The following is a 71,074-nucleotide window of genomic DNA, read 5'->3' as shown; positions in this document are numbered from 1 at the left end:
AGTTTAAACAAACACCTTTTCCTAGATAAGCAAGGTATTATCCATGGAAATTCAGAGCTCTGGGAGGATGCAAATTGTGCCTGATTAACATGTAAACTCTTGTTGCGAGAAGCTGAAGAATCAATGGAGATTTTGAGAACTTGTCCTGTTACATTATAAGCGCCACCTTTTCATGCCAGCAATCAGTGCTTGAAATTGTTTCCTTTGTTCCTAAACCAGTTGTATCTGGCCATTTATTTCTGAACATAGTCATGTTGCATAAAGCAGTATTTGTATTCAGTCTTTTCTACTTTCCACAACAAAAAGTTGGCAAAGGAAAGACGGAGTATCAAGCAGTCATCCCATTGAGCCTTTGGGGACATTTATCAGTGGATAGCCCTAAATATAACCTTTTTTTTTTTTTTGTCTTGGAAGGCCTCCCTAAGAGTGTTATCTGATTTTTGAAATTCATTCCTATCTTGGTAGTGCTATCTATAATTTCTAATGGACGCATCACTCCCTAAGTCCTGATCATAATCTGTTTATTATTGGATATCACTGTATTTTGCAGGTGACCTGGGACAGACTTACAATTCTCTATCCACTCTTGAGCATTATATGCACAGTGGAGCTCAAGCTGTGTTATTTGTTGGGGATCTTTCTTATGCTGATAGGTATCAGTACGATGATGTTGGGTCAAGGTGGGATACATGGGGGCGCTTTGTTGAAAAAAGTGCTGCGTATCAACCCTGGATCTGGTCTGTTGGGAATCATGAGATCGAGTACATGCCATACATGGTAAAGTATTGCCCTTCAACCAATAGCACAGACATACAAAATTGCTCTTGCACAAGCACATCTTCTGGAATCTGTGCATTAATTTCCTAAACTTGCTAGGCCTTTTTCCTATTTCCTATTTTCTATTAAATCCAACCTTAACTATAGTCACAGTTCTGTCATCTAATGTTTCTTCTTGGATATTGCTTCTCAATCACCTTTTCCTTTTCATATTGGACTTTAATGTACGCACACGCACTTAGCAGTTAGACATTGACGAAACTATGGGAGATAATGTCGTAAGAGGACCCAATAGGGACAAAGATACTAGAAAGTTCTTGAGAAAATTGTACAGAAGATGAGCACAATTAACTCTAAATCCACACAGCTAAAGAAGTGTTGACCAGGTTTTTTGAAGGATCAATTTGTTAAAATAAGGATAATTTTTTTTTAATTTTATTTTGCAATTCCATAATATACCAGTTCGAATCGTAGAAATAAGCCGGCTATTGAATGCATTGCACCTCAAACTTTTTTGACAAGGCTAACACAATAACCAAGAGGGGATGAATTGGTTGTTTAATAAAGTTGTAACCTTTTTTTGGAAGACTTGCAAAAACTCTTTTGTAGAATGAAATATACTTGTGCAGATGCAGTTGCTTCTATCTAACAGTTAATAAGATAGTTGAAGATATAGAAGATATTTTAAACTGATGTATAGTGGTTTCGCCTTCCACTTGGCTTACATTCACTCTCTCAGATTAACAGTCACAAACAAGGCTGAGATCCACTAGTAATCTCAGTGATGTTATGGTGTGTAGATAGAGTATTCAAGGACTTTGAGAATAGATGTTCTGATCTCCGCCAAAGTCCTCAGCAATCCCTGATCACTTTAAATTTCCTTCCAATCTTCGAACAAACCATGGGAAGCCATCTTTAGGTCAAAGGATCTGTTGGACTTACTTCTTGACTCAGCAGACTTACAAGCTGCACGTCCATTTTGGTGTTCCTGAGCAAAGCAGAAGATTTCCAGAAGCAGAGGCTTCTGCTTTTGCAGGCTGTCTCACTCTATGGCTGCTTGCACAAAAGAGGAAAAACCTGTTCTGATTTTCTCCAGGTTGCTTTATGCGGACTCCAGACCTTGACATTGGTTGCTAGACCATAATTTGAATTTAAATCATCTTGGAAAGAGCTCTGGGTTTGAAGCGGGAGCTGCTTTGCACACAGTCCTAGTAGTCTATTCACCCTTCACGCTAAACTTAATGTTGACCTTCTACAATCTAGTACTTCCAGGTGTATTGAGATCTTCCGATTCTACACAGGTGTTTACCTTTTACTGGTCCATCCAAGCCTCAGTGAATCCCTCATTCTACAGTTTGTTCACCTTCTACATTGGTCCATCAGCTTTAGGCACCCTTAATCGTCCAATACCTTGTTCACTTCCTATAGGACTCTATCTGCATATTGGACAGTGCATCTACAAGCTAATGGTATATGACCAATGCACGCTTTAGTAGCTTTTGATTATTTTGTTTCTTCAAAATAATTATAGGGGATTTTCCAACACACATTCAGGTCCACTTATCTTATGCAACAGTAAGCTCAATATCAAACTTAGAATGGGGGTGGTTGAATAGGTTTTTGTTTCCCCTTGAAACTCAAGGCATTTTCTTCTATTAGGTTCACAGGTTGTTCAGTTTGTTATGATGATCGAACGAACCAAGTGACCAGGTTGGCCTAAAAGGTCAAACTGTGGATGCATGAATTAGTCCAGTTGAGACTGAGTTTGAGGACCAAATAGGAAAAGGAAATAATCTGAGGACTACATTGTAATATGCTGTTGGATCATCGACCTGTGCTCACTCGCCCTGATATTTGAAGCTTGAGGGCAGACTATGTCTTACTACTGGGGTCCCCCAACTAGCTTTTCCGGGACAGCTTTTCATAGGCTTTGGTAAGACACGTGAGATTCAGGACTAGGGAGAAAAGAGTACTACAATATCAATGGCAATTGCTTAGTCCATCCAGTAGGAAGAAGAGGATAAACATGTTTCAGGTTGTTAATTTTCTTGAGCTGCTGGGCGAACATTGGTGTTTGCTTATGCTTTTTAGAAGTTATAAAAGTTCCATCTGCTAAAAGGAGAAAGTGTAGCTGGTATCTAAAGGAAATCAAAAGAGAAAATTCTGATCTTGAATTTTTCCTACAATCTTCCTACTTGTTTAGGAATAGGTATATTACAGCTACATTTGTGTAGAGTTGTGGTAGAGTTGGAGAACAGAACTATGCACTTTTTCTGTTTCTATAACAAAGTTAAGCTCTTTTTCCCAGAAGGATTGATAAACATGATGAACAACAAAAAATAACTTCCCAGGGATTTCTAAGAGTTCTAGATTAGAAGAACACAAACATTAAGTTGTGGTGCACAAGCTTTTTTTTTTCCTTTAGTTGCTGGATGACTTTTCAGTTGAATGGCTTATGCACTCCATGGCAAAAAATCTATCATTTGGTTGTACTTTTATACTCATATCGACGATTCAGCGTAGTCATATATGTTGATTTAGTGTGGTAATTCTTTTGCACTAAAGTCAATTTATTGGAAAAAAAAGGGATGTAGTTAATATGTGAACGAGTTTGTGCAGAAATTAGAGAATCTCATTTGTCTGCTGATATATATGAAAGATTTGATGGGACGACAACCAACTGCTCTAAAAGCTTAAGCTAATAGAAGAAGGCGTGGTTTAATATTTATATATTCCAACACTCTCCCTCACGCTTAGTCCGGTCTTTTTACCTAGTACTAAGCGTGGAAATATTCATTGGGGAGGCAAATAGGGGCCTGTAAAGATTTGAACTCAGGATTTTTTGCTCTGATATCATGAAAGATTTTGTGGGGCCACTACCAACTGCTCTAAAAGCTTAAGCTAATAGAAGAAGGTGTGGTTTAATATTTATATATTCCAACAATATATTTTGAAGACATATTATATTGTTTGCAGTTTTATTCTGCTACAGCATTTGATTAGACTGAAATGATGTTTTCTGATATTTTAGTAATATTTCTCCTCATCCGTGACATAGATCGTTATGTGAACATGTTAGTATAATTTCTTGTTCAAGTAATCTCCATGGGCTATTTTATGTTTCAATAAACTTTTCTTCTCCAATTTTTCTTGAGCACATGCAGGGAGAAGTTATTCCTTTCAAGTCATACCTTCATCGGTATGCTACCCCTTATTTGGCATCCAAAAGCATCAGTCCTCTTTGGTACGCTATCAGACGTGCATCTGCCCATATTATAGTGTTGTCAAGCTATTCCCCCTTTGGTAATTTCCATCTTATATGTCCAATCTCAAACAACGTTCTGGTGATCGGATAAGTTGATAGAGCTCATTTACTTGTAGCAATTTTGATAGCACTACATGGTGCCTTTTTCAGGTGCCCCACCTTTTGTCTGTGGTCCTCATCCTACCATATATCAAACTGCAACTTGAAATAAAAATATCAGTTAGTACAATAAATTTGCTACAGAAGCTTCTTTAAAGGAAACCCTTCTGAAATTCATATGAGCGCTTCCTTGTCTTCATTACATTTGACTCAACAACTTAGGGGATGATACTTTGGTGGTGATGCCATTGCAACTGTTTTCCAGCAAATACACTGCCAAGTTTATAGATTACAGACAAACATTATTTTCCTCTGTTTTCTCTGTATTTGTTGCTGATCAATGAAAGCTCCATGACAGTGAAATACACACCACAATGGATGTGGCTAAGAGAAGAATTCAAAGGGGTGGATAGGGAGAAGACCCCTTGGCTCATTGTACTGATGCATATTCCAATCTATAATAGCAATGATGCTCACTTCATGGAGGGTGAAAGTATGAGATCAGTATTCGAGAGTTGGTTTGTCCAAAACAAAGTTGATGTTATTTTCGCTGGCCATGTCCATGCTTATGAAAGATCGGTACGGTTCTTATTCTTAATCTGCTTAATGACTTTTGCATTATAGCATCTTCTACGAAGGTAGTGCACATAGGCCTTGATGCTCTCATAGTTGCTTCATCAATTGAGTCACATTATAGGGCCATAACAAGATAATCTATGGACATTCTAGGTGGAATTGTGGCTGCAAGTATGATTTATTACTTGGAGAGTAGCCAAAAAATGAGAGATAAATGCTTCAGCAGTACTAAGGTGCCCTCTTTTTGGAGAAATATTCTCTTTTCCATTTCTGGATAATTGTAAAGTATCAGCCTTCACTTTTCAAGAGGTGTATCTGATAACTTCTTGACTTTTATATATTAGGTTTCCTGAATTTGACAATCACACCCTTGAAGTGTCCTTACTTTCGAAAAAGGAAAAAACTTAGATAAAATCCCCTTCAACTATCAATTTTTCTTATCGTCATTCTGTCATGTCACTCCCTTGAACCATCTCTGACAACTGACATGTTTTATGACTTTGCAGTCTCTTTTTCAAGCTTTAGTGTTCTGTAGGGCTAGGAAAATTAGAGATTATCACTTTCTGAATCCATATTTCATGTTGGGAGATAATTAAGTCAGATCTACTTTGTACATGTAAGATCAAGTATCTTTTCCTCCTGTAGCTAGGATATCTTTAAATTAACCCAGGCTGCTAGGATTTTGTTTGTCCATGAAGCAAGATATTTTCTGTATCAAATCCGTGGGCTTTAGAGTGAATGATGCTTGCAATCTGGTGACTTCTCACTTGGTGCTAGATTTGTGCTCGATAATCACCTACTGACGAAATTCAGTTTTAGGAAGTGTAAATCCCCCATTTTACAACAGATGCGAAATTTCATAATCTATATAGTCTAATTAAACCGGTGGATGAATTTGTTGAGCTGGAGTGGCTTGAGCTTGTGCACATCATAGACAGTAGATGATGTTGATAAAATCAATAGAAATTTGGTTTGCTCTCTCTCTCTCTCGATTGATCAGTTGAGGGTAGTTTAAGAATGCAATTGTCTAATCTAAAATTTAGGTGAATGGCTCATATCTCAGTGATGAAAAGTATCTCTCTCTCTCGATCAAGGGTGGTTGAAGAGTGCAATTGTCAAATCCAAAATTAGGCGAATGGCTCATATCTCGAGGATGAAAAGTATAGTTTAAGCAAACAATAATTTGGATAATTGTGAGCAACCAAAGGTCAACGCATCCTACCATGGTGAAGAAACAGTGAAGAAATGTCAGATGTGATTTTTAGATATGATAATGAGACCAAAGCTCTTTTTTTTACAACTGCTAGACTATATAGAAGTTTTCAGTTCTTGAATGTTCGTTTAAAATGCCGTCCTCTTCCATGAAATACTAGAGAAGGACAATGAATCCTGGAACGGAGAACACATTGACAGACTATTAAACTCGACTCATGAAATTATCACCTTTCAACTTCGATAACTGATCATACCATCTCCAAAGATCTGATAAATTTTGTTCTTTTCGTACTCAGTATCGGATCTCAAATATACATTACAACGTGTCAACTGGTGATCCTTACCCCGTCCCGGACGAGTCGGCTCCTGTCTACATTACTGTTGGAGATGGAGGCAATCAGGAAGGCCTTGCTGGAAGGTGAGTGAGACTAACAAGCTTACACCCATCAATTTTGTATGCGGCGCTCAAGAAGTGAGATTAAGTTGTGTTTCTTGTCGAGATCTCATCCAGAAAAGAAGATTAATCCAGAGTACTATCTCATTGTATTTGCAGGTTTAGAGATCCGCAACCAGAATATTCTGCATTCCGAGAAGCCAGTTATGGTCATTCAACACTGGAAATAAAAAATAGAACACATGCACTCTACCACTGGAACCGAAATGATGATGGCAAAAAGGTGGGAGCAGACTCCTTTGTACTCCATAATCAATTTTGGTAAGTTTTGTTCTCTCTCTGTCTCTCAGCCCCATTTTTTAGCCATAGACTAAATGATGAATTTGGTTATTCGGAGTGACCTCTAAATCCTATTCCCAAAAATAGTTTCAAGAACGAATACTACAATATAGAATCGTGTTGACGAATGCTTTTGAGTCTGACCAGTTGTTATCTGAAACTAGTTTTCATTATTTGGAACTGTTAATTTTATTATCATGTTTGAAATGATAAATAGATCCTACAGAAATAGATCTCCCATGATTTTTGAAACTTTTCAGAACGGTTAGTTGGAAACTGCTTAACTTAATTGGTAGAAAGCATTTTGTCAGGCGGGCAAGGACCTCTTACTGCTTTATGGCACTACAACATCTCGCACATGTCGTATGCTATCTTTGAGTGTAAACATGTTCAACATGTTCCTGATTCGGGTAATGCAGGGCAACCAATGGAAGGAGAAGAAAACTGAAGAAGAAGCATTATCTGATGAGCTTAGTGGGCCAGACTGTGGCTTACTGAGCAGAAGTTCAAGCTGTCACATAGGACGGTTTGTTGACTCGACGGAGTCAATCAAGCAAAGTGCTAAGCTGGCCCAGTCTTGTTCAGTTTAATAGCCTCGCATCCAGAGCAATTTTAGATGCACAGCATCTCCTGCTACTGCTAATCTGTGTGTTGCTGTGTATGCCTGCATCGCTGGGATAATTCCATCCAAAAGCAAGGGATCTTGTTTAGCGGATATCACATTTAACTAGCTGTTATTTATACTCCTTCTATGTGATATTAATCAAGTGGAACACCCTAAAATGGTTTCTTGTTCTTCTTCGGAATGATGTTGTTTGTGACATAAACGATTGCCCATGCTCTTGATGAATGTATATGGCATTTTGGGCGTTACTCACCATAAATTTTATAATGCTGGTATGAACGCTTTATGTCATACCATTTTCTTTCCCTTTTATATGCATCTTGAAGTAAGAATATGGTTGCTTCGACAAAATCAGCTGCAGAAGATGGCACTTGAAAGGTACTTCTAAGGTTAAGATGTTGGGATGAAGGAGACTTTTTTGAACTATTGCAACTTGGTGTGCTCAGGAGCATGTGATAGCACTCGTTACTTTCTTCAAATTTGCAAATGGGAATACCCAGAATATTCATCTCGTGCTGGTAATAGATGGGAGAGACGTTCATATGCATCTCTGACACTTGGGTGTTTGTAATCTTCTGAATTACATGTCACAAATGGCTTGAGATGGTCGTTATCTCGCAAAATGATCAGTTGCATTCACCAATCTGTGGTAATAATGTGATATTTCAGCCACAATTTGTCCCGACTTTGATTTGAATTTTGAGTCGTATGCCTCCTGATTCCACTGACTTAAAGTTTACCTCGCAGACCACCGGAACTTGGTGCTGGTAGAACATTTACATGACAAGGTTGCTACTACATGTCAGGGTGAAAAATTTGCTGCAGTACTCTTGGCAAGTGATTTGAATTTGGTGTGGCCATTGAGGGAGCTCAAAAGCCTAAGTCCTCCCTCCTCTCATTTGTTTTGTTAGCATAGCTTGGGTAGGATAAGATGGGCCACTTTGATGTTCTCCTCCCAAAGGACAGAGACATTTGCATTCTGAAAAGGGGAAAAGGACAGCATATAAGCAATCTATACATATCTAATGCTAAAGATACTAAGGCTGAGTCATCAAAATGTTTTTCTAAGAGATATGATAAGCGATAACGCGAGTCATGTTTAACACCTAATAATAATCTGCCACATCATGATTCTTTAAGTACTTGACATTCTATTTCTTTTTTCTCATAAAAGTAAAGAGAGATTTACTGACGTATTAACCTATATTAGTTGCGAATTACTTGCTTGTGTTCGGGTCCATTACAACCCTTCAATTTGGCGGGTTGCCAATGATCCCCATGCGTACCTCCCGAAACAGAGAGTGGTGATGGATCCGATTGAATAGACTCGGATACAGGCAAGAATTCGTCTCCATTGTCTACTTGTGATGCAGAAGCTACGGAGAGTCCACGCATCAAGTTCTTGGATGCATTGCCAATGCCAAAGGAGTGAGGGAAAAGGAGTCCATCCACCTTCCTTCTCTGTCCGGACTTGGGCCAAGTGGGGATGGAGAGGTCAAGCACCAAGCAATTAAAAAGGAGGGGTCATGTGATCATAAAGCATCGTTCACATCACTGCTAACTCACGACAGATGAATCTTCTCACAATGATTTAAGGTGTCATTTTCAGTGAATTTGTGATGTACATAACTACTAGCAATAGTAGTGGTAGGAGAAGTCGAGGACGGTGGTCAGAGTCAATTTATCTTTTCTCAAAAGAAATGGTCAAGAAAAACTTAAATTTATTATACAAATGATAATCTAGTCTTAAATTTTTTGACGATTTGGTAATGTAATTTCGTTTTACCAATTTTGGCTGGCAATGGACGCTTGCCGTGAGAACATTCATCAATAATTCCGATCTTTTAATTGTTTTACCTTATTTTGCGAGGTTGATGCCCTATCCTCTCGTTTGGAGAGTCCAGTTGGAGAAAGGCAAATCACCTTTTTGTCATCGAGCGACAAAAGAGAAACGAGACACGGAAAAAACGAAAGGTACGGGTCCTGTGGAGAAGCTTCGGGCTTAAGGGTTTTGGCACACAAGAGGACAAGAGATCATGAAGCAAATCCATGATGGAGCCCCACTTTCAAATGGTTTATCTTCCTTTTTCTTCTCATTAGATTGACCAAATCTAGGCCAATAAATTATCTTAATAACCATCTTTAAAATTGTTATGAGATTTATACGAAGCACAATCAAATCTTTAAATCCATTAAATTTGTGTAACAACTTAGGCTGCATTTGTCAATATAGGATCATGGTTCGATAGCATTTTCTCACGTAAAAGATTTCGGATTTACTAATTGCATCAATTGAAGGGTTGAGTTCGATTATGCTTTTCTATACTTTCGAGATTTTAGGATCAGATTTATCTATCCAAGCGTTTGAGTTTTGCTTGGATGCGTAAAAATGGATTAGGATTTATGGTGAAATTTGTTTATGGATGATGAAGTGCATTGGCTTTTTCATAAGTATTGAATCTATTTTTCTAGATCGAAGAAATGCAATCTATTATGCTTTCAATTTAAATAGAATGTTGTAAATGAGATAATATGTACATCATCATGCTTATGAAAAATGGAAACTATATCCACTGTGATATATTTACTCAAAATATTTTTTGGTAGCACCAAAAATCCCAAACTTGTATTCATGTGACATATTTACCTTAGACTTGTACGCGTGTGACAAATTTATCCCAAAATTTTTCTTGTAACACCAAAAATCCTAAACTTACATCCGTGTGACATATTTACCTCAAAATTTGGTAGAAAATACCTAGAGTGTCAATATTTTTGTATGATGCTCACTTTAGTGCCAATAATTTTTTTAGACCACTTAAGTGTCAAAATTGGAGAAAAAGGATCAGTTAAGTGCCAATTTTAGCCAAAAACGATGACTTAAATGCCAATTCCAACCAAACAAGACACGTGGCAATTTTAATTAATTTTTTAATATTATGCGAAGTTTTTTTAAAAAAATTTAGCATTTAAATAGTCCACATGGACGCCACATGTAATATCATTTTACAAAATAAGCCAAAATATTTTAAAATTTTAAATTAAATTTAAAAAAATCTTTATAACCTAAAAAAAAAATTGGAGCCCTCGCCACCCCGCCATCGTCGGCAATGGCCGGCGACGGGTGGGGCCTGGTCGACCGGGGTCGGCGGGGTGGGGGTCTCCCCACAGAGGGCTAGCAACCCTCGCCCGGATCCGGGCGAGGGTCGGCGGCCCCCGCCTAGGCTTGGTCGCTAGCCTCCACTAGTGGGGGTCGGCAACCATTGGCGGGCGCCGACCTGCCGATAGGGCCCCCTCCCCCCTAGACCAATGGCCGGGCGACCGCCCCCACCGACCAATGGTTGGGGTGCCGACCCCGACCTCCCCCACTCGTTGCTTGCCATTGCCGATGAGGGCTATGCAAGCCCCGGCCATTGCTGCTCATCTTGATTTTTTTTTTTACCTTTTTTTGGTTATTTAGTCAATTTTGCAATTACAAATGCTGAAGTTTTGATTTTTTAGGTATTTTTTTAAATTTATTTTTTTCCCAATTTTTAGCTTATTAGATGGAATTTTTTTTATTAAGTTTTGACTTTTTTTATTGCTGATTGGGATTCCCGGTGTGCCACGTATGTGCTATGTATGATTTTCGGCAAGCCAAGTAAGACTTGTCATTGAAATAATCGTTTTTTTAAAAAAAACTAGCACTTAAGTGATAAAAAAAAGATTGATACTAAAGTGAGCGCCATATACAAATATTGACACTCCAGGTGTTCTTTTACCCTTAAAATTTGGAGCAAATGTGTCATAGCTTACAAGTTTGAAATTTTGGTGTCACAAAAAATTAGTGGGATAAATGTGTCATACGGGTAAAAACTTGGGTTTTGGGTCTTACAAAACAAGTTTGGAGTAAATGGGCTCACTTGTATAAATTTGATATTTTTTTGTGTTACCAAAAAAGTTTGAAATAAATGTGTCACAAAGGGCATAATTTATGAGTTTTGGTGACTTTTTCTCTAACAACAATGCCGACAGTCAACTAACCAAGCTTTATCACACTGTTCATAAGGTTTTTATTAAGCTATTGTCTGGAGACTATGGCGGTTTATGTTGGCATTGTTGGGGTTGTCCATAAGATTTTGGCAGTCCCTCCAATGCTTTGAGAGCCCACAATGCTAACTTGGCAGCCCCCTCAGCTAAAGAAAGGAAAAACACATCATCTGGTGCTGCACTTGATTGGAGTGCAGCACATTGCATCTGTATTCAAAATTGCAAGGACTAAATGGAACAGGAAAAAAAAATGTAATCGCATTGAAACACTAGTGAGCCGCAAATAGGACTAGATCGTTTACACTATTATGAGCACATTTTAATAGTGGGATTGTGTGGTATGAGTTATTTATGTTTAAGATAAACTTATGAATTTAGCTGTCGAATGGAGATGTATATATCTTTTTGTTGGATTAGAAAAAGCGTGATATCGTAATTAGATAGACTCTTTTATCAAATATATATATGGATGTATATGTTTTTGTAGAGTTTGGGGTGTGACATTTGTTTGTTGGTTAAAGTTCAAGGAGTGCATATCCCGAAAGAAAAATCACATGAAAGATGAATTATCGTAAAAGTGTTACTAAGAATGAGTAAAATCAGATGGCTAAGGACATCTTTTAGGCAACATTAATTTGTGAATTGCCCCATTCGAGGATAAGTGACATGTCGGTCGGACAAAGACAGAGATATTTTATTCAAGTATTTCAGGGCAATCATGTTACTAACGTCTGAGAGATTGGCGATCGACATGGGACACAAGCCACGATTCTGGAGGACAACAAGCTGCTGCATTTATTTTTTCTTGGGTAGTTCTCCAAAACAGCACACAGATTCTTCTGACCCGCGTGGGAAATTTATCCTATAGTCCCACCTAATTTTCAAAGCTGGATTTTCAAAACCAGATTATCAATCAGGTTTAAAGTAATTGCTAATTGCTAATGAGTTAGAGATTTCGTGGTCCTGAGCACCACCAGATCGAATCTCAGCCGCCCCTTGCCCTCTGCTCTTCCCGGATTGACACCAATACGAATCAAGAAAATGCTAATTCGTTTTGAACTCCACCACCTCAATTTAGTTCTTTTCTTTTTTTTTGACACTCGACTCTTCTTTTTTTTTTGTCATATTTGACACTCGACTTGAACGTGTCAGGTATTGGTGCTCGTCCTTTGACTCTTTTCCGGGTTTCTCTCTCAAAAACTGCAAGAACTGGAGCTGATGCTTCACAATTGAGAGAGAGAGAGAGAGAGAGAGAGATAGAGAGAGAGAGAGGCTTTTGCAATACATCTGAAGATAGAAATTTTTCTGTAAGAACCATGACGACTGAATCGAATGGAGACCCAGAATCGCTCACGCAGCCATTACTCACCTTGCAAAGATCCACCATAAACTCCACTTCACAGGTGGCCATTGTTGGAGCCAACGTGTGCCCGATTGAGAGCCTTGATTATGAGTAAGTTTATCTCCTTTCTGGGGTCTTTTTCTGAGACTTGATTCATCATCATGTTTTGTCTTTTTCAGTACCCGAGTTATTTAACTAGCAAAAATTGGAGCTTTTTTAGTTATTTTTCGTGGGAATTGTTGGCTCTTGGGTGCAGGATTGCAGAAAATGATTTTTTCAAGCAAGATTGGAGGACAAGAGGGAAGATCCAGATTTTCCAGTACATTTTTATGAAGTGGTTGTTGTGCTTTTTGATTGGTGGGATTGTTGGTGTTATTGGGTTCTGCATCAACCTTGCTGTTGAGAACCTTGCAGGAATTAAGTTCGTGATCACTTCAGATATGATGTTGGAACGCAGGTAGTGAAATCAATACTAAAATCATTGCTATTTGTTGTGTCTCTGAGGTCATCTAATATTAAGAGCATTGATCAAAATAGGCTTAGTTAAATTGGAGGTCTTATGTTATCTGTGGATGTATGCAGAGTCAAAGAAATTTGCAATCAGAACTGTTTAGTTTTCTCAGATTCTTAAGTACTCCGAAAAGAAAGCTTTGGACTAGCTTTGTCAGTAAAAGTTTGCTTTTTTCCATCTTCCAAGTAGAGGAAACCTTGGTAATATCATCTAATTCCTCCTGCAGGTTTGGAATGGCCTTTCTTGTTTTTTCTCTTTCCAATTTCGGGCTCACTTTTTTTGCGGCCCTTATCACAGCATTGGTGTCACCAGCTGCTACTGGTTCGGGTATTCCAGAAGTTAAGGCTTACCTCAATGGTGTGGATGCACCAGGAATTTTTACATTGAGAACGTTATTTGTGAAGGTAAAATTTCATGCATTTGGTTTCTTGCTGGGCAGGTTTCTAATTGCAAGTATCTTGAGATTTCCTTGTTCGTGGTTTCATAAGCATCTCTTCCAACCCTGGGTGTGAGATGGAGCTTAATAGTCTTGTAAGAGAGTAGCATCATATTATGCTTGGAATAGAGCCGTTTGAGTTAACATGATTTTCCCCCATGTCTGGAAGGGTAACTGTTCAGCTAATTTGTCATTTAAGGCATAGCCTTGTAAGGATGTTCTGTCTCAAGTTTGTGAATCTGATGGGGCATTATTCAATTGACAGATTATTGGGAGCATTTCTGCAGTGTCATCATCTCTTCTTGTTGGCAAGGCTGGACCCTTGGTCCACACTGGTGCTTGTATCGCATCACTATTGGGTCAAGGTGGGTCAAAGAAATATGGTTTAACTTGGAAGTGGCTTCGGTATTTCAAGAACGATCGAGATCGGCGAGACCTTGTAACATGTGGATCAGCTGCTGGAATTGCTGCCGCATTTCGTGCCCCGGTTGGTGGTTTGCTGTTCGCCCTTGAAGAGATGGCATCTTGGTATGATGAAGTGTCCTGATACACTGCTTTCTTCTGATGCCTCAGCTTGTCTATTTAGCAAGTAGAATCCTTGTGATGCATAATCTCGTTGTTATTACAAGTCCTGGATAACTGACTTGTTAGCAGGTCATATTTACCTTAGTTCTGAAAAGCCGGAAAAAAAAAAATTGCTAGTCAAGTACAGAAATCTGATGTTCTGATATTAATTGTTTATGTGAATTCCTATTTTAACTTATTCTGATTACCAGGAAGCGATGCTTCTAGGCTTCCTTTTTGTTCTATCAGCCAGTTTGTTTCTCCCTGTTTTTGGTTCTTGGCTGTGTTTGCTTAAATTGTTTGCACTTTCTCCTTGCTCTTATTATCTGGTTTTGAGATATGTCGCTGCAACTATTGACTATCTGAGATCTCGAAGTGTTTTATATTCCATGGTGTTATGTGACGTCATTGCATGGCATACTCTTATGTCTTTTACAGGTGGAGAAGTGCACTGGTGTGGAGAGCTTTCTTTACTACAGCTGTAGTGGCAATCGTGCTAAGGGCTCTCATTGATGTCTGTATGAGTGGGAAATGTGGGCTCTTTGGTAAAGGAGGGTTGATAATGTACGATGTTACCTCGTCAAATGTTGCCTATCACATTGTAGATGTTCCTCCCGTACTTCTCCTTGGGATAATAGGTGGATTTTTGGGTAGCTTGTATAACTTCTTGCTGGAGAAGGTTCTTCGTGTCTACAACCTCATCAACGAGTAAGCTCCCTTTCCTTTCCTTCCCTTTGCAGTAACAAGTATGTGATTATGCGGTACCGATCAATGATCACAATGACTTCTTTCTTTCAGAAAGGGCATTGCCTACAAAATTGCACTTGCTTGCTGGATTTCAATCTTCACGTCGTGTCTCCTGTTTGGACTACCGTGGCTGGCATCTTGTCGAGTTTGTCCGACAGATGCTGGAGAAGCCTGTCCAACAATAGGCCGATCTGGCAACTACAAGAAGTTTCAATGTCCTCCTGGACATTACAACGACCTTGCCAGCCTAATATTTAACACCAATGATGATGCAATAAAAAATCTCTTTAGCAAGGGCACGGACGATGAGTTCCATTACTCTTCTATAATTATATTCTTTGTCACTTGTTTTTTCTTGAGTATACTTAGCTATGGCATTGTCGCTCCTGCTGGCCTTTTTGTTCCAGTAATAGTTACTGGCGCATCTTATGGGCGTTTTGTTGGAATGTTGGTTGGTGCTCATTCCAATCTTAACCATGGTCTTTTTGCTGTGCTGGGTGCTGCTTCTTTTCTTGGTGGATCTATGAGGATGACAGTTTCTCTGTGTGTAATCCTTTTGGAACTGACAAACAATCTGTTGTTGCTGCCCTTGATGATGGTGGTTCTTCTTATTTCAAAGACGGTAGCTGATGCTTTCAACGGCAACATCTATGACCTTATAATGAAAGCAAAGGGCTTTCCTTACCTTGAGACCCATGCCGAGCCATATATGAGACAACTAACGGTTGGTGATGTAGTGAGCGGGCCCCTTCAGCTGTTTCATGGCATTGAGAAGGTCGCTAATGTGGTACACCTGTTGCGAACTACCAGGCACAACGGGTTTCCTGTAATTGATGAACCTCCACATTCAGAGTCCCCCTTTCTGTATGGGTTGATTCTACGTGCTCATCTGACAGAGCTTATAAAGAAGAAAGCTTTTTTGACTGATCCAGTTCCGGCAGATATTGATGCCTTCAAGCAGATTTCAGCGGAGGATTTCATGAAGAGGGGATTGGGTCATTATAATTTGATAGAAGATATAGAATTGACTGAAGAAGAGATGGAGATGTTCTTGGATTTACATCCATTTACTAATGCTTCACCTTACACGGTCGTGGAGACGATGTCACTTGCGAAGGCTCTTATACTTTTCCGGGAAGTTGGATTGAGACATCTGCTGGTGATACCTAAAATCTCTGGCGTAAGCTCTCTTCTTCACTCCTTTAGTTCTATCGAAAGCTATTCTATTGTTCTTTTTTACTTTTGCGTCAGAGTATTACAACATAATTCACTGATCTTGCTCTAGCCGTGTGTCTACTTGCAAAATAGGCTTTGTCTCCTTGGTTGGATAATTGATGATATGTAGAGAACAGAGATGCCGTCCTTCTTTTCAGCAAATTGGGTGCCATTTTTCAGAATTACACTAATACCATCCTCCTTTGCCCTCATGTGCTCGATTTTCTCACCCTCACCTATTCCATTCTTATTTCACTAGATTATGTTTCTTATGTTCGAGTTTAACCCTGTGAAAAGGATTCTGGTGAGGACTGCCAAACATTTTTGTATCTTCACTAGCTCAGTTTTGTACTAAGATGTTCTCCTCTCCGTTCAGCTGAAATTCTGTAAATACAGCTACTTGACAATTAGTGGCTTCCTAGTTTCACTTGAAAATCGGAGGAGATCAGGGTGAGGGATCACGATTGATTTTTCTTCTCATCTCTTGCGGGTATTTGGTGTGATACTTCGATGTGAACGGGGGTGAATTTATTGTAATACAGCCTGCTCTGGTTGAACGTATTTTTTTTTTTTTTAATGTTTATGTTCTGTTTAACCTTGACGCTCTTTTATTGCAGAGATCGCCTGTGGTGGGCATTTTAACAAGACATGATTTTATGCCTGAGCACGTGTTGGCATTGCACCCGACTCTTGTTAGGAGCAGATGGAAGAGATTAAGACTACAGTTTCCCCGCCTATTCAAACTATTTTAGCATAACCGTCGAGCATTCAGGAATTTATCCAGGAAAATTGCTACTCAATCAGGCCAGATTTTTTGTGGGATTCATGCAGTATAGAGCTTATCGGAAGCTGCTCATTATCAGGTCAGGCCCTGATTGAACTCTTACGATCCTTGGAAAATTGGCCCTTTTGCCTTGCTAATCGAGCATCGGGTAAGCGGCGGGTTGTAATTTATTTGTGGGACGAATGTATGGACGGGAAGTTTTAGCGTTCGTTATCATGGCGGTGCAGGCGGGAATACTTCTGCTGTGACTGAGATGCTAAACATGCACGGGACTCTTGACAGTAAGATCAGAGACGTGCAGAAAACTGTAGATAGTTTCCTCTTATGCAGTGAACTTTATAAACAGGAACACTCCGGCTTTGTGCACTGATCACTTAGGGCCTGCATAGCAACTATTCTAATTCTAAAATATGATTCTGATTAGAATTGTTTTTTCTGATTCCATTCTCGGGATGAGTTTTAGAGAATTGGAATGTGCTTGGTAAATACACAAAATTTCTATTCCTGAAATAGAAACACGTTTAATAACTGCATAAAATTTTTATCCTTGAAAATAATGTCTCTTATCAATTTTTGTCATTTAAGTCAAATAATTATATAGTTATTTTGTGAAATTTCATCCAAAATTTTGAATTAATTGAAGATTAATTTATATTGATTCTCTTATCTAACATATTACATATTACATATAATATTTTTTCGTGTTATTCCATTTAATTATCATGGTATAATGAGTCATTTTAAGTTTTAAAATGGATAGGTCATGTTAGGTTAGTGCGTGATTTTATATTAACTCGGACCTTCGCAGACCTATATCAAATCGCAACAAAGGAATATCAAATTTGATCTTAGTGTGATCAATGGCATGTCGATGTGTACATACAAATGGAGTCGGTATTAATATTTGAGGAAGGTAGATCGGAAACTTTATTGAACAATCGAGAGAAATCGTTCGATTCTATGCAATTAGAGAAATTTAGGGTCTAGGGACTTGATTACGTAGGTGTTTCCAACTACGCCCTTTCGGAATCGAAATCGATTGTTTTATAAACGTGTTTCCTATAAGTTTTTGATTTATTTTTAAACTTATGAGGTAAGACAATGCTAACCGTTCACGCAAGTTTTTTTTGTCTTTTTCTAAATTTTCTAAAATTAGACTAAATAAAAAGCACTTAAACCTAGACAAATCACAACTAAGGAAATCAAGTGTGATTAATTAGGGAATCATGACATTGATAAATTACATCATAAAAACCCAATGAAGCCCTAAAGGCTTAAAGAAATATGGGTCGGGTTTAATTTCAAAGGTATTTATGATTTTCCTAAAAATGAATAAAATTTATGAAATCTAGGGAATCTAGGCCCAATAAAAATGAAGTCAAACTAGCCTAATCTAAGCTTCTTTTATTTTTAGGAAATTTTTTTTATTTTTTTATTGTCTTGTATATTTTTCTTTGAAAATGAGACATTGTCATATTTTAGATCGAGTGAAAAGTGATAAAAAAATTGAAAAAAAAATGTGATAGACGTGTTCTGTTTTGTGATTCTTAAAAGAAATTCTTTTCTCAGAATCAATTTTTTTGTTTTGTTTTTGCTTTTGCTCCAAAACTATTTCCGAGAACAGAATCCGAATGAGAATTATTTACGTTAACAAACATGATTCTAATTCTTTTTTATTTTAATAAACAAAATTAGAGAAATAAAATCTTTACCATACAGGCTCTTACACTAAAATGTACACCAAATTTGCTTTAAGATGTGATAAGTTTTGCATGATGTGGTTTAGTCCACGAGAATACGATATCGTTGTGTCACTACGGCATCCCTTTAGCCAAACACACAGGAGTTCCAGGTCGAAGCCCTGGAACCTCCCGTATGCAAACTTTTGCAGAGTATCTGCAGAATTTTGTTCATTTATCATTGCTGTAAGCGTTCCTCTCCAAGTCGCACAAGATCCCGTCGCATTCTGAGGATTGAATCACCACAATGCCATGGACCACGTCCATCGAGCTCATGTTTGATGCGGTCCTACGCGGCAAATTTCAGCGTCCCTTCCGAGGGTTCGAATTCATATGGATGGAATCTACAGCCGTCCCTGCCTTCTCCTCCTTTCGTTTTCATCTCGTGGAGTCTCCAACAAAACATGCACGATGCTTGCTCAAAGTCTTCCAAATTGGCGTGTTCCTGGGAAAATTTCTTGGTCCCGGCAAGCTTTTGGAGCAGACTTGCCTTTATTCTAAATTTGACAAGTTTCCATTCACCATTGTTTTCTATGATGATATTACTATCCATTATGATATTAGAAGATAATAAGATAATATCTTTTTAATCTTTTGATGAGTATAATGATAGAACTAATAAGAACTATAAGGAAAACAGAAACAAAATCAAGTGAAAAGGACAAAAAAAAAAAAGGCCTCAATAACGATCAAATCACAAAAATTGGATACTGATCATGTACTTTTAAATGCTTATTAAGAGGAAAACAAGAATGATTAATAAATTATATTTACAAATGTCACCTTATATTTTGCTTAATCATTTGCTTTTAATGGATTGATTATGAACAAGGCATATTGGTCTTTCATTCTTACCGTCCCCAGGGCATTCATCCGGTTTTGGTTCGAGGTGGCTTCGTCATCTAGCTCCTCATAGCCATCGTTCACCATTTCACATACACCATGGGCGCCGAGAAAGGCTCTCATTCTAGAAGCCCAATTACCAAAATTTTATTTGGTAAGATGAGGATACTGAAGAGGAAGCTGAGTGTTTGTAGCCATGATTACAAACCGTAAACTTTTACGAAAATCATAAGGTCTGATACCAATTTAATGGGATAAATCGAAGGTGGGGCACTCACAAACATTCACAACTCAACTCTGCTCATGAAGGAAGAGAATATAGAAAATGACTTTTCAATATTCTGTACATTTATAATTGATTCACGTATATCAAAATGGTTACAAGACACGTCTATTTATAGGCTTGGCACACGACTCTTGATTTACTCTAAAAACATGAACATGCGAGATGTAAATATATTACATAAACTGCACGTCGGAATATGAACCGATTCACTCAACTAATAATGACTCAATAATAAAGACTGTCAAAAGTAAGGCTACAATAAAGACTTGACTTGATTCATGCATCCGCCTTGGGAGTCCAAGGGACATCAGCAACCGATCAACACCTCATTCACTGAATTGATACTGAATCGACACATTGGAAGTCGATCGATAGTCTCAACATTTATGAATTTGGTTTATATCCAATAGTTATCGTTGCTGTAACCATTCGACTCCAAGTCGCACAAGACTCGTCGCATTCTAAGCATTAAATCGCCCCAAGCCATGAACCACATCCATTGAACTCATGTTTGACACGGGACTACACAGCAAAGTTTCACGCACGTTGGAGATGATTGAAGCATTCAAGTTCCGCAAGCAATGGGTTTGAATTCACGTGGATAGAATCTACGGCGGCGCCCGCCTTCTATTCATTTTCATCTCATGAAGTCTCCAACTAAACATGTACGATGCTTGATGTAACGGCCTAGGCCCCACACCACCCAACCCCACCCCCACCCCAACATGTACGAGGCTTGGTGTAATGGCCTAGGCGGCGGGGTCTCGATTCATTTTCATCTCATGAAGTCTCCAACTAAACATGTACGATGTTTGATGTAACGGCCTAGGCCCATCATGCTTTCGTTGCACCACTTGCAAGATATTGTCCACTTTGGACACACAGTTCTCATGATTTTGTTCTTCCGAGGCCACCCATACAACTCTTAGAAAACGCGTCTTACAAATCAAAGGAGGACCTAGGCAATGTGGGACAAGATGTTACACTTGGTCAAAGTCCTCCAAATTGGCGTGTTCCAGAGAAAATTTCTTGAACCCGGCAAGCTTTTGGAGCAGCCTTGCCTTTATTCTAACTTTGAAAAGTTTTCATTCACCATTGTTTTCTATGAAAAAAAGAAAAGGGAAAAATGAAGAAAATGAAGATAAATAAATTTACAAAGATATTGTTATCAGAAAATTACCATCCATGATGATATTATAAGATAATAAGATAATATCTTTCTAATATTTGGATGAATATAATAATAGAACTAATAAGAACTTTAAGGAAAACAGAAACAAAATCAAGTGAAAAGGGGGCAAAAAAAAAAAAAAAGGCCTCAATAACTTAAAGATCAAATCACAAAAATTGGATACTGATCATATACTTTCAAATGGTTTATTAAGACAAAAAACAAGATTGATTAATAAATTATATCTACAAATATCACCTTATATTTTGCTTAATCATTTGCTTTTACTACGGAAGGGCTTTATAAAATTAAGCTTGGTGTCTATATTTTCTCAATTAAAGACCTGGAGAAGTTCTTATTTTAAACAAGATCTACTTTGAGCCTTTATTTGAGAAAATAAGAGCACTTCGGACTCTTATTTGAAATTTTCTCTAAAACTTTGAAAAATTTGGTAAAAACATTATTGTAGATATATGTCCAACTATGTTTTGACATGGGCAAAGCCTATCCACAAACTTAGGTTCAAAGTTCAAACTAGCTGTGGGACATTAAACGGAGAAGGAATAGTCAACCGCCGTGAACGACGGGGACGTACGGCGGAGACTCGGGTAGCATAGAAAGTGGGAAAATCTACATAAGAAGGCTGGTTTTCCATCCTTAAGGCTGAAGTAGGCCGTAGCTCACCTCAAGGAGCACGCAAGTTTCATCTAACATGGTTTCAATGGTACTAGGAATCCTTCCAGTACTTGTTGCGCTTCCCCTTTCCGTCGGAGCTCAGACCCACCGCAACTTAACCTTGGGCTCTTTGTTGACAGCGGATGACAGGAACTCTTCCTGGCAGTCACCGTCGGGCGAGTTCGCATTCGGGTTCCGGAAAATGGGAAGAGGAGCTCATTTGTTGGCTATATGGTTCGAGAAGATAGAGGACAAAACAATAGTCTGGTCGGCGAATGGCGATAAGCTAGCACCAGAAGGTTCGAAGATCCAGTTGACCACCGACGGTCGGCTGGTGCTTAACGACCCAGGAGGAGGAGAGTTGTGGTCTCCTAACCCAACCGTCGCTGGTGTAGCGTATGCGGTCCTGCTCGACACGGGGAACTTTGTCCTGGTGAGCCGGAACTATGTCAACTTGTGGGAGACGTTCAACCAACCGACGGACACGATACTTCCTACGCAACAGTTAGATCAAGGGACTAAAGTTATCGCTCGCTACTCCGAAATGAATTACTCCGCTGGGAGATTCCACTTCATACTACAAGACGGAAATCTCGCGTTCTATGCCACTCCTACCCCGCTGGATGTCTCAGATGCTTACTGGGTCATCAATACCAATGGTAGCGGCTTCCAATTGATATTCAATCAAAGTGGTCAGGTCTACCTCACGGCAACGAATGGAACAGTACTCAAAGACGTCACCTCAGACCCAGTCTCGAGCAGCGCATTTTACCAAAGGGCGATCCTTGAATACGATGGGGTCTTCAGGCAATATGTCCACCCTAAGACAGCAAATTCAAGTTCCAGATGGTCAAGGGGCTGGTCGGTGGTCTCTTCCCCAGTCCCTCCAAACATATGCACAAGCATCCCGCTAAATATCGGTACTGGAGCTTGTGGTTTCAACAGCTACTGTAGTCTTGGAGACGATCAGAGGCCCCGATGCCACTGCCCACCTGGATATACTCCGTTAGATTCAACGAACGAGATGAACGGATGCAGACAGGACTTCACACCACAGAGTTGTGACAAAAGTAGGCCCGAGACAGACCAGTTCACTTTCAATCGCCTGCTCCATACAAACTGGCCACTTTCTGATTATGAGCGTAGCGCGGCACAAACTGAGGACTGGTGCAGAGAGGCCTGCTTGGTTGATTGTTTTTGCGCAGTTGCTATTTTCAGCGACGAGGGAACTTGCTGGAAAAAGAGGATCCCTCTTTCAAATGGTGTGATGGATACTAGTGTGGGTGGAAAAGCTCTGATCAAGGTCAGGATACAGAACTCGACTTCAAAATCCACAGGAGACGGCCAGAAGAAAAACAAGAATTCAACCCTGATTATCATCGGATCAGTGCTGTTGAGTAGCTCGGTGTTTGTGAACTTGCTTTTACTCCTCATTACCTGTTTAATTTATAGAAGATTCCGATCTAGGAATGCTAAGTTGTCACGGCCAGTCCCGATCAATCAAGCTGCAGGCACGCAGACTTTCACTTTTCGGGAGCTTCAAGAAGCAACAGGTGGATTCAAAGAAGAACTGGGTAGGGGTGCTTTTGGAGCAGTGTACAAAGGTGTTCTCAGATCCCAAGATACAAACTTTGTGGCGGTAAAAGTGTTGGCGACAAAAACCGGAGAAAGGGAAAAGGAGTTCGAAAGAGAAGTGAGTGCGATCAGCCAAACTAACCACAAGAACTTAGTGCAGTTGCTTGGATTCTGCAATGAGGGTCAGCACCGACTTCTGGTGTATGAATTCATGAGCAACGGCAGCTTGGCGGATTTCCTTTTTGGCTCTTCGAGGCCTAGCTGGTACAGAAGAGTAGAAATTGCCTGTGGTGTTGCGCGGGGGCTATCTTACTTGCATGATGATTGCACCAGGCATATAATCCACTGCGACATCAAGCCGCAAAATATTCTTCTTGATGGCTCTCTGACTGCAAAAATATCAGACTTCGGATTGGCTAAACTCTTGATGGCGAACCAAACACGGACCACCACCGGGGTTAGAGGAACCAGAGGTTATTTAGGACCAGAATGGTTCAGGAACATGCCTATTTCTGGAAAAGTAGACGTTTACAGCTTCGGCATTCTGTTGCTAGAGCTCATCTGCTGCAGAAAGAACTACGAGCCAGAAGCGGAAAGCGAAGCTCAAATTGTGCTGGTCGACTGGGTGTATGACTGCTACCACGAGGGAGCATGCTCGAGCTAGTGGAGAGCGATGAGGAGGCATCAAGCGACATAAGGAGGGTGAGAAGATTTGTGATGACCGCGTTGTGGTGCATCCAGGAAGACCCGGCTTTGAGGCCAACCATGAAGAAAATCACTCAGATGTTGGAAGGAGCTGTTGAGGTCTCAGTCCCTCCAGATCCAACCTCTTTTATCAGTTCAATATGATTTTGCTCAGTAAGACAACTGGTGTCCTGTGTAATCATGAGAAGTATTTGGTATTGTCTGTTAATTAGTGCTATTACGCCAGAATAAAGTGTTTCATAAGGTTCTTCGCATGGATCCCGCTTAAATAAGCTAAATCTTGCTCGAGCTTTTAACATTCCCTCGCACGTATCCAGGAGAGAACAGGCTGATGATTGTCGGCGAAAACGGATTGCATTGCAGGCGGCATGCAACTTTGAAGCGAGATTCAGATTGTTAAGTGATCGAGTAACTACATTGAATGATGCAGAATCGGTCACTGACAAATATAAAATCACGGGCCATATCGTGTCGAATCTCTAAAGAATTATGGGTGGATTCATATCCCTGTATGTCGTGGGAAAAAACTAATGTGTTCATCGACAATTTTGCTTCATCAAAGTTGCATTCCAGGCGGTAGAACAGTGTTGTCACCTGATCCAAGCAAAACAGATCTTATCTGCTGAATTAAACGATGAGAACTATATGAAACTTGCCGATCCTCGAGGTGTGAATCGGTGCCCGGACATCCCGATTTCAACAGTTCTGCTGCGTTTCTATTCATACAAGGGACTCTCACTTCCTTTTCTTTGCGACCAACTTACTTCTTGCAGGCCAAAGAAATCAGAGTCTGCAGATCACTCCGTGAGCTACGGTCGATGTATACACTTCCTCCTTTGTCACTCCAGTTCTCAAGATCTCCAATGCCTGGTCAATTTCAAGAGCATGTGGCCCAATTCCATCTCCATGTGGCCGGCCCCCATTAAATCATTTAGGCCACGGCTCAAGTTCATCACCTAATGATTTTGATTATGCTTCTTAGCCTGTGTTTGTTTCGTGAAAAATAAACGATTTGGAAAATATTTTCTTAAAAATAATCGCCTATATCGCTTGTAGTAATTAGTCAATGAAATATATTTTTATTATCGATAAAAATTTATGTCTAAATATTTTCTTGGATGATGAAAATATTTTTTACTCAAGTATTTTTGTGATCGACACAAGCAATTTTTTTATTTGATTTTTCCTTTTACTCTGATTTTTATTTCTCTAAAATTTTGAAAACAATTATTCATATTCTAGTTGCACCAAAGAACATTTGATTAGTAATATCTTTTAGTATTTCTCTATTCTAAAATGGTTGACATGGCAACATCAGCCTCTCACTCTTTGAACATCAATGGAAAGATTAACTTTTTCCGTTAGCCAAAGTGAACGAGCTAGCAAAGAGATCTAATTGCATCACTTTAACAAGTTTTAGGACTTGATTGCACAGTTTCAAAGTTTTAATATTCGATTGCACTTTGGCGACAAGTTTTGAGACTTCTTGTGTACTCATCCTCATTTTTATTAACTCTGCCTCGATGCAAATTGTTGCAGCATATATGCAGAATTATGCTTGTTCATCAATTGATGTAACCATTTCTCTCCAAGCTGCAAAAGGCTCATTGCAGTCTAAGCATTACATCACCGCAACGCCACATATCACATCCATTGAGCGCACTTTGGATGTGGGACATCATAGGAAATTTTCACGTACGTTTGAGCATCTGCGATTATGACCGAAACATTCAATTTCCACGAAACAACTTATAATCGATTTGATTTGATTTGATTTCATAGGGAATGAATCAATTGCGGTCTCTGCATTCTTCTCCATCGTTTTCATCTCATAAAATCTCCACCAAACATAGAAGAATTTTTTTTGTCGTAGTCTTCCAAATGTGTCTGTTCCTTCTTGGAAAGTTTCCGGATCACGGCACGGCAAGCTTAAGGGTCACGCCCATGCAGACTTGCCTTGTTCTAAATTAGATAAGTTTGCGCTGCCGGCCAGTGAAATTACGACATAAGCTTACTCCAATCACGTAGAATTATCATATTCCGTTTGTCAACAAATTTCTGTGCAGGGTACTTTTGGCAATATCATACAATAGTTGTCCAACCTACTGATGGTAATTTACGGACAATGTTAGCAATTTACCAACATTAAATGCTAGAGTAAGTTATCAATTTTCTTAGGAATATAGCCCTTAAAATAAAAGTTAGCGGTAAAATTAATGACTTACCTGCTAATTTAATGACTCGACATAAATCAACTCACACGATAACAAGTTACTAGCAGAGTAAGGAACAAGTAGAATATAGTTTACCACTCACAACAAAAACTTAGCAGTGAAATTAGTAACTTAGGAGGCTGTCTTTGGAGACAAGATCTTGTGAGTACAGTTGAGGACCGTGTAAGTAGTAATTTACCAACTTAAGCTGGCTTTTAGCTTAGTAAGTTGCCAAACATTGAAATAGTAAATTATCAACTTCTTTAGAAATTTACCCCACTTGGCCGCATCATGGTTTCATTAGCAAGTTACTAATTACTTGACGGGCTCACTCGTAAAATTTTAAACCACTTTATACAAAATTCGAACAAGATAAAATCCTTAATTTTAAAGCAATTTTAGTGATCTGCCACTATATGCAAGACTCTAACAACATAAAATCGGTTGAACGAGTATAAAATTGACACCGGTGAGAGCGAAACCTTCACAAAACTCCTTTGGTCCTTTTTGAAATTGGACTTGTTCACCGATGAAACCCGAGAAGAGCAAAACCATGAAAACATACAAGCAGAAAACCCTAATCTAAACTAGAACGAGATAGGAATCTCCTAAAAAATAAGATAAAAGAGCTTCCAGATTTAGACTAAATAGGAAGAGAAAAACTCCTAAAAGAGAGGAAAGCAAGAAGAGAAAATAGAAAATAAAACAGCTTAAGAAAAGAAAGAGGGGGGAGAGATCTAGGTCAACCCCTCCCATCCATGGTGGTTGAAGAAGAAAGTGTGTGAAGGAGAGAGAGAGAGAGAGAGAGAGAGGAAAAAAAAAAAACTAGGACCAGCTGTTGGCTCAGCAAGTAGATGACACCAAATCTAGGCGCGCACCATTGAAAGATAAAGCCATAGCAATAGATAGAGTTTTCGATGTGTGCTCATTACTAAAGACAAATTCGGTTATCAGCTGCCGATTATGTTGTGAAAAAGTCATAGAGACGCTCTTAAGCGTATGATCCATAACCTTGTTCTAATGATTTCTCTTTTCATCCGGAGCTTGTTTTATTTTGAAATTATCCAATATATATTTTCATTTGAACTGAAAATTTTCTCTCGTCTCCTAGTGAATGATACGAAATGTTACTTTTGACAAAAAAAAAAAAACAAGATAAAACCTAAAATTTGCATGTTAAAACATTGGGTAATTATTTTTTCGTTGATCGATTCTTGATTAACCGAAGGGAGCCACTTGTAAAACTCTAAAAAAACCAATTTTGTATTTTGTTGATGATTTACTGGTCAATCGACAGGTTCACTTGAAAATATAAAACACTTGGTAATCTCTTGCTAGATGTCAAGTCGGTGGATTCATTGTCCTATTGACAAGTGACGGGCTGCTTGTTAAATCAAAAGATAATTGGCAAATCTACACGTGGATATTAGATTTGGGAAAGGTATACTTTCGTTCCAAAACTATAAATTGTTTTGAGCGGATGAAAAAATACGGCCAGTCAACTTTTACATGAAATTTCAATGTTAACAAGTTTTGTGGAACTTTGATCATGGCGAAAACAGCTATCTATAATCTCGCAAGTGCCAAATACAAAAGCTTTCAACCAAAAAAAAAAAAAAAAGCAAATCAAAAGCTTGATCAATTAGTTTATATATTATCGAGAACGCGCAACACAAGTAAGATACATTCACTCGGAAGATAGTTAAGGGAAAACCCAATTCCGAGCCGTCCAACGTCTCAATGACAAGAATGTTGACTGGTAGAAAGTACTTTAGGACATAACAGGTCGTCCTTGCTGATTCATACATGATGCCAAGTCATTGTTTTAAATTTACGTCCGCAACGTTAACGTGGAAAGCCCGAGTGCGACCGACTTGGCTCGAACTAGCTCTCGTAAAAAGCATGGAGAACGGATCGTCATCTGCCTTGAACGACGGGGCGTACCAGAGAGACATCAATTCTATAAAGAGCGCTGGTTTTTTCATCCTTAACGCTGAAGTAGATCCACTCAAGGAGCACCTGAAAGGAATTTCATCTCCTTTGGCTTCAGTGATGCTCCGATTCCTTCTCGTACTTGGCACACTTCCACTTTCCGCCAAAGCTCAGACCAACAGCGACCTCACGTTGGGCTCCTCGTTAACAGCGAATGACAGGAACTCTTACTGGCTGTCACCGTCTGGCGAGTTCGCCTTCGGGTTCCGGAAAATGGGAAGAGGAGCTCATTTGTTGGCTATATGGTTTGAGAAGATAGAGGACAAGGCCATCGTCTGGTCCACGAATGGCGATAATCTAGCACCGGAGGGTTCGAAGATCCAGTTGACTGCCGACAGTCCGATTGGTGCTTGCCGACCAGAAGGAAGAGAGTTGTGGTCTCCTAACCAGAACCATACCGTGTAGCGTATGCAGCCATGCTCCACACGGGGAGCATTGTCCTATTTGGCCGGAGCTACGTTAACCTGTGGGAGACGTTTAGCCAACCGACCGATACGATACTGCCTACTCAACATTTAGATCAAGGTGTTGTTTTGGCTAGACCAAACACCTAGGGGGGATGAATAGGTTAATATAATCAAACTTGACAAGATAATGCAGAATTGAAAACTTCAACTTTGATAGGAGAGGATGTAGTCAATAGAATCATGCAATATTTCTACTAGACAGTAAATAAAGGTGAGTAGAGAGTAAAAGATAATGCACAAGAGATTATAGTAATTCGGCTTTTTGTAAGCCTACGTCCACTCTCCCACACTAAATTGAATGGAGACCCAGAATAGGCCGATCTGGCAACTACAAGAAGTTTCAATGTCCTCCTGGACATTACAACGACCTTGCCAGCCTAATATTTAACACCAATGATGATGCAATAAAAAATCTCTTTAGCAAGGGCACGGATGACGAGTTCCATTACTCTTCTATAATTATATTCTTTGTCACTTGTTTTTTCTTGAGTATACTTAGCTATGGCGTTGTTGCTCCTGCTGGCCTTTTTGTTCCTGTAATAGTTACTGGCGCATCTTATGGGCGTTTTGTTGGAATGTTGGTCGGTTCTCATTCCAATCTTAACCATGGTCTTTTTGCTGTGCTGGGTGCTGCTTCTTTTCTTGGTGGATCTATGAGGATGACAGTTTCTCTGTGTGTAATCCTTTTGGAACTGACAAACAATCTGTTGTTGCTGCCCTTGATGATGGTTGTTCTTCTTATTTCAAAGACGGTAGCTGATGCTTTCAACGGCAACATCTATGACCTTATAATGAAAGCAAAGGGCTTTCCTTACCTTGAGACCCATGCCGAGCCATATATGAGACAACTAACGGTTGGTGATGTAGTGAGCGGGCCCCTTCAGCTGTTTCATGGCATCGAGAAGGTCGCTAATGTGGTACACGTGTTGCGAACTACCAGGCACAACGGGTTTCCCGTAATTGATGAACCTCCACATTCAGAGTCCCCCTTTCTGTATGGGTTGATTCTACGTGCTCATCTGACAGAGCTTATAAAGAAGAAAGCTTTTTTGACCGATCCAGTTCCGGCAGATATTGATGCCTTCAAGCAGATTTCAGCGGAGGATTTCATGAAGAGGGGATTGGGTCATTATAATTTGATAGAAGATATAGAATTGACTGAAGAAGAGATGGAGATGTTCTTGGATTTACATCCATTTACTAATGCTTCACCTTACACGGTCGTGGAGACGATGTCACTTGCGAAGGCTCTTATACTTTTCCGGGAAGTTGGCTTGAGACGTGCTGGTGATACCTAAAATCTCTGGCGTAAGCTCTCTTCTTCACTTCTTTAATTCTATCGAAAGCTATTGTATTGTTCTTTTTTACTTTTGCATCAGAGTATTACAACATAATTCACTGATCTTGCTCTAGCCCTGTGTCTACTTGCAAAATAGGCTTTATCTTCTTGGTTGGATAATTGACAATATGTAGAGAACAGAGATGCCGTCCTTCTTTTCAGCAAATTGGGTGCCATTTTTCAGAATTACACTAATACCATCCTCCTTTGCCCTCATGTGCTCGATTTTCTCACCCTCACCTATTCCATTCTTATTTCACTAGATTATGTTTCTTATGTTCGAGTTTAACCCTGTGAAAAGGATTCTGGTGAGGACTGCCAAACATTTTTGTATCTTCACTAGCTCAGTTTTGTACTAGGATGTTCTCCTCTCCGTTCAGCTGAAATTCTGTAAATACAGCTACTTGACAATTAGTGGCTTCCTAGTTTCACTTGAAAATCGGAGGAGATCAGGGGAGGGATCACGATTGATTTTTCTTCTCATCTCTTGCGAGTATTTGGTGTGATACTTCGATGTGAACGGGGGTGAATTTATTGTAATACATCCTGCTCTGGTTGAACGTATTTTTTTTTTTTTTTTAATGTTTATGTTCTGTTTACCCTTGATACTCTTTTATTGCAGAGATCGCCTGTGGTGGGCATTTTAACAAGACATGATTTTATGCCTGAGCACGTGTTGGCATTGCACCCGACTCTTGTTAGGAGCAGATGGAAGAGATTAAGACTACAGTTTCCCCGCCTATTCAAACTATTTTAGCATAACCGTCGAGCATTCAGGAATTTATCCAGGAAAATTGCTACTCAATCAGGCCAGATTTTTTGCGGGATTCATGCAGTATAGAGCTTATCGGAAGCTGCTCATTATCAGGTCAGGCCCTGATTGAACTCTTACGATTCTTGGAAAATTGGCCCTTTGGCCTTGCTAATCGAGCATCGGGTAAGCGGCGGGTTGTAATTTATTTGTGGGACGAATGTATGGACGGGAAGTTTTAGCGTTCGTTATCATGGCGGTGCAGGCGGGAATACTTCTGCTGTGACTGAGATGCTAAACATGCACGGGACTCTTGACAGTAAGATCAGAGACGTGCAGAAAACTGTAGATAGTTTCCTCTTGTGCAGTGTACTTTATAAACAGGAACACTCCGGTTTTGTGCACTGATCACTTAGGGCCTGCATGGCAACGATTCTAATTCTAAAATATGATTCTGATTAGAATTATTTTTTCTGATTCTATTCTCGGGATGGGTTTTAGAGAATCGGAACGTGCTTGGTAAATGCATAAAATTTCTATTCCTGAAACAGAAACGCGTTTGATAATTGCGTAAAATTTTTATTCTTGAAAATAATTTCTCTTCTTAATTTTTGTCATTTAAGTCAAATAATTATATAGTTACTTTGTGAAATTTCATCTAAAATTTCGAATTAATCGAAGATTAATTTATATTGATTCTCTTGTCTAACATATTACATATTGCATATAAAATTTTTTCGTGTTATTCTATTTAATTGTCATGTTATAACGAGTCATTTTAAGTTTTAAAAAAGATAGGCCATGTTAGGTTAGTGCGTGATTTTAGATTAACTGGGACCTTCGCAGGTCTATATCAAATCGCAACGAAGGAATAACAAATTTGATCTTAGTGTGATCGATGGCATGTCGATGTGTACATACAAATGGATTCGGTAGTAGTATTTGAGGAAGGTAGAACGAAAACTTTATCGAACAATCGAGAGAAACCGTTAGATTCTACGTAATTAGAGAAATTTAGGGTCTAGGGACTTGATTACGTAGGTGTTTCCAACGACGGCCTTTCGGATTCGAAATTGATTGTTTTATAACCGTGTTTCATGTAAATTTTTGATTTATTTTTAAACTTATGAGGTAAGACAATGCTAACCATTCACGCTGAGTTCTTTTTGTCTTTTTCTAAATTTTCTAAAATTAGACTAAGTAAAAAGCACTTAAACATAGACAAATCACAACCAATGAAATCAAGTGCGATCAATTAGGGAATCATGGCATTGATAAATTGCATCATAAAAGCCCAATGAAGCCCTAAAATCTTAAATAAATATGGTTCGGATTTAATTTCAAAGGTATTTATGATTTTCCTAAAAATGAATAAAATTTGTGAAATCTAGGCCCAATAAAAATGAATTCAAACTAGCCTAATTTAAGCTTCTTTTATTTTTAGGGATTTTCTGAATTTTATTTTATTTTTTTAATTTTGTTGAATTTTTATTTTTATTTTTATTTTTTTTATTATCTTGTATATTTTTCTTTGAAAATGAGACATCGTTATATTTTAGATCAAGCGAAAAGTGCTAAAAAAAACTGAAAAAAAAATGTGATAGGTGTGTTCTGTTTTGTGATTCTCAAAAGAAATTCTTTTTCTAAAATCAAAATTTTTTTTATTTTGTTTTTTGCTTTTGCTCCAAAACTATTTCCGGAAACAGAATCGAAATGAGAATCATTTACATTAACAAACATGATTCTAATTCTTTTTTATTTTAATAAACAGAATAGAAAACCAGAATCGTTACCAGACAGGCCCTTACACTAAAATGTACACCAAATTTGCTATAAGATGTGGTAAGTTTTGCATGATGTGGTTTAGTCCACGAGAATACAATATCGTTATGTCACTACGGCATCCCTTTAGCCAAACACACAGGAGTTCCAGGTCGAAGCCTCGGAACCTCCCGTATGCAAACTTTTGCGGAGTATCTGCAGAATTATGTTCATTTATCATTGCTGTAACCATTCCTCTCCAAGTCGCACAAGACCCCATCGCATTCTGAGCATTGAATCACCACAATGCCATGGACCACATCCATCGAGCTCACGTTTGATGCGGTCCTACGCAGCAAATTTCCTCGTCCCTCCGAGGGTTTGAATCCATATGGATTGAATCTACAACAGCCCCTGCCTTCTTCTCCTTTCATTTTCATCTCATAAAGTCTCCAACAAAACATGCACGATGCTTGCTCAAAGTCTTCCAAATTTGCGCGTTCCTGGGAAAATTTCTAGGTCCCGGCAAGCTTTTGGAGCAAACTTTCTAAATTTGACAATGTTCCATTCACCATTGTTTTCTATGATGATATTGCTATCCATTATGATATTAGAAGATAATAAGATAACATCTTTTTAATATTTTGATGAGTATAATGATAGAACTAATAAGAACTATAAGGAAAACACAAACAAAATCAAGTGAAAAGTTAAAAAAAAAGGCCTCAATAACGATCAAATCACAAAAATTGGATACTGATCATGTACTTTTAAATGCTTATTAAGAGGAAAACAAGAATGATTAATAAATTATATTTACAAATGTCACCTTATATTTTTCTTAATCATTTGCTTTTAATAGATTGATTATGAACAAGGCATATTGGTCTTTCATTCTTACCGTCCCCAGGGCATTCATATGGTTTTGGTTCGAGGTGGCTTCGTCATCTAGCTCCTCATAGCCATCATTCGCCATTTCACATACACCATGGGCGCCGAGAAAGGCTCTCATTCTAGAAGCCCAATTACCAAAATTTTCTTTGGTAAGACGAGGATACTAAAGAGGAAGCTGAGTGTTTGTAGCCGCGATTACAAACAGTAAACTTTTACGAAAATCATAAGGTCTGACACCAATTTGATGGGATAAATTGAAGGTGGGGCACTCACAAACACTCACAACTCAACTCTGCTCATGAAGGAAGAGAATATAGAAAATGACTTTTCAATATTCTGTACATTTATAATCGATTCACCTATATCAAAATGGTTACAAGACACGTCTATTTATAGGCTTGGCACACGACTCTTGATTTACTCTAGAAACACGAATATGCGAGATGTAAATACATTATATTAACTACACATCGGAATATGAACCGATTCTTTGATAGACTCAAGTAATAATGACTCAATAATAAAGATTGTCAAAAATAAGGCTACAATAAAGACTTGACTTGATTCGTGCATCCGCCTTGGGAGTCCAAGGGACATCAGCAACCGATCAACACCTCATTCACTGAATTGATACTGAATCGGCACATTGGAAGTCGATCGATAGTCTCGACATTTATGAATTTGGTTTATATCCAACAGTTTTGTGGAGTAACTGCCGTATTATGGTAATTCATCGTTGCTGTAACCATTCGACTCCAAGTCGCACAAGACCCGTCGCATTCTAAGCATTAGATCACCCCAAGCCATGGACCACATCCATTGAACTCATGTTTGACACGGGACTACACAGTAAATTTTCACGTACGTTGGAGCTGATTGAAGCATTCAAGTTCCGCGAGCAATGGGTTTGAATTCACGTGGATTGAATCTACGGTGGGGCCCGCCTTCTATTCATTTTCATCTCATGAAGTCTCCAACTAAACATGTACGATGCTTGATGTAACGGCCTAGGCCCCATACCACACACCCCCGCCCCACCCACCCCACCCCCCATGTACGAGGCTTGGTGTAACGGCCTAGGCGGCGGGGTCTCGATTCATTTTCATCTCATGAATTCTCCAACTAAACGTGTACGATGCTTGGTGTAACGGCCTAGGCCCACCACGCTTTCGCTGCGCCACTTCCAAGATATTGTCCACTTTGGACACACAGTTCTCATAGTTTTGTTCTTCCGAGGCCACCCATACAACTCTTAGAAAACGCGTCTTACAAATCAAAAGAGGGCCTAGGCGATGTGGGACAAGATGTTACACTTGGTCAAAGTCTTCCAAATTGGTGTGTTCCTAAGAAAATTTCTTGGACCCGGCAAGCTTTTGGAGCAGACTTGCCTTTATTCTAACTTTGAAAAGTTTTCATTCACCATTGTTTTCTATTAAAAAAAGAAAAGGGAAAAATGAAGAAAATGAAGAAAAATAAATTTACAAAGATATTGTTATCAGAAAATTACCATCCATGATGATATTATAAGATAATAAGATAATATCTTTCTAATATTTGGATGAATATAATAATAGAACTAATAAGAACTTTAAGGAAAACAGAAACAAAATTAAGTGAAAAGGGCAAAAAAGGAAGAAAAAAAGGCCTCAATAACTTAAAGATCAAATCGCAAAAATTGGATACTGATCATATACTTTCAAATGGTTTATTAAGACAAAAAACAAGATTGATTAATAAATTATATCTACAAATATCACCTTATATTTTGCTTAATCATTTGCTTTTACTACAGAAGTGTCTACATTTCCTCAATTAAAGACCTGGAGAAGTTCTTATTTTAAACAAGATCCAGTTTCAGCCTTTATTTGAAATTTTTTCTAAAACTTCGGAAAATTTGGTAAAAGTATTATTGTAGATATATGTCAACTATGTTTTGATATGGGCAAAGCCTATCCACAAACTTAGGTTCAAAGTTCAAACTAGCTGTGGGACATTTAACGGAGAAGGAATAGTCAACCGCTGTGAACGACGGGGACGTACGGCGGAGACTCGGGTAGCATAGAAAGGGGGAAAATCTACATAAGAAGGCTGGTTTTCCATCCTTAAGTCTGAAGTAGGCCGTAGCTCACCTCAAGGAGCACGCAAGTTTCATCTAACATGGTTTCAATGGTACTAGGAATCCTTCTAGTACTTGTTGCGCTTCCCCTTTCCGCCGGAGCTCAGACCCACCGCAACTTAACCTTGGGCTCCTCGTTGACAGCGGATGACAGGAACTCTTCCTGGCTGTCCCCGTCGGGGGAGTTTGCATTCGGGTTCCGGAAAATGGGAAGATGAGCTCATTTGTTGGCTATATGGTTCGAGAAGATAGAGGACAAAACAATAGTCTGGTCGGCGAACGGCGATAAGCTAGCACCAGAAGGTTCGAAGATCCAGTTGACCACCGACGGTCGGCTGGTGCTTAAGGACCCAGGAGGAGGAGAGTTGTGGTCTCCTAACCCAACCGTCGCTGGTGTAGCGTATGCGGTCCTGCTCGACACGGGGAACTTTGTCCTGGTGAGCCGGAACTATGTCAACTTGTGGGAGACGTTCAACCAACCGACGGACACGATACTTCCTACGCAACAGTTAGATCAAGGGACTAAAGTTATCGCTCGCTACTCCGAAATGAATTACTCCGCTGGGAGATTCCACTTCATACTACAAGACGGAAATCTCGCGTTCTATGCCACTCCTACCCCGCTGGATGTCTCAGATGCTTACTGGGTCATCAATACCAATGGTAGCGGCTTCCAATTGATATTCAATCAAAGTGGTCAGGTCTACCTCACGGCAACGAATGGAGCAGTACCCAAACTCGTCACCTCAGACCCAGTCTCGAGCAGCGCATTTTACCAAAGGGCGATCCTTGAATACGATGGGGTCTTCAGGCAATATGTCCACCCTAAGACAGCAAATTCAAGTTCCAGATGGTCAAGGGGTTGGTCGGTGGTCTCTTCCCCGGTCCCTCCAAACATATGCACAAGCATCCCGCTAAATATCGGTACTGGAGCTTGTGGTTTCAACAGCTACTGTAGTCTTGGAGACGATCAGAGGCCCCGATGCCACTGCCCACCTGGATATACTCCGTTAGATTCAACGAACGAGATGAACGGATGCAGACAGGACTTCACACCACAGAGTTGTGACGAAAGTAGGCCCGAGACAGACCAGTTCACTTTCAATCGCCTGCTCCATACAAACTGGCCACTTTCTGATTATGAGCGTAGCGCGGCACAAACTGAGGACTGGTGCAGAGAGGCCTGCTTGGTTGATTGTTTTTGCGCAGTTGCTATTTTCAGCGACGAGGGAACTTGCTGGAAAAAGAGGATACAGAACTCGACTTCAAAATCCACAGGAGACGGCCAGAAGAAAAACAAGAATTCAACCCTGATTATCATCGGATCAGTGCTGTTGAGTAGCTCGGTGTTTGTGAACTTGCTTTTACTCCTCATTACCTGTTTAATTTATAGAAGATTCCGATCTAGGAAAGCTAAGTTGTCACGGCCAGTCCCGATCAATCAAGCTGCAGGCACGAAGACTTTCACATTTCGGGAGCTTCAAGAAGCAACAGGTGGATTCAAAGAAGAACTGGGTAGGGGTGCTTTTGGAGCAGTGTACAAAGGTGTTCTCAGATCCCAAGATACAAACTTTGTGGCGGTGAAAGTGTTGGCGACAAAGACCGGAGAAAGGGAAAAGGAGTTCGAAAGAGAAGTGAGTGCGATCAGCCAAACTAACCACAAGAACTTAGTGCAGTTGCTTGGATTCTGCAATGAGGGTCAGCACCGACTTCTGGTGTATGAATTCATGAGCAACGGCAGCTTGGCGGATTTCCTTTTTGGCTCTTCGAGGCCTAGCTGGTACAGAAGAGTAGAAATTGCCTGTGGTGTTGCGCGGGGGCTATCTTACTTGCATGATGATTGCACCAGGCATATAATCCACTGCGACATCAAGCCGCAAAATATTCTTCTTGATGGCTCTCTGACCGCAAAAATATCAGACTTCGGATTGGCTAAACTCTTGATGGCGAACCAAACACGAACCACCACCGGGGTTAGAGGAACCAGAGGTTATTTAGGACCGGAATGGTTCAGGAACATGCCTATTTCTGGAAAAGTAGACGTTTACAGCTTCGGCATTCTGTTGCTAGAGCTCATCTGCTGCAGAAAGAACTACGAGCCAGAAGCGGAAAGCGAAGCTCAAATTGTGCTGGTCGACTGGGTGTATGACTGCTACCACGAGGGGAGCATGCTCGAGCTAGTGGAGAGCGATGAGGAGGCATCAAGCGACATAAGGAGGGTGAGAAGATTTGTGATGACCGCGTTGTGGTGCATCCAGGAAGACCCGGCTTTGAGGCCAACCATGAAGAAAATCACTCAGATGTTGGAAGGAGCTGTTGAGGTCTCAGTCCCTCCAGATCCAACCTCTTTTATCAGTTCAATATGATTTTGCTCAGTAAGACAACTGGTGTCCTGTGTAATCATGAGAAGTATTTGGTATTGTCTGTTAGTGCTATTACGCCAGAATAAAGTGTTTCATAAGGTTCTTCGCATGGATCCCGCTTAAATAAGCTAAATCTTGCTCGAGCTTTTAACATTCCCTCGCACGTATCCAGGAGAGAACGGGCTGATGATTGTCGGCGAAAACGGATTGCATTGCAGGCGGCATGCAACTTTGAAGAGAGATTCAGATTGTTAAGTGATCGAGTAACTACATCGAATGATGCAGAATCGGTCACAGAAAAATATAAAATCACTGGCCATATCGTGTCGAATCTCTAAAGAATTATGGGTGGATTCATATCCCTGTATGTCGCGGGAAAAAACTAATGTGTTCATCGACAATTTTGCTTCATCAAAGTTGCATTCGAGGCGGTAGAACAGTGTTTTAACCTGATCCAAGCAAAACAGATCTCATCTGCTGAATTAAGCGATGAGATCTATACGAAACTTGCCGATCCTCGAGGTGTGGATCGTTGCCCGGAAATCCCGATTTCAACAGTTCTGCTGCGTTTCTATTCATACAGAAGGGACTCTCACTTCCTTTTCTTTGCGACCAATTTACTTCTTGCAGGCCAAAGAAATCAGAGTCTGCAGATCACTCCGTGAGCTACAGTCGATGTATATCTTCCTCCTTTGTCCCTCCAGTTCTCAAGATCTCCAATGCCCGGTCAATTTCAAGAGCATGTGGCCCAATTCCATCTCCATGTGGCCGGCCCCCATTAAATTATTTGGGCAACGGGTCAAGTTCATTCACCTTATGATTTTGATTATGCTTCTTAGCTTGCATTTGTTTCGTGAAAAATAAACAATTTGGAAAATATTTTCTTAAAAATAATCGCCTATATCGCTTGTAGTAATTAGTCAATGAAATATATTTTTATTATCGATAAAAATTTATATCTAAACATTTTCTTAGATGATGAAAATATTTTTTATTCAAGTATTTTTGTGATCGACACAAGCAATTTTTTTATTTGATTTTTCCTTTTACTCTGATTTTTATTTCTCTAAAATTTTGAAAACAATTATTCATATTCTAGTTGCACCAAAGAACATTTGATTAGTAATATCTTTTAGTATTTCTCTATTCTAAAATGGTTGACATGGCAACATCAGCCTCTCACTCTTTGAACATCAATGGAAAGATTAACTTTTTCCGTTAGCCAAAGTGAACGAGCTAGCGAAGAGATCTGATTGCATCACTTTAACAAGTTTTATGGCTTGATCGCACATTTTCAAAGTTTTAATATTCGATTGCACTTTGACGATAAGTTTTGAGACTTCTTGTGCACTTATCCTCATTTTTATTAACCCCTCCTCGATGCAAATTGTTGCAGCGTATATGCAGAATTATGCTTGTTCATCAATTGACGTAACCATTTCTCTCCAAGCTGCAAAAGGCTCATTGAAGTCTAAGCGTTACATCACCGCAACGCCACAGATCACATCCATGGAGCGCACTTTTGATGTGGGACATCATAGGAAATTTTCACGTACGTTCAAGCATCTGCGATTATGACCAAAACATTCAATTTCCACGAAACAACTTATAATCAGTTTGATTTGATTTCATAGGGAATGAATCAACTGCGGTCTCTGCATTCTTCTCCATCGTCGTCATCTCATAAAATCTCCACCAGACATAGAAGAATTTTTTTTGTCATAGTCTTCCAAATGTGTCTGTTTCTTCTTGGGAAGTTTCCGGGTCACGGCACGGCAAGCTTAAGGGTCACGCCCATGCAGACTTGCCTTGTTCTAAATTAGATAAGTTTGCGCTGCCGACCAGTGAAATTACGACATAAGCCTACTCCAATCACGTAGAATTATCATATTCCGTTTGTCAACAAATTTCTGTGCAGGGTACTTTTGGCAATATCATACAATAGTTGTCCAACCTACTGATGGTAATTTACGGACAATGTTAGCAATTTACCAACATTAAATGCTAGAGTAAGTTATCAATTTTCTTAGGAATATAGCCCTTAAAATAAAAGTTAGCGGTAAAATTAATGACTTACCTGCTAATTTAATGACTCGACATAAATCAACTCACACGATAACAAGTTACTAGCAGAGTAAGGAACAAGTAGAATATAATTTACCACTCACAACAAAAACTTAGCAGTGAAATTAGTAACTTAGGAGGCTGTCTTTGGAGACAAGATCTTGCGAGTACAGTTAAGGACCGTGTAAGTAGTAATTTACCAACTTAAGCTGGCTTTTAGCTTAGTAAGTTGCCAAACATTGAAATAGTAAATTATTAACTTCTTTAGAAATTTACCCCACTTGGCCGCATCATGGTTTCATTAGCAAGTTACTAATTACTTGACGGGCTCACTCGTAAAATTTTAAACCACTTTATACAAAATTCGAACAAGATAAAATCCTTAATTTTAAAGCAATTTTAGTGATCTACCACTATATGCAAGACTCGAACAATATAAAATTGATTGAACGAGTATAGAATTGACACCCGTGAGAGCGAAACCTTCACAAAACTCCTTTGATCCTTTTTGAAATTGGACTTATTCACCGATGAAACCCGAGAAGAGCGAAACTCCGAAAACATACAAGCAGAAAACCCTAATCTAAACTAGAACGAGATAGAAATCTCCTAAAAAATAAGATAAAAGAGCTTCCAGATTTAGACTAAATAGGAAGAGAAAAACTCCTAAAAGAGAGAAAAGCAAGAAGAGAAAATAGAAAATAAAACAGCTTAAGAAAAGAAAGAGGGGGGAGAGATCTAGGTCAACCCCTCCCATCCATGGTGGTTGAAGAAGAAAGTGTGTGAAGGAGAGAGAGAGAGAGAGAGAGAGGAAAAAAAAAAAACTAGGACCAGCTGTTGGCTCAGCAAGTAGATGACACCAAATCTAGGCGCGCACCATTGAAAGATAAAGCCATAGCAATAGATAGAGTTTTCAGTGTGTGCTCATTACTAAAGACAAATTCGGTTATCAGCTGCCGATTATGTTGTGAAAAAGTCATAGAGACGCTCTTAAGCGTATGATCCATAACCTTGTTCTAATGATTTCTCTTTTCATCTGGAGCTTGTTTTATTTTGAAATTATCCAATATATATTTTCGTTTGAACTGAAATTTTTCTCTCGTCTCCTAGTGAATGATACGAAATGTTACTTTTGACAAAAAAAAAAAACAAGATAAAACCTAAAATTTGCATGTTAAAACATTGGGTAATTATTTTTTCGTTGATCGATTCTTGATTAACCGAAGGGAGCCACTTGTAAAACTCTAAAAAAACCAATTTTGTATTTTGTTGATGATTTACTTGGTCAATCGACGAGTTCACTTGAAAATATAAAACACTTGGTAATCTCTTGCTAGATGTCAAGCGGGTGGATTCATTGTCCTGTTGACAAGTGACGGGCTGCTTGTTAAATCAAAAGATAATTGGCAAATCTACACGTGGATATTAGATTTGGGAAAGGTATACTTTCGTTCCAAAACTATAAATTGTTTTGAGCGGATGAAAAAATACGGCCAGTCAACTTTTACATGAAATTTCAATGTTAACAAGTTTTGTGGAACTTTGATCATGGCGAAAACAGCTATCTATAATCTCGCAAGTGCCAAATACAAAAGCTTTCAACCAAAAAAAAAAAAAAAAAAAGCAAATCAAAAGCTTGATCAATTAGTTTATATATTATCGAGAACGCGCAACACAAGTAAGATACATTCACTCGGAAGATAGTTAAGGGAAAACCCAATTCCGAGCCGTCCAACGTCTCAATGACAAGAATGTTGACTGGTAGAAAGTACTTTAGGACATAACAGGTCGTCCTTGCTGATTCATACATGATGCCAAGTCATTGTTTTAAATTTACGTCCGCAACGTTAACGTGGAAAGCCCGAGTGCGACCGACTTGGCTCGAACTAGCTCTCGTAAAAAGCATGGAGAACGGATCGTCATCTGCCTTGAACGACGGGGCGTACCAGAGAGACATCAATTCTATAAAGAGCGCTGGTTTTTTCATCCTTAACGCTGAAGTAGATCCACTCAAGGAGCACCTGAAAGGAATTTCATCTCCTTTGGCTTCAGTGATGCTCCGATTCCTTCTCGTACTTGGCACACTTCCACTTTCCGCCAAAGCTCAGACCAACAGCGACCTCACGTTGGGCTCCTCGTTAACAGCGAATGACAGGAACTCTTACTGGCTGTCACCGTCTGGCGAGTTCGCCTTCGGGTTCCGGAAAATGGGAAGAGGAGCTCATTTGTTGGCTATATGGTTTGAGAAGATAGAGGACAAGGCCATCGTCTGGTCCACGAATGGCGATAATCTAGCACCGGAGGGTTCGAAGATCCAGTTGACTGCCGACAGTCCGATTGGTGCTTGCCGACCAGAAGGAAGAGAGTTGTGGTCTCCTAACCAGAACCATACCGTGTAGCGTATGCAGCCATGCTCCACACGGGGAGCATTGTCCTATTTGGCCGGAGCTACGTTAACCTGTGGGAGACGTTTAGCCAACCGACCGATACGATATTGCCTACTCAACATTTAGATCAAGGTGTTGTTTTGGCTAGACCAAACACTTAGAGGGGATGAATAGGTTAATATAATCAAACTCGATAAGATAATGCGGAATTGAAAACTTCAACTTTGATAGGAGAGGATGTAGTCAACGGAATCATGCAATATTTCTACCAGACAGTAAATAGAGGTAAGTAGAGAGTAAAAGATAATGCACAAGAGATTATAGTAATTCGGCTTTTGGTAAGCCTATGTCCACTCTCTCACACTAAATCAAATGGAGACCCAGAATAGGCCGATCTGGCAACTACAAGAAGTTTCAATATCCTTCTGGACATTACAACGACCTTGCCAGCCTAATATTTAACACCAATGATGATGCAATAAAAAATCTCTTTAGCAAGGGCACGGATGACGAGTTCCATTACTCTTCTATAATTATATTCTTTGTCACTTGTTTTTTCTTGAGTATACTTAGCTATGGCGTTGTTGCTCCTGCTGGCCTTTTTGTTCCTGTAATAGTTACTGGCGCATCTTATGGGCGTTTTGTTGGAATGTTGGTCGGTTCTCATTCCAATCTTAACCGTGGTCTTTTTGCTGTGCTGGGTGCCGCTTCTTTTCTTGGTGGATCTATGAGGATGACAGTTTCTCTCTGTGTAATCCTTTTGGAACTGACTAACAATCTGTTGTTGCTGCCCTTGATGATGGTGGTTCTTCTTATTTCAAAGATGGTAGCTGATGCTTTCAACGGCAACATCTATGACCTTATAATGAAAGCAAAGGGCTTTCCTTACCTTGAGACCCATGCCGAGCCATATATGAGACAACTAACGGTTGGTGATGTAGTGAGCGGGCCCTTCAGCTGTTTCATGGCATCGAGAAGGTCGCTAATGTGGTACACGTGTTGCGAACTACCAGGCACAACGGGTTTCCCGTAATTGATGAACCTCCACATTCAGAGTCCCCCTTTCTGTATGGGTTGATTCTACGTGCTCATCTGACAGAGCTTATAAAGAAGAAAGCTTTTTTGACTGATCCAGTTCCGGCAGATATTGATGCCTTCAAGCAGATTTCAGCGGAGGATTTCATGAAGAGGGGATTGGGTCATTATAATTTGATAGAAGATATAGAATTGACTGAAGAAGAGATGGAGATGTTCTTGGATTTACATCCATTTACTAATGCTTCACCTTACACGGTCGTGGAGACGATGTCACTTGCGAAGGCTCTTATACTTTTCCGGGAAGTTGGCTTGAGACATCTGCTGGTGATACCTAAAATCTCTGGCGTTAGCTCTCTTCTTCACTTCTTTAATTCTATCGAAAGCTATTCTATTGTTCTTTTTTACTTTTGCATCAGAGTATTACAACATAATTCACTGATCTTGCTCTAGCCCTGTGTCTACTTGCAAAATAGGCTTTGTCTTCTTGGTTGGATAATTGACGATATGTAGAGAACAGAGATGCCGTCCTTCTTTTCAGCAAATTGGGTGCCATTTTTCAGAAGTACACTAATACCATCCTCCTTTGCCCTCATGTGCTCGATTTTCTCACCCTCACCTATTCCATTCTTATTTCACTAGATTATATTTCTTATGTTCGAGTTTAACCCTGTGAAAAGGATTCTGGTGAGGACTGCCAAACATTTTTGTATCTTCACTAGCTCAGTTTTGCACTAAGATGTTCTCCTCTCCGTTCAGCTGAAATTCTGTAAATACAGCTACTTGACAATTAGTGGCTTCCTAGTTTCACTTGAAAATCGGAGGAGATCAGGGTGAGGGATCACGATTGATTTTTCTTCTCATCTCTTGCGAGTATTTGGTGTGATACTTCGATGTGAACGGGGGTGAATTTATTGTAATACATCCTGCTCTGGTTGAACGTATTTTTTTTTTTTTTAATGTTTATGTTCTGTTTAACCTTGACGCTCTTTCATTGCAGAGATCGCCTGTGGTGGGCATATTAACAAGACATGATTTTATGCCTGAGCACGTGTTGGCATTGCACCCGACTCTTGTTAGGAGCAGATGGAAGAGATTAAGACTACAGTTTCCCCGCCTATTCAAACTATTTTAGCATAACCGTCGAGCATTCAGGAATTTATCCAGGAAAATTGCTACTCAATCAGGCCAGATTTTTTGCGGGATTCATGCAGTATAGAGCTTATCGGAAGCTGCTCATTATCAGGTCATGACCTGATTGAACTCTTACGATCCTTGGAAAATTGGCCCTTTGGCCCTGCTAATCGAGCATCGGGTAAGCGGCGGGTTGTAATTTATTTGTGGGACGAATGTATAGACGGGAAGTTTTAGCGTTCGTTATCATGGCGGTGCAGGCGGGAATAATTCTGCTGTGACTGAGATGCTAAACATGCACAGGACTCTTGACAGTAAGATCAGAGATGTGCAGAAAATTGTAGATAGTTTCCTCTTATGCAGTGAACTTTATAAATAGGAACACTCCGGCTTTGTGGATTGATCACTTAGGGCATGCATAGCAACGATTCTAATTCTAAAATGTAATTCTGATTAGAATTGTTTTTTTTTTTTTTTTTGATTCTATTCTCGGGATGAGTTTTAGAGAATTGGAACGTGCTTGGTAAATGCATAAAATTTCTATTCCTGAAACAGAAACGTGCTTGATAACTGTATAAAATTTTTATTCTTGAAAATAATTTCTCTTCTCAATTTTTGTCATTTAAGTTAAATAATTATAGTTACTTTGTGAAATTTCATCCAAAATTTCGAATTAATCGAAGATTAATTTATATTGATTCTCTTGTCTAACATATTACATATTACATATAATATTTTTTTCGTGTTATTATGTTTAATTGTCATATTATGACGAGTAATTTTAAGTTTTAAAAAAGATAGACCATGTTAGGTTAGTGCGTGCTTTCGGATTAACTAGGACCTTCACGAGTCTATATCAAATCGCAATGAAGGAATACCAAATTCGATCTTAGTGTGATCAATGACATGTTGATGTGTACTGACAAATGAAGTCGGTACTAGTATTTGAGGAAGGTAGATCGAAAACTTTATTGAACAATCGAGAGAAACCGTTCGATTCTACGTAATTGGAGAAATTTAGGGTCTAGGGACTTGATTACGTAGGTGTTTCCAATGATGCCCTTTTGACAATGCTAACTGTTCATGCGGGTTCTTTTTGTCTTTTTCTAAATTTTCTAAAATTAGACTAAGTAAAAAGCACTTAAACCTATACAAATCACAACCAATGAAATCAAGTGCGATCAATTAGGGAATCATGAAATTGATAAATTGCATCATAAAAACCCAAAGAAGCCGTAAAGGCTTAAAGCAATATGGTTCGGGTTTAATTTCAAAAGTATTTATGATTTTTCCAAAAATGAATAAAATTTATGAAATCTAGGGAATCTAGGCCCAATAAAAATGAAGTCAAACTAGCCTAATCTAAGCTTCTTCTATTTTTACGGATTTTCTGAAATTTTTTGATTTTTTTTTAATTTTGTCGAATTTTTTTATTTTTATTTTTATTTTTTATTATCTTGTATATTTTTCTTTGAAAATGAGACATCGTTACATTTTAGATCGAGTGAAAAGTGATAAAAGAACTGAAAGAAAAATGCGATAGATGTGTTCTATTTTGTGATTCTAAAAAACGATTCTTTTTCCGTAACTAACTTTTTTGTTTTTGTTTTTGCTTTTGCTTTTGCTCTAAAACTGTTTCCGGGAACAAAATCAGAATGAGAATTATTTATGTTAACAACCATGATTTTCATTCATTTTTGTTTTAATAAACAGAATTAGAGAAACAAAATCGTTAACATATAGGCCCTTACACTAAAATGTACACCAAATTTGCTATAAGATGTGGTAAGTTTTGCATGATGTGGCAAGTTTTGCACGATGTGGTTTCGTCCACGAGAATAAGATATCGTTATGTCGCTACCCCATCCCTTTAGCCAAACACACAGGAGTTCCAGGTCGAAGCCCGGAACTCCTGTATGCAAACTTTTGCAGAGTATCTGCAGAATTATGTTCATTTATCATTGCTGTAACCATTCCTCTCCAAGTCGCACAAGACCCCGTCGCATTCTGAGCATTGAATCACCACAATGCCACGGACCACATCCATCGAGCTCATGTTTGACGCGGTCCTACGCAGCAAATTTCCTCGTCCCTTCGAGGGTTTGAATTCATGTGGATTGAATCTACGGCGGCCCCCGCCTTCTTCTCCATTCATTTTCATCTCACGAAGTCTCCAAAGAAACATGTGCGATGCCTGGTCAAAGTCTTCCGGATTGGCGTGTTCCCGGGAAAATTTCTTGGACCCGGCAAGCTTTTGGAGCAGACTTGCCTCTATTCTAAATTTGAAAATTTTCATTCACTATTGTTTTCTATGGAAAAAAAAAAAGAAAAAGGGAAAAATGAAGAAAATGAAGAAAAATAAATTTACAAAGATATTGTTATCAGAAAATTACCATCCATGTTAATATTATAAGATAATAAGATAATAACTTTCTAATATTTGGATGAATATAATAATAGAACTAATAAGAACTTTAAGGAAAACAGAAACAAAATCAAGTGAAAAGGGCAAAAAAGAAAAAAAAAAAAAAGGCCTCAATAACTTAAAGATCAAATCACAAAAATTGGATACTGATCATATACTTTCAAATGGTTTATTAAGACAAAAAACAAGATTGATTAATAAATCATATCTACAAATATCACCTTATATTTTGCTTAATCATTTGCTTTTACTACGGATGGAGCTTTTATAAAATTTTGGGAAAAGGCTCGAAGTGTCTATATTTTCTCAATTAAAGGCTTGCGGTGGTTCTTATTTTAAACAAGATCCACTTTAAACCCTTATTTGAGAAAATAAGGGCACTTCGGATCTTTATTTAAAATTTTCTCTAAAACTTCAGAAAATTTGGTAAAAACATTATTGTAGATATATGTCCAACTATGTTTTGATATGGGCAAAGCCTATCCACAAACTTAGGTTCAAAGTTCAAACTGGCTGTGGGACATTAAACGGAGAAAGAATAGTCAACCGCCGTGAACGACGGGGACGTACGGCGGACACTCGGGTAGCATAGAAAGTGGGAAAATCTACATAAGAAGGCTGGTTTTCCATCCTTAAGGCTGAAGTAGGCCGTAGCTCACCTCAAGGAGCACGCAAGTTTCATCTAACATGGTTTCAATGGTACTAGGAATCCTTCTAGTACTTGTTGCGCTTCCCCTTTCCGCCGGAGCTCAGACCCATGGCAACTTAACCTTGGGCTCCTCGTTGACAGCGGATGACAGGAACTCTTCCTGGCAGTCGCCGTCAGGCGAGTTCGCATTCGGGTTCCGGAAAATGGGAAGAGGAGCTCATTTGTTGGCTATATGGTTCGAGAAGATAGAGGACAAAACAATAGTCTGGTCGGCTAACGGCGATACTCTAGCACCAGAAGGTTCGAAGATCCAGTTGACCACCGACGGTCGGCTGGTGCTTAACGACCCAGGAGGAAGAGAGTTGTGGTCTCCTAACCCAACCGTCGCTGGTGTAGCGTATGCGGTCCTGCTCGACACAGGGAACTTTGTCCTGGTGAGCCAGAACTATGTCAACTTGTGGGAGACGTTCAACCAACCGACGGACACGATACTTCCTACGCAACAGTTAGATCAAGGGACTAAAGTTATCGCTCGCTACTCCGAAATGAATTACTCCGCTGGGAGATTCCACTTCATACTACAAGACGGAAATCTCGCGTTCTATGCCACTCCTACCCCGCTGGATGTCTCAGATGCTTACTGGGTCATCAATACCAATGGTAGCGGCTTCCAATTGATATTCAATCAAAGTGGTCAGGTCTACCTCACGGCAACGAATGGAGCAGTACTCAATCTCGTCACCTCAGACACAGTCCCGACCAGCGCATTTTACCAAAGGGCGATCCTTGAATACGATGGGGTCTTCAGGCAATATGTCCACCCTAAGACAGCAAATTCAAGTTCCAGATGGCCAAGGGGCTGGTCGGTGGTCTCTTCCCCGGTCCCTCCAAACATATGCACAAGCATCCCTCTAAATATCGGTACTGGAGCTTGTGGCTTCAACAGCTACTGTAGTCTTGGAGACGATCAGAGGCCCCGATGCCACTGCCCACCTGGATATACTCCGTTAGATTCAACGAACGAGATGAACGGATGCAGACAGGACTTCACACCACAGAGTTGTGACGAAAGTAGGCCCGAGACAGACCAGTTCACTTTCAATCGCCTGCTCCATACAAACTGGCCATTTTCTGATTATGAGCGTAGCGCGGCACAAACTGAGGACTGGTGCAGAGAGGCCTGCTTGGTTGATTGTTTTTGCGCAGTTGCTATTTTCAGCGACGAGGGAACTTGCTGGAAAAAGAGGATCCCTCTTTCAAATGGTGTGATGGATACTAGTGTGGGTGGAAAAGCTCTGATCAAGGTCAGGATACAGAACTCGACTTCAAAATCCACAGGAGACGGCCAGAAGAAAAACAAGAATTCAACCCTGATTATCATCGGATCAGTGCTGTTGAGTAGCTCGGTGTTTGTGAACTTGCTTTTACTCCTCATTACCTGTTTAATTTATAGAAGATTCCGATCTAGGGATTCTAAGTTGTTATGGGCAGTCCAGATCAATCAAGCTGCAGTCACGCAGACTTTCACTTTTCAGGAGCTTCAAGAAGCAACAGATGGATTCAAAGAAGAACTGGGTAGGGGTGCTTTTGGAGCAGTGTACAAAGGTGTTCTCAGATCCCAAGATGCAAATTTTGTGGCGGTAAAAGTGTTGGCGACAAAGACAGGAGAAAGGGAAAAGGAGTTCGAAAGAGAAGTGAGTGCGATCAGCCAAACTAACCACAAGAACTTAGTGCAGTTGCTTGGATTCTGCAATGAGGGTCAGCACCGACTTCTGGTGTATGAATTCATGAGCAACGGCAGCTTGGCAGATTTCCTTTTTGGCTCTTCAAGGCCTAGCTGGTACAGAAGAGTAGAAATTGCCTGTGGTGTTGCGCGGGGGCTATCTTACTTGCATGATGATTGCACCAGGCATATAATCCACTGCGACATCAAGCCGCAAAATATTCTTCTTGATGGCTCTCTGACCGCAAAAATATCAGACTTCGGATTGGCTAAACTCTTGATGGCGAACCAAACACGAACCACCACCGGGGTTAGAGGAACCAGAGGTTATTTAGCGCCAGAATGGTTCAGGAACATGCCTATTTCTGGAAAAGTAGACGTTTACAGCTTCGGCATTCTGTTGCTAGAGCTCATCTGCTGCAGAAAGAACTACGAGCCAGAAGCGGAAAGCGAAGCTCAAATTGTGCTGGTCGACTGGGTGTATGACTGCTACCACGAGGGGAGCATGCTCGAGCTAGTGGAGAGCGATGAGGAGGCATCAAGCGACATAAGGAGGGTGAGAAGATTTGTGATGACCGCGTTGTGGTGCATCCAGGAAGACCCGGCTTTGAGGCCAACCATGAAGAAAATCACTCAGATGTTGGAAGGAGCTGTTGAGGTCTCTGTCCCTCCAGATCCAACCTCTTTTCTCAGTTCAATATGATTTTGGTAAGTAAGACAACTGGTGTCTGTCTAATCATGAGAAGTATTTTGTATTGTCTGTTGGTGTTATTACGCCAGAATAAACTGCTTCATAATGTTCTTTGCATGGATCCCGCTTAAATAAGCTAAATCTCGCTCGAGCTTTAATATTCCCTCCCATGTATCCAGGAGAGAACGGGCTGATGATTGTCGGCGAAAAGGGATTGCATTGCCGGCGGCATGCAACTTTGAAGAGAGATTCAGATTGTTGAGTGATCGAGTAACTACATCGAATGATGCAGAATCGGTCACTGAAAAATATAAATTCACGGGCCATATCTTGTCGAATCTCTAAAGAATTATGGGTGGATTCATATCCCTGTATGTCGCGGGAAAAACTAATGTGTTCATCGACAATTTTGCTTCATCAAAGTTGCATTCGAGGCGGTAGGACAGTGTTTTAACCTGACCCAAGCAAAACAGATCTCATCTGCTGAATTAAACGACGAGATCTATATGAAACTTGCTGATCCTCGAGCCGTGGATCAGTGCCCGGAAATCCCGATTTCAACAGTTCTGCTGCGTTTCTATTCATACAGAAGGGACTCTCACTTCCTTTTCTTTGCGACCAACTTACTGCTTGCAGGCCAAAGAAATCAGAGTCTGCAAATCACTCCGTGAGCTACAGTCGATGTGTACACTTCCTCCTTTGTCACTCCAGTTCTCAAGATCTCCAATGCAAGGTCAATTTCAAGAGCATGTGGCCCAATTCCATCTCCATGTGGCCGGCCCCCATTAAATTATTTGGGCCACGGCTCAAGTTCATTCACCTTATGATTTTGATTATGCCTCTAAGGATGCGTTTGTCTCGTGAAAAATGAACGATTTGAAAAATATTTTCTTAAAAATAATCGCCTATATCGCTTGTAGTAATTAGTCAATGAAATATATTTTCATTATCGACAAAATTTTTATGTCTAAACATTTTCTTGGATGATGAAAATATTTTTTATTCATGTATTTTTGTGATCGACACAAGCAATTTTTTTTATTTGATTTTTCCTTTTACTCTGATTTTTATTTCTCTAAAATTTTTAAAACAATTATTCATAAATTAGTTGCACCATAGAACATTTGATTAGTAATATCTTTTAGTATTTCTCTATTCTAAAATGGCTGACATGGCAACATCAGCCTCTCACTCTTTGAACATCAATGGAAAGATTAACTTTTTCCGTTAGCCAAAGTGAACGAGCTAGCGAAGAGATCTAATTGCATCACTTTAACAAGTTTTAGGACTTGATTGCACATTTTCAAAGTTTTAATATTCGATTGCACTTTGGCGACAAGTTTTGAGACTTCTTGTGCACTTATCCTCATTTTTATTAACCCCTCCTCAATGCAAATTGTTGCAGCGTATATGCAGAATTATGCTTGTTCTTCAATTGATGTAACCATTTCTCTCCGAGCTGCAAAAGGCTCATCGCAGTCTAAGCGTTACATCACCGCAACGCCACAGATCACATCCATGGAGCGCACTTTTGATGTGGGACATCATAGGAAATTTTCACGTACGTTCGAGCATCTGCCATTATGACCGAAACATTCAATTTCCACAAAACAACTTTAATCGATTTGATTTCATTTCATAGGGAATGAAATCAACTGTGGTCTTGCATTCTTCTCCATCGTTTTCATCTCATAAAATCTCCACCAAACATAGAAGAATTTTTTTGGTCATAGTCTTCCAAATGTGTCTGTTTCTTCTTGGAAAGTTTCTGGGTCGCGGCACGGCAAGCTTAAGGGTCACGCCCATGCAGACTTGCCCTGTTCTAAATTAGATAAGTTTGCGCTGCCGGCCAGTGAAATTACGACATAAGCCTACTCCAATCACGTAGAATTATCATATTCCGTTTGTCAACAAATTTCTGTGCAGGGTACTTTTGGCAATATCATTTAATAGTTGTCCAACCTACTGGTGGTAATTTACGGACAATGTTAGCAATTTTACCAACATTAAATGCTAGAGTAAGTTATCAATTTTCTTAGGAATCTAGCCCTTAAAATAAAAGTTAGCGGTAAAATTAATGACTTACCTGCTAATTTAATGACTCGACATAAATCAACTCATACGATAACAAGTTACTAGCAGAGTAAGGAACAAGTAGAATATAATTTACCACTCACAACAAAAACTTAGCAGTGAAATTAGTAACTTAGGAGGCTGTCTTTGGAGACAAGATCATGCGAGTACAGTTAAGGACCGTGAAAGTAGTAATTTACCAACTTAAGCTGGCTTTTAGCTTAGTAAGTTGCCAAACATTGAAATAGTAAATTATCAACTTCGTTAGAAATTTACCCCACTTGGCCGCATCATAGTTTCATTAGCAAGTTACTAATTACTTGACGGGCTCACTCGTAAAATTTTAAACCACTTTATACAAGATTCGAACAAGATAAAATCCTTAATTTTAAAGCAATTTTAGGGATCTGCCACTATATGCAAGACTCCAACAATATAAAATCGGTTGAACGAGTATACAATTGACACCCGTGAGAACGAAACCTTCACGAAACTCCTATGATCCCTTTTGAAATTGGACTTGTTCACCGATGAAACTCGAGAAGAGCAAAACCATGAAAACATGCAGGCAAAAAACCCTAATCTAAACTAGAACGAGATAGAAATCTCCTCAAAAATAAGATAAAAAGGATTCCAGATTTAGACTAAATAGGAAGAGAAAAATTCCTAAAAGAGAGGAAAGCAAGAAGAGAAAATAGAAAAACAAAACAGCTTAAGAAAAGAAAGAGAGGGGAGAGATCTAGGTCAAACCCTCCCATCCATGGAGGTTGAAGAAGAAAGTGTGTGAAGGAGAGAGAGAGAGAGAGAAAAAAAAAAAAACTAGGGCCGGCTGTGGGCTCAGCAAGTGGATGACACCAAATCTAGGGGCACACTGTTGAAAGGTAAAGCCGTAATAATAGATAAAGTTTTCGGTGTGTGCTCATTCATGAAGACGAATTCGGTGATCAGCCGCCGATTATGTTGTGAAAAAGTCATAGATGCGCTCTTTAAGTGTGTGATACATAATCTTTCTTCCGATGACTTTTCTTTTCATCCGGAGTTTGTTTTATTTTGAAATTATCCAATATATATTTTCGTTTGAACTGAAATTTTTCTCTCTTGTCTCCCAGTAAATGATACAAAATGTTACTTTTGACAAAAACAAGAAAACAAGATAAAACCTAAAATTTGTATGTTAAAATACTGGGTAATTATTTTTTCGTTGATCGGTTACAAATTAACTGAAGGGAGCCACTTGTAAAACTCTTAAAAAAAACCAATTTTGTATTTTGTTGATGATTTACTGGTCAATCGACGGGTTCACTTAAAAATATGAAACACTTGGTAATCTACTGCTAGATGTCAAGTTGGTGGATTCATTATCTTATTGACAAGTGACGGGCTGCTTGTTAAATCAAAAGATAATTGGCAAATCTACACGTGGATATTAGATTTGGGAAAGGTATACTTTCGTTCGAAAACTATAAATTGTTTCGAGCGGATGAAAAAATACAGTAAATTAACTTTTACATGAAATTTCAATGTTAATAAGTTTTGTGGAACTTTGATCATGGCGAAAACAGCTATCTATAATCTCGCAAGTGCCAAATACAAAAGCTTTCGACCAAAAAAAAAAAAAAAGCAAATCAAAAGCTTGATCAATCAGTTTATATATTATCGGGAATGCGCAACAAAAGTATGATACATTCACTCGGAAGATAGTTAAGGGAAAACCCAATTCCGAGATGCCCAATGTCTCAATGACAAGAATGTTGACTGATAGAAAGTACTTTAGGACATGACAGGTCGTCCTTGCTGATTCATAAATGATACCAAGTCATTGTTTTAGATTTAAGTCCGCAACGTTAACATGGACAGCCCGAGTGCGACAGATTTGGCTCGAACTACCTCTGGTAAAAAGCACGGAGAACGGATCGTCATCTGCCTTGAACGACGGGGCGTACCAGAGAGACATCAATTCTATAAAGAGCGCTGGTTTTTTCATCCTCAACGCTGAAGTAGATCCACTCAAGGAGCACCTGAAAGAAATTTCATCTCCTTTGGCTTCAGTGATGCTCCGAATCCTTCTCCTACTTGGCACACTTACCACATTCCGCCAAAGCTCAGACCAACAGCAACCTCACCTTGGGCTCCTCGTTAACAGCGAATGACAAGAACTCTTCCTGGCTGTCGCCGTCCAGCGAGTTCGCCTTCGGGTTCCAAAAAATGGAAAGAGGAGCTCATTTGTTGGCTATATGGTTTGAGAAGATAGAGGACAAGGCCATCGTCTGGTCCGCAAACGGCGATAATCTAGTGCCGGAGGGTTCGAAGATCCAGTTGACTGCCGACAGTCTGATTGGTGCTTGGCGACCCAGAAGGAAGAGAGTTGTGGTCTCCTAACCAGAACCAGACCGTTGCTAGTGTAGCGTATGCGGCCATGCTCGACACTGGGAACATTGTCCAATTTAGCCAGAGCTACATTAACTTGTGGGAGACGTTCAGCCAACCGATTGATACGATACTACCTACTCAATAGTTAGATCAAGGTGTTGTTTTGGCTAGACCTAACACCTCGAGGGATGAATAGGTTAATATAATCAAACTTGATAAGATAATGTGAAATTGAAAACTTCAAGTTTGATAGGAGCGGATGTAGTTAACAGAACCATGCAATGTTTCTACCCGACAGTAAATAGAGGTGAGTAGAAAGTAAAAAATAATGCACAAGAGATTATAGTAGTTCGGCTTTTGGTAAGCCTACATCCATTCTCCTACACTAACAGTCTAAGCTGAATTTCGCTAAGTAATCAAATGAGAGATTGTAGAAAGATGTGATTGCTTGACTACAAACACTTCCAACAGAAGCGAGCTCTGCCTCTACCATGGCTATCCCACTCTACTGATTTAACTCTGCATTACACCTCTCATAAGATCTCATTTTAAGCACTAGTAGATAATTGAAACAGATGAAGCTCTCTTGAGATATGGATATTGATCTCTTGATCTCTCTTACTTCTGTTCGAACTTAGTGCTCTTTATGTACTCCTCGTCTTTCAAGTTTCCCGGCGGACATAATCATTCCGAGGATCAAACTCCAAAACTAGCCGTTGGTTGATTGTCGAATAAAGATCACGAGTCGTTGAGGTGAGAGAAATCGGAGATTTGAGAGGATTTGCTTACCCATACAATCAAATCCTTAACTCCATAAATCAAGCTTCTAATAAAGGAAATTATCTAATGGTGATTACCAATCAAACAAAATTCCCCGAATGGAAAGTCACGAGAATATCTTTGTGATTGATGGTCGATCAATTTAACTTAGAAACACACTCCTAACCAGATAATTGACGTTAGTGGGAAAACTCAAATATGCTAAATAATCAAGAATAAGATTGAATAAACAGTGAGGATTAATATGAAGATCGAAATATACATCCCATAGAATCTCATATGAGTCTGCTTCTGCCACAAATCGTGCCTGCTTCTATCAAGATAAAAGTGTTAAACACATTAAGTATAAAAGGAATAGAGATATATTTTCTTTTCACAAAGTATGGTAGTTTTGTTTCCTTCAATATCAAATATAATATCCTAACGCAAGGACTAAAGTTTTCGCTCGGTACTCCGAAACGAGTTACTCTGCCGAGAGATTCCACTACGTCCTACAAGATGACGGAAATTTCGTGTTCTATGCCAATCCTAATGAGCAGGTTGACTCAGATGCTTACTGGGTCAGCGACACCATAGGCAGCGGCTTCCTATTGACATTCAATCAAAGTGGTCAGGTCTACCTCACGGCAATGAATGGAACAGTACTCAATCGCGTCACCTCAGACACCTTCCCGACTGGCGGATTTTACCAAAGAGCTATCCTGGAATACGGTGGGGTCTTCAGACAATACGTCCACCAAAGACAGCAAATTCGAGTTCTGGCTGGGCAATGGATATACTCTGCTAGATCCGATGAACGAGATGAATGGATGCAGACAGGACTTCGTACCACAGGGTTGTGATGGAAGTAAGCCTGAAACTGACCAATTCGCTTTGCAAGAAATGCCCAATACAGAATGGGTGTGGTCTGATTACGAGCATGGCGCGCCACAAAGCGAGGACTGGTGCAGACAGGCTTGCTTGGCTGATTCTTTTTGCGCAAGTCGCTATTTTCCAAGACGGAGGACATTGCTGGAGAAAGAAGATCCCTCTTTCAAATGGTAGGATGGATCCTAGTGTTGTTGGAAAAGCTCTGATCAAGGTCAGGATAGATAACTCCGCTTCAAAATGTATGGGAGACGGCCAGAAGAAGAAGAAGAAGAAGAAGAAGAAGAAGAAGAGGAATTCGACTCTGATGATCATCGGATTAGTGCTGTTGAGTAGCTCCATCTTTGTGAACTTGATTTTACTCATCATCACCTATTTAAATCCTAGAAGCCTCCGAGCTAGGGATTCGAACTTGTCGCAACCAGTCCAGATCAATCAAGCCGCAGGCAAGCAGACTTTCACTTATCAGGAGCTTCAAGAAGCGACAGACGGATTCAAAGAAGAACTGGGTAGGGGTTCCTATGGAGCAGTGTACAAAGGCGTTCTCGGATCGGAAGATACAAACTTTGTGGCAGTAAAACTGTTGGCGACAAGGACCGGAGAAAGCGAAAAGGAGTTCGAAACAGAAGTGAGTGCAATTGGCCAAACTAACCACAAGAACTTATTACAGTTGCTAGGATTCTGCAATGAGGGTCAACACCGATTACTAGTGTATGAATTCATGAGCAACGGCACTTTGGCGGATTTTCATTTTGGCGCTTTAAGGCCCAGCTGGTACAAAAGGATAGAAATTGCCAGTGGTGTTGCGCGGGGGCTCTCTTACTTGCATGATGATTGCACCAGGCATATTATCCACTGCGACATCAAGCCGCAAAACATTCTTCTCGATGGCTCTCTCGCTGCAAAAATATCGGACTTCGGCTTAGCTAAGCTCTTGATGGCAAACCAAACAAGAACAACCACTGGAATCAGAGGAACCAGAGGTTATTTAGCACCAGAATGGTTCAAATATCCCTATTTCTAGCAAAGTAGATGTTTACAGCTTTGGCAAATTGTTGGTAGAGCTCGTCTGCTGCAGAAAGAACTATAAGCCAGAAGCGAAAAGTGAAGCTCAAATTATACTGGTCGGCTGGGTTTACGACTGCTGCCCCGACGGGAATGTACCTGTGCTGGTGGAGAGCGACAAGGAGGCATCAAGTGACATAAAGAGGTTGATAAGATTTGTGATGACAGCATTGTGGTGCATCCAGGAAGACCAGGCTTTGAGGCCGACCATGAAGAAAGTCACTCAGATGTTGGGAGGAACTGTTGAAGTCCCAGTCCCTCCAGATCCAAGCTCTTTTATCAGTTCAATATGATATTGCTTATCCAGACCACTGGTGTCTGTAATCAGTTATTGTATTTGCATGGTCTGTAAGTGCTACTACGCTAGACTAAACTTTCCCAGAGTATCTTGAAATTGATCCAGCTTAAATAAGCTAAATCGTCCTGAAGTTTAACACTCCCTTGCATGGATCAAAGAGAGAGAGTTTGACGATCGTCGGCAAAAGAGACTGCAGGCGAACCAGCATGAAGTTATGAAAAGAGATTTAAATTGCTGAGTGATCAAGTAACCCCATCGACTGCTGCAGTATCGGTCATTGAAAAATCAAACTCACAGGCATTATTGTTATGAATCTCTTTGTAATTCTTCATGGATCATATCCTGTATGTTACAGGAAAACTAATGTGGCTCCATCACAGCATTTTCATCGGCAATTTTGCTTCATCAAAATTGCATTCGACTCAGTAGAAGAGTATCTTAACCTGATCTAAGCAAAATAGACCCCATCTGCTAAATTAGACTGATGAGGACCATACGAAACTTGCTGATCCTCAACTCATGGATTAGTGCCCTGAAAGAAAAAAAAGAAGAGAAAATAAATAAATAAATGATTTTTTATGAAATTATTAAAAATTGTTTATATCAGCACCGACAATGCTATGTAGGACGGCCATTGTCCACATCAAAGATTTCTGGTCATTAGGATTAAATAGACAAAAGATGAAAAGGTTTAGGATTAAATCAGCAAAACTTAAAAGGTTGGGAACTGAATTGGTAAAAGTGTGAAAGGTTTAGGACTTTTATGACAATTTACCTGCATTTGATAAAGGGATCCAAACAAGAAGCAACTTGGAAAACATACCGAGACAAGACAAAGGAGAGATCCTGAAGATCAAAATCCAACAATCAATCTGCGTGAAAAGCTTAATAAATAGAAGGAATATGTCTTGGGTAAGGTCTTCAACTTTCGTTTATTTCACTTTGGAAAAGCCCGCTTGCGTCGATTCTATATAGGCAGATGAATGCCCATCAATGCACCTGGTGAAGCAGAAATTTACCAGGCATAAACACCATAAAAAACATGAGGGGTCTCTAATCGAATTTGAAAGCTGCAAACCTCGGAAAATTGGCCCTTTGCCTTGCTACTAATTGAGCGTCACGAAAGCGACCGGTTGGATCTATTTGTGGGCAGACTGTATAAACAGGAAGTTTTGGACTTGCACTATCATGGTGGGCGAGAAATAGAATACGTTTACTGTGACTGAGATGCTAAAGATGCAGAGAGCTCCTACATTCAGCATTTTATGCAGCAAACTTTAGCTAGTTTCCTGTTGTGTAGATACTTATAGAAAGGAAAACTGCCTCTTATTCATCGTCGTGTAGCCGCTCCTCTGCAAGTAAAGTACGGAATATTGCTCTGTTCCCTTTTCTCCTTTTCCATCCGTCAAGTGACATTCTGTCTTCTCGATTAGCCTCTTATGAAGCATGTCAACCTATTTAAGAGTTAGAGGGTTTTAAGGTTTGTCTCTTCAGTTAGGACATAAAGTAGAGTGCCTTTCACATTCCATACATCGTTATGATGTACGGTCAATGTACTGCACGTTTTCCTTCGTTTCTTTTTTATAATGGCGAGCGCGGGCGTGATTACCGCATCCGCCTTTGTGTTCAAAGTCACACCAAATGGGGTCTATGTCTTGTCCTGTGACACTGGCCTGAGGTTGTACAGCATGATGTTAGAAGTCCTTAAATGGCATAGCATGATTTCTCTACTTTCTGTGTTTGCTTTAAGGACGGGTAAAACACATGCCCATAACACACAGAAGTAGGTTGATGCGCATTCATATATGAAAGTTATCTTAAATCCATCATTCAGGTTGTTAAAATGGACAAAAAACAGGAAACTCTAGGTAGCATTTATCTCACTCGTGAACATAATTTTCTTCTCCAATTAGTTAGCATACTGGTGACTACAGCTGGCACGTGACAACTAGGCAAAGGATGAACGAATGAACGATCAATAGGAAGGAAAACAAAACGGAGCAAAGAAGGTAGAATAAAACAATGACCATATGCAGCAAGCTACTATCGTTTCCTCGTAGTTTGCTCGGTACTTAATGCAGCAAAGTTCTGTCATCAAACAGTAAATTTTCACAAAAGAAGGTGAACTATTCCTTCCCTTGAAATGGCCATACACATTGCAATGAATACATATACACAAATAGCAAATTTAATGACTACCGCAGTCCTTAAGGGGAGAAAACCTGTGAAGACCGTGTGAAGCTTCAGAAGGGTAAATAAATGAACTGCGCCAACTGCTTCATACCAGGCCCACTTGCCCACATTTTGATCAGTTGCCCCTCCTTGCAGTCTTAACATAGTCTGCCCTGATTGCCCACAACTGCTCGCCAACTGCTTTCATATCAGGCCGATCAGCCCGGATGGGTGCCGCACACTGAATGGCCAACCCAAAGATCCTCCCAAGTATCCCAGGATCAACTGATTCTTCCAATCTTGGATCCACAAGGTCAACAACCTCTCCCTCATCGAACTTCTTGAAGGCCTGCACAGATATGTGTCTGTTGGATTTCCTGACTTAACTAGTAATTCACTAAATTAAGTATAGAAGTTTAGGTCAATGAAGGTAACCGACAAACTACTCTCACCCATGCATCAAGCTAGCATGATCATTTTTCTGGCGTCAACCTGAATATAATGACATGATGATATTGTCCTTTTCTTTTAACAAGTGATGTGATCTAGTCGAAGATATGCTTAACGAGTAGTGGTTTATCTAACCAAGCTTGGGTGCAATTTAGCAGTTGATGAAAACAATGGGAATCCAATGGGTTCTCTTTTTTCTTTTTCATTTTTTTCAATCATGAGTCATCTCATACTATGGTTATCCCTATGTTAGCTATTATCCATCAACTGGTGCTGTTCTGTATCGATGCAGGTTTCACTGTTATTCAATATTGAAAAAGCATACACGCAATGGGGTCCGAGTTTTCCCACATTATGATGAATATTCTAGTATCTAAGCTGTTTGATTTTAGAAGGTGAGATTAGCATACCCATATAAGTGTCACACGTTCTTCAAAAGGCCGCTTTAGTTCAACAGGACGACGGCCCGTCAGCATTTCTACAAGTAAAACTCCAAACGAGTACACATCACTCTTGGTAGTAAGCTTGTAGGTCTTCATGTACTCTGGGTCTAGGTAACCAACAGTCCCTTTCACGTTTGTTGAGACATGGGAATCATCTGAATCCACAGCACCAAGCCTTGCAAACCCAAAATCAGCTACCTTAGCCCTCAATGTCTCCGTCAAAAGGATGTTCGATGATTTCACATCGCGATGGATAATTTGCCTTTCTATTAAGGACAACAGAAGACAAGATTTGAATTGTAAGGCAAAGACAAAAGAATGACATTAAACAACAAGAATTGTGAGTGGCCAGCAGGATCACAATGCGTGAATCATGTTATGGTTATTACATCTTCTATGCAAAAGTGTGAGGAAGAGACAATTGATTTGAAGGCTAAAGATAGTATTAGTGACCGTGCTAGGATGACGGAGATTGCAGATTCATGCCAGTCGCAATTAGCACTAGAAGAACAGAAACTATCAGCACTTTCCGTCCGAGTCCTTGACAGCTTTTGCATCCCTCCAGGTGAAATAGAAATATTACATGCAGTAGGTTAAAGCAAGGATGCTGTTTCCCTTCCTAATTTGTCCCTATATGCAGCAGCTACAAGTAGAGACATTAATAGCTGATAAATCCGTAGGTCATGTTTACATTGCTATTTGCTCTTTCAAATCTGTTTATTGTCATCTATATGAATTGCATCCTTTTGCTATCTGACACAAATCAAATCAAAGCAAGGGCTAATTCTAGAGGATGTTGTCTCCACCAGAAGTGCCCTTGCAAAGTTCTGCAAAACCCATTCATTGTACGGGGTGCAGAGGACTTTTAACTGTGAACACGACTATCAAGAATGGATGAAGGATTACCTTCAAATGAAAAGATGATATCTCAAAGTACAAGTTTTGGTTTTCAAGGAACAGCTACCTATCATGACCATTAGTCAAGAAAAACAGTATGTCTGTAGCATTTAGCAGCTACTAAAAGGGAACAGAATAGAGAATCAATGGAAGAGAAGATTAAAAGATAAACTTGTTGAAAATTGCCCTCATGGTTTATAGTTGCACACCGACTCACCATGGAGGATTAAGTCATATTCATAACTTGCTTGACAATGGCACGGCTAGACATGACCATAATTGAACCGGGGCCCGGAACCGGCCCGTTGACCGGGCCCACGGTTCCGACCCTGTTTTAAAAAAAAAAAAAAAAAAAAGGGAGGAGGCCCTGGAAAAAAGAGTTATTGGGCCTAGGAACCGGCGGTTCCAAACCCGGAACCGGAACCGGCTCTTCAAGGGCCGGTTCCGGTTCCACCTTTTTAGGAACCGGAACCGGGTTCCATGGAACCGGCCAAGTCTAGGCATGGCCACTTATACTCTCACAAAACTATATGTACCCAAGCAACCATGCCTGCCAAATTGAGTAGAATGAGAAATTTAGATGATCTTTATCATGCAGAATTAGATGGGTAAGAAACATTTGGCTACATTCTTGGTGAAAGATTCAACCAAAAAAAAAAAAAACATCAAAATACTGTAAGCTCAAATCTATTACCAGCATATAGATGGAGATAAGTCAAGCCATGGGCAATATCAATGGCGATTTCAAGTCTTTGATTAAAATCCAGAATCCTACCACGACGGCCTGCAAGGATCGGGCATAAGTATCACCTTTGAAATGAAAAACATGTCCAAACTCAAGTTTAGAGATCTTACCATCCAAATGATCCCTTAGAGTACCATTAGGCACATACTCTGTGATGATAAAGCGTTCGTCTCCATTATCAACATACCCAAGCAGCTTCACCAAAGTCCGATGATCAATCTTAGCTAGAAGCTCAACTTCACTGCTAAATTCAGTTCGCAAACCCTTAAAATGCTCCTGCAAAAAGTGAGATATTCTCATGTCCGCATAATAAAATGAAAAACAATTTAGGTAGGCAAACCATCTTTAAATCAGTCTGACAACAGTAAAGAATGCCATGTCGAAGTAGACCGAAGCGGAATATATTGAACTTTGCTTTCAGTAAAGAAGGCATACTATTCGCTTCCTTCCATAAGAAACTCCCCACCCTTCCTCCCCTTAAACAACCCCACTCCGCGCCCCCCCCCCAGCCTCCCCCCTTCTCTCTCTCTTAGGGTCCAACTGTTTCAGGTTGGACAGCATTAAAATATCCAACAGAACAAAGTGGGGTTATGGAATGCCGTAGGCATACACTTAGCGAGAAACATCTGTCTTTTACTTCATTTGAGGTAAAATTTAGATGGCAATAAAACAGTAACCGAAATTTCCTTTTAGTCTCTATTTCAATTGCTTCTGCTGGGACAAGCATACATGCATAAAAACAAGCTGTTCTATTATAATAATCCTCTCAGGAAAAGAACTGCCTATTTCTAAATGATGACATCAAAAGTCCTTTACACCTGGAGCACGGTACCCAACAGGAACTTAAAGCATATAATTTGCTAGTCATTCTTATAGGCGTACGCTCATGACTCATCAGATTTCACACTGGCAATAATTATGTAGGAAAGGCTATGGTTGTAATCACTCACCCTCTTTGCTCTTTTTACGGCAACCACCTGACCATCATCTAGCCGTGCCCTGTACACAGTCCCAAAGCCTCCCTTCCCTATTCGGACTGAAGGTGAAAAATTGTTTGTTGCTTTAGTGACCTGATTGAAATTGAGATGCAGCGATCCAAGTCTACTGAGTCTTGGAGATGAGGACATTGAAAATCTAGGACTCTGTGGAACCCTCATTGGACTAGGGGGCACCCGAGCTGGACTGCCCAGGAACTTTTCATGGGAATAAACCTTTTCTGAAACAGAGTTCCTCTCCAAGGAGGAAATTGAATCCACTGGGAGGAAAGATGTGTTAGAAACCAAGATTGAAAAAGAAACAAACAGTACCAAAGTCAATAATTTTGGTCCATATACCGATGATGATGTGCTGTACTTACTTGAATTCAGGTCCTTTGAAAGCATTGTGTGAGCATTTGCCTTCCTTTTCCTATAGAACCAGGCACAAAGTGAAACACAACAGACAGCAAAAGTTCCCGGTACTGCCATGCCAAAAATTTTGGAGGATGATAGAGATTTATGATCTTCGTCAATGCTATCCCCTGCCCGATTACTCTTACGATTCATTGCAGATTTGTCCATTGATTCTTTCTGGAAAAGCTTTCTTCCTCCGCTAAGACGCCAACGTGCTGCCAGAAGAAAAGGTTTGGCACGATTATGGACATTTGAATTCTAAAGCTTCCGCACTCAATAGACCTTCAAAAATCAAGCCTGTAAACAATGAATTTATACACCACCTGCACCTTGTGGAAGGTCGAGTCGACATGGAATCACGCCACAGCATTCTTCAAAGTCGCAATCTTTCGCGCCGCAGATTTTGAGGGCCTCGCAGAACAAAATTTTGTCGACTAGACACCCATTGATGAAAAACAACTCACGACCTAGATAGCTTGAATATACTATTCGATCGGCACCACAAACGCTTGACTTAAGTACCAACCCCGAAGCTGATGCTCTGAGAAATTGTGCGAACAACAGCAGAGTCAATGCTGAAATTGACATCTAGAACTCTCAGGTACCTCCAAAATCTGTCATGGCAGCTAAAACCTTGGGAGGATTGACCAACCTCTCCAGCTACCAGGCCCGACACTAAGAACAGGACATGGGGAGGAACTGGAGCCGTCAGAGCCGATCGAGATCCCTTTGTATGTGGTTCAGTAATAGATGCCAACTCTGTGGCCTTCGAAGGTCATTCCATCCGACCAAGCACTGACCACGAGAAACAAAGACCAAACGAGGTAAACCCACCCAGATTTTGTTCAAACCTCACAAGAATCAATTCTTGCAAAGTCAGTTCGCGCAATCCAATGTCCTCGGAACCACCCCACGGTGGAAAAACCAAACCTTTACCAAAGTGCTTCCGTCTCTTCACACTACTGGCAGTCCGAGAAAACTCGAGTTTTCTCACTCCTCACCTCGAGATTCCAGGCATGCCCACCCCTAAAGACCACGGCGATTGACCTCACCAAGGTGCGCAACAGGTCGCCGCCCACTCAGCTAGCAAACCGATTAACTCAATATCTCAGTCAGAGCAAGCTAAACCGCCAGAATTTCCGATCCAATCGAGCTCGATCACCGGACAAAAACCACGATCTCATCACAGAAACCGAATTTACCGCGAACCGGGTGGTCGCGATGGAGTGATGCTCGGCCTGCAACTTCGGATAATCGCCTCGCTTCAGTAAATGGCCGCCAGAGAGACAGAGAGAGAGGGAAGTATGACCGGCGTAAGTACAAGAAAACGAAAAAGAAGAAGAAGAAGATTGTCGAGTGGAAGTTTTGGAGGAATCGACAGGGAGAGAGCAATGAACAACTTCCCTCGCTGTTGTGGAGCAGCGCTGGCGTTGTGGGACTTTCGAAGCAAAGTCGTCGGAGGAGTGGCGTTTTCGTCATTTCAAGTCGGACAATACTTCTGGCGGAAAGTCGCGAGTCTCTGATTGGATTTGAGGGGGGGGATGCGTTGACTTGGGAGTCGGGTGTCGTGGGAGCCGGACGATCCAGAGGTATTTTAATTGAGTTATTACGTCATCGTTGATATAAATTACAAAGTTCATTCTAAAAAAGGAAAATTTTCAAAAAAAAACCTAAAATATTTTCATTTTCTCAAATAAAGATCTGAAGTTGACTTTATTTCAAATAAGGAACTTGAAATGCCATTATTGCCTCAAAAAAGGACTTAAAATGGTTAAATTATTTTAAATAAGGGCCTAGCCTTGCTGGCCGACCAAATTTTCAAGCCGATTGAGGGGATTTTGGTAAAAATATAAATTTAATCCAAATTTTTATTAAATTAAATTAAAACAAAAAAACAAAAATTTTAAATTAAAAGAAAAAATAAGAACACATCACCGCCCCACCGGGTCTGGCCTTCGGGGTCGTTGGCGACCCCATCAACCGGGGTCGCTAGCCCCCATTTGAGTTGGGAGAGGGCCCCGACCGTCTCTCTTAGATTTGGGTGAGGGCCGGTTTAGACTGGGACTGGATCGAGGGTAGATGGAGCCACATGTGGGAGGTCAAAACCCTCTCGCCTGTGTTCAAAATTTCTTGAAAAATAGAAAAAGGAAAAAATAAAATAAAATAGTAAATGATCAAAATATCCCTAACTAAAATGACTTAGACCATTTTTTTAGACTAATATAGTCACTTTAGGTCATTAGTTGAAATAATATGCACTTCAAGCCTTTTTTTGACACAATCAGAATACTTGAGATCATTATTTGAAGTAAAGTTCACTTTAGATCTTTATTTAAAATAAAGCTCACTTCAGGTTTTTATTTGATAAAATGAGAATATTTGAAATTTCTTTTGAAATTTTCCATTTAAAAAAGGGATAAATTTCTCTTCTTCTTCTTTTTTCTTTCTATCTTTCTCTTTCTTGCCCGTTCATCTTCCGCGATGGGCGGTGGCGGATCAAGGGATCAAAGCTCCCCCCGGCCTGCCGTCTCTCGGTCGCGGCCGCGTGCATGACACGTCCGACAGTGTGAAACCTTTTTTCTTGGTCGAAGTGTGAAACGGTTCTCACGTGCTGTGGAAGAAAGGAAAATAATTCCTCAGGACTGTGGGCCCCACAAATGGAATATCTTCGGAGAAAGCACAAATATCACTTTTTTTCTTTTCTTTTCTTTACTTCTTGCGGGTCAAACTTACCCTCACTTTTACTTTCTAAACTTTTCTGCTAAAACTAGAAAATATCATTTAATGGAGAGAATTGTGAAAACAACTTCGGGTTGACTTTGAACCGGGGACAAGTGATTTGGACCGATCGAATAGGGAACCGCCCAAACTAGTGATCCGATTCCCGATTCTAAAGGGTGGCGATCCGATTTTCGGTTCTTGAAGTTGAAATCGTTGGTTGAACGATTCGGTTCTTGGTTTCCAGGGATACATGATCAAATCGGGCCAAACAATTATTATTATTATTTTTTATAATGCACGTTGTCCATGCTCATTTTGTCTCACTGAAGCATAAATATACTATTTGTTTCATCAAGTTTCAATATATGATAACAATTATTTCATACAAATGCACTAGAAAAAAGTTCCATGTGTGGAAATGAATTTATACTACATAAGTGTTTCTAGAGAAGAAATCCGTTTGGTAATTCAACTTATGAAGTAGAAATTCATTTGATTATGCAACATTACATTTCTACTTCTGAAGCAAATTTTTACTTTTGAAGTTGTTTTTGAGCCAATTTCAAAAGTTAAAAAATATCACTTCTCTTTTTTTTTTCAAAAACTTTACTTCTCTTTAAGAAATAAAAATATCTCAACATCAATATCTCTCTCAATTTGTCCTCTTTTCATTCTCAACGCCTCTCTCTCCTAAGTTCCTAACCAAGCCTCCACCATCTTTGGCCACCCGCCAATCTTTACCGGCCACTACCGAACATTGCCCTCCGCTAGCCGCCACCGCCCACTGCTATCCACCGCGTCACCATCGCCGCAACCACTGTCGCCCACCACGGACCATCGCGGCATCGTTGGTGGTCTATCGCCAACCTTCGCCGTCGACCACCGTTGATCACCGTAGCCGCCGAGTCGCCGTCTCCAACTGTTGGAGTTAAAATAAAAAAAAAATATTTTTAAAAAGTAAATTATATTTTTTAATAATAAAAATTACTAATTCAAAAAAATTAAAAATGAAATAGAAATTTTTCGATAGCCGATAATGATTTTTCGTAGAAGATTTTGTGTTAATAATATTTCAGAAGTGGAAATTTTCAACCGTTACCAAACGAATTTCTCCGATTAAAAATCGACTTCTAGAGTAAAAGTAAAAATATCGACTTTTGCTTATGAGTAGAAGTAGAAAAATCAACTTCTCGCCGGAAGTTGATTTTTGAAGTACAAGTGTTGCCATGCACGTCCCCTAACCCCCGGGCCGCGATGAGCCATTGGCCTAATTTTTTTGTAAATTTATTTTATCATTTAATCTTTTCATTTGTCGGAGCTAAGATTTTGCAAGTTTTTTTTTTTAATATGTACCCGAGTACCATGAAACATTCTTTTGCTTTTTAAACAGTTGAGAGTTTTTCTTCTTTTTTCAGTTGAATTTTAAACTTTTTTCTAATTATTTGAACAAATTAATGGACTTCCTCGACCATTACAATTGAGTAAAAAGGAAATTGGGAATATCAAATATGACCCTCTCTGTCTCTCTCTGTCTCTGTCTCTGTCTCTTTATAATACAAGAGCGCCAACGTGGAGATCCGATTACTTTAATCGGTAATTCTAGGCGTTTGGCTTGCGTGCGTGGCTCTTGTGTACGTAACCCTGGCTTACGGCAATCGCATGTAATTGATGGGACTCGAACGGGTGATCTCCACTTCTCGAGTTGACAATCTTCCAATTCCTCAGCAAACGGTGAAAATGCCTTAAGGGTTGGAACCCCAGTCATTCGCTTCGGATAAAAATCATGACAACTTACTTGATAGGAGACCCGGGGTCAAAAGGGCAGCCAAATTGCATCCGTACCATGCATTCTTTTCTCACCATTGCGTTAGAATAAAAGAGATACATAACAATTCGTTTTGCAAAATTAAGTTGGAGATTAAGGTGGCAAAAGTTGTTAGGGTTTTTGTGTCTTACCCACCGTTTAAATACCCTTTTAATTAGCTCACGGAACCCCGCGTCTTGCGAAAGACAACCTTTTTGACATGACAAATCTACCGTCAATTATGAATTACTGATGACCAAGAATAAGATAGATGGGAACTCAACGATCCGGAAAATGAATATTGGATAATTAGACAAAAGCGAGGGACGAATCATTTGAATTTCATTCTCCGAATTGTTTGTGAAAATGACAATAGAAAATGACAATTTTGCATGATAACTGCACTTTTCACTCGACAAACACTCCCTATCTTCAGGAATAACCTAATAATTGGACCCATTAAATAGGTGTGTCGGATCGATTTTGAGTCGGATCGTACGTTCTAATGATAAGAACAAAGGTCAAGCATGGCCTTATTACTTTATGGGCCATACGTTCTGCGTGCCTTAATTTGCCAACTCCTATTCATAGTGAAACCTAAGAACGGTCGGTCGGTCGGTCCACGCTGACCAGCTTCATGTGCATGAGATGAGGTAGGGTAGGGGGATCGGAGAACATTAATTCCCTGTTTCCCACCTACATGAAATATATAGAAAATATATAATGGGCTGATGACGTCACAATTGCATTTAGTTTTGAGCCGCGTGATGAGGGGCCAAAACACTGTCTGGTTGTGCTCCCAATGTGGGACAGCTCATGTTGTCCATGTGGGAAGTTCATCAAAAAAATCGCCATCGACAGTTGGCTGATGAAATTAAAAAGCTAATAAATGCGCTCATAAAGGGGGATATGCTTGCCATCTTCTTTTTTTTTTTTTTTTTTTTAAATTAGAAGGAGCCGTAAGAATTAAGAAGTATACGATCCACCACATAATGTGGCAATGATCACAACTGACAAAACTTACAAAAAAAAGAAAAAAATTATTCACGTCGATACCGGCCATGCCACTTAAGACGGCCGATCTTGATTAACCGACACGTGGATTTTCTGTCAAAATTGATCGGAATGACTAAATTGGTACAATATTGAAAGATTTGTGACTAAATCGATGAATAATCAAAAGGTCTATAATTAAATTGACGCAATCAAATGGTTTAGGATGAATTGATCGCCCCGGAATAGGCTCGGGATTTTTTTTTTTTTTTTGGGTTGGTAATTCACCTCGATGTTTTAATTAAAAAAATCTTTTCTTTATTTCGCAACAAGGCCTACAACCCAATGGAAGTGGTAGTGCACTTTCCTCCATTTAACATAGAGACCGTGAATAAATCGTTTTTAAAGTGTAAAATGATTTAAACAGAGCCCCATCAAGACACGTCATTTAAAAGAGAGAGAGAGAGAGAGAGAGAAATTCATGTCACGTGACATTATGAAATCTGATCGTTTTAGGTACACTATTATCTCCGGTAATATTTTCAATTACAGGCAATCGCGGCCGCGTCCATGACACGTCGGACGGTGCGAAACGGCCCTCACGTGCTGTGGAAGATGGGGGGAATAGTTCCTCCAGGCCTGTGGGCCCCACAATGGAATAATCTTCGGAAAAAAAGCCCAAATAAAGATCGTGCGTTATATTCACGGCCCTTACCCTCACTTTTTTCCCTTTTATTTTTTTTTCTTCTTCTTGTTGGTCAAACTTACCCTCATTTTTTACTTTCTAAATTTGTCTGCTAAAACTAGAAAATATCATTTTAATGGAGAGAGATGTGAAAATAACTTTGGGTTGACTTTATTAAGTTGGACAAATCGAACCGAGAACCGCCCAAATCGGTGGTTCAATTACACGATTCTATAGATCGGCGATCCGATTTCCGGTCCTTAAAATTGGAACCGTTGGCCGGGTGGTTCGATTCCTAGTTCTATGGGTACAAGATCGGACCGAACCGATCAATTTTTTTTTTTTTGGTTGTTATAATGCACTATGTCCATGCTCATTTTGTCTCGTTGAAGTATATACATATCGCCCGCTTCGTCGAGATTTCAATATGTGATAATAATCGTTTCATATAAATGCACCAGAAAAAAAAAAGTTTCATGGTGTGCAATAAAAAGTAGAAACTAGAATGCATTCACATGAAGATTTTGGGGCTTTGTTTTTTTAAGGTAATCCGATAAAAATAACTTATTTCTTACGTTACTTGCAGGTCTGGCAATAAAGATCACGCCTTGTTCGCTAGCCATTAAATTTCATCATTATATTTTTCTCTAATTACAATGGTGAATCATTAGAGGGTCCAGTTTACCGATTTCATTGGATCTCTTAGGAACCGGACCGGATCGGTCATCCGATCCCCAATTCTTGAGGAGAACCGGACTAGACCGGAAACCACGCACCTTGCTTTAAACACTACTTCGTATGTCAAAATAAGAATAAAAATAAAAAGACAAAATAACAAGCAAAAGTCGAACGGCAAGTTTGTTAAGTCTAACCCGATTATTCAAATATCATCTTTAATATTCTTTCCCAAATAATAATATGGCCGGAAGGCATAATTTTCTCCTTTTTTTTTTTCCTGTTGGCATTTTATCTAATGATTTCTCGTGATGACGTCATATGTAAATTGCATACGCATGGCCGACCGACGCTACACATAAAAAAAAAAATACAAATGCAAATACATATTTTGACTAATAGAAAGCTAACAAAATCGATGGCGGGGAGATTATCCAGCATATTTAAATCCGGAAGTTAGTGGGTAGTTCTCACCGTGACGGCGTAAGGACAAACCTCCTTTAGAAATTTGATGCTGCAATCATCGTTAGGGGTTAGGTGAGATTGGCCCTACGTTGTTGGCCAAAATAGCATTCTCTTCCCAAGAAATGTTTTTGTCCAGTTGCAATTGAAAGTCAAATCTACGCGTTTTGCATTTGCAAAACCATGGGCAAGGATTTGACAGTGCCACTACATGAGGAACATCATCAATTTTAGTTCTTGTGTTTGGTTAATAGTCAGGGTGGAAAA

The 71,074-nt window shown here is 39.8% G+C and overlaps 6 protein-coding genes and 1 pseudogene across 7 annotated transcripts in view; 6 read left to right on the top strand and 1 right to left on the bottom strand.

The window, feature by feature from the left end:
- LOC115751006 (bifunctional purple acid phosphatase 26-like) overlaps nucleotides 1–7,602 on the top strand; it is a 9,568-nt gene extending 1,966 nt beyond the window's left edge. The window contains exons 5-10 of the mRNA XM_030688659.2: nucleotides 551–777; nucleotides 3,942–4,080; nucleotides 4,500–4,720; nucleotides 6,229–6,350; nucleotides 6,486–6,647; nucleotides 7,085–7,602. Of these exons, the coding sequence (XP_030544519.2) occupies nucleotides 551–777; nucleotides 3,942–4,080; nucleotides 4,500–4,720; nucleotides 6,229–6,350; nucleotides 6,486–6,647; nucleotides 7,085–7,163 (950 nt within the window). The 3' untranslated portion in view covers nucleotides 7,164–7,602. The remainder of the gene's footprint in view (nucleotides 1–550; nucleotides 778–3,941; nucleotides 4,081–4,499; nucleotides 4,721–6,228; nucleotides 6,351–6,485; nucleotides 6,648–7,084) is intronic.
- Nucleotides 7,603–12,451: 4,849 nt separating this feature from the next.
- On the top strand, nucleotides 12,452–17,123 carry LOC115750985 (putative chloride channel-like protein CLC-g). 2 transcript variants are annotated; one of them, XM_048277230.1, is made up of 8 exons: nucleotides 12,457–12,557; nucleotides 12,591–12,772; nucleotides 12,918–13,118; nucleotides 13,399–13,576; nucleotides 13,874–14,136; nucleotides 14,611–14,880; nucleotides 14,971–16,099; nucleotides 16,752–17,123. In XM_048277230.1, the coding sequence occupies exons 2-8, from the start codon at nucleotides 12,636–12,638 to the stop codon at nucleotides 16,884–16,886; spliced, it is 2,313 nt and encodes a 770-aa protein (XP_048133187.1). In that variant the 5' UTR covers nucleotides 12,457–12,557; nucleotides 12,591–12,635; the 3' UTR covers nucleotides 16,887–17,123. The 2 variants fall into 2 exon arrangements, with proteins under 2 accessions (XP_048133186.1, XP_048133187.1); XM_048277229.1 differs by having other exon boundaries at nucleotides 12,452–12,772.
- A 4,546-nt stretch (nucleotides 17,124–21,669) lies between these two features.
- LOC115731174 (G-type lectin S-receptor-like serine/threonine-protein kinase LECRK2) lies at nucleotides 21,670–37,944 on the top strand. Its single transcript, XM_048278060.1, has 2 exons — nucleotides 21,670–22,940; nucleotides 36,695–37,944. Exons 1-2 carry the CDS (start codon nucleotides 21,670–21,672, stop codon nucleotides 37,809–37,811), a joined length of 2,388 nt encoding a protein of 795 aa, XP_048134017.1. The 3' UTR covers nucleotides 37,812–37,944.
- A 3,832-nt stretch (nucleotides 37,945–41,776) lies between these two features.
- LOC115731173 lies at nucleotides 41,777–44,540 on the top strand (annotated as a pseudogene).
- A 2,878-nt stretch (nucleotides 44,541–47,418) lies between these two features.
- Nucleotides 47,419–50,058, top strand: LOC115731170 (G-type lectin S-receptor-like serine/threonine-protein kinase LECRK2). Its single transcript, XM_030661806.2, has one exon. The coding sequence runs from the start codon at nucleotides 47,541–47,543 to the stop codon at nucleotides 49,926–49,928; it is 2,388 nt and encodes a 795-aa protein (XP_030517666.2). The 5' UTR covers nucleotides 47,419–47,540; the 3' UTR covers nucleotides 49,929–50,058.
- A 5,857-nt stretch (nucleotides 50,059–55,915) lies between these two features.
- LOC115751051 (G-type lectin S-receptor-like serine/threonine-protein kinase LECRK1) lies at nucleotides 55,916–57,653 on the top strand. Its single transcript, XM_048278204.1, is given in 2 exon segments — nucleotides 55,916–57,011; nucleotides 57,013–57,653. Coding segments are annotated over 2 exon segments (1,419 nt in total). The 5' UTR covers nucleotides 55,916–55,944; the 3' UTR covers nucleotides 57,365–57,653.
- Nucleotides 57,654–59,379: 1,726 nt separating this feature from the next.
- On the bottom strand, nucleotides 59,380–64,704 carry LOC115751002 (calmodulin-binding receptor-like cytoplasmic kinase 3). The gene is made up of 7 exons (XM_030688655.2): nucleotides 63,797–64,704; nucleotides 63,434–63,682; nucleotides 63,027–63,331; nucleotides 62,187–62,352; nucleotides 62,026–62,115; nucleotides 60,402–60,700; nucleotides 59,380–59,890 (listed from the first exon to the last, which is right to left on the bottom strand). Exons 1-7 carry the CDS (start codon nucleotides 64,053–64,055, stop codon nucleotides 59,678–59,680), a joined length of 1,581 nt encoding a protein of 526 aa, XP_030544515.2. The 5' UTR covers nucleotides 64,056–64,704; the 3' UTR covers nucleotides 59,380–59,677.
- Nucleotides 64,705–71,074: the final 6,370 nt, after the last annotated feature.

The sequence above is a fragment of the Rhodamnia argentea genome, chromosome 4 (assembly GCF_020921035.1).
Source record: "Rhodamnia argentea isolate NSW1041297 chromosome 4, ASM2092103v1, whole genome shotgun sequence".
Lineage (NCBI taxonomy): Eukaryota > Viridiplantae > Streptophyta > Magnoliopsida > Myrtales > Myrtaceae > Rhodamnia > Rhodamnia argentea.
Note: the sequence above shows the minus strand (reverse complement) of the source record. Positions and strands in the feature narration are given on the sequence as shown.

Coding starts and splice junctions, on each gene's coding strand:
- LOC115731170 (XM_030661806.2), top strand. CDS start 47,541: ATGGTTTCAATGGTACTAGGAATCCTTCTAGTACTTGTTGCGCTTCCC.
- LOC115751002 (XM_030688655.2), bottom strand. CDS start 64,055: ATGTCAATTTCAGCATTGACTCTGCTGTTGTTCGCACAATTTCTCAGA. Junction 63,683..63,796: donor TCGACTCGACCTTCCACAAG/GTGCAGGTGGTG, acceptor TTCTTCTGGCAG/CACGTTGGCGTCTTAGCGGA. Junction 63,332..63,433: donor TTCAAAGGACCTGAATTCAA/GTAAGTACAGCA, acceptor CTTTCCTCCCAG/TGGATTCAATTTCCTCCTTG.
- LOC115750985 (XM_048277229.1), top strand. CDS start 12,636: ATGACGACTGAATCGAATGGAGACCCAGAATCGCTCACGCAGCCATTA. Junction 12,773..12,917: donor ATTGAGAGCCTTGATTATGA/GTAAGTTTATCT, acceptor TCTTGGGTGCAG/GATTGCAGAAAATGATTTTT. Junction 16,100..16,751: donor TGATACCTAAAATCTCTGGC/GTAAGCTCTCTT, acceptor CTTTTATTGCAG/AGATCGCCTGTGGTGGGCAT.
- LOC115731174 (XM_048278060.1), top strand. CDS start 21,670: ATGGTTTCAATGGTACTAGGAATCCTTCCAGTACTTGTTGCGCTTCCC. Junction 22,941..36,694: donor AAAGCTCTGATCAAGGTCAG/GATACAGAACTC, acceptor CTGGAAAAAGAG/GATACAGAACTCGACTTCAA.